General features: G+C 36.1%; 3 protein-coding genes and 2 long non-coding RNA genes across 5 annotated transcripts; 3 read left to right on the plus strand and 2 right to left on the minus strand.

Moving 5' to 3' along the window:
- Nucleotides 1-9,171: 9,171 nt before the first annotated feature.
- On the plus strand, nucleotides 9,172-10,541 carry LOC141608524 (F-box/FBD/LRR-repeat protein At3g52680-like). Its single transcript, XM_074427869.1, has 2 exons — nucleotides 9,172-9,533; nucleotides 9,644-10,541. The coding sequence occupies exons 1-2, from the start codon at nucleotides 9,172-9,174 to the stop codon at nucleotides 10,539-10,541; spliced, it is 1,260 nt and encodes a 419-aa protein (XP_074283970.1).
- Nucleotides 10,542-21,156: 10,615 nt separating this feature from the next.
- On the minus strand, nucleotides 21,157-23,240 carry LOC141608525 (uncharacterized). Its single transcript, XM_074427870.1, has 3 exons — nucleotides 23,155-23,240; nucleotides 22,013-22,790; nucleotides 21,157-21,519 (listed from the first exon to the last, which is right to left on the minus strand). The coding sequence occupies exons 1-3, from the start codon at nucleotides 23,238-23,240 to the stop codon at nucleotides 21,157-21,159; spliced, it is 1,227 nt and encodes a 408-aa protein (XP_074283971.1).
- A 7,188-nt stretch (nucleotides 23,241-30,428) lies between these two features.
- LOC141609343 (uncharacterized) lies at nucleotides 30,429-34,323 on the plus strand. Its single transcript, XR_012527366.1, has 5 exons — nucleotides 30,429-30,712; nucleotides 31,813-31,893; nucleotides 32,375-32,627; nucleotides 32,910-33,022; nucleotides 34,255-34,323. It is a non-coding gene; the product is annotated as an uncharacterized LOC141609343 (long non-coding RNA).
- Nucleotides 34,324-48,180: 13,857 nt separating this feature from the next.
- On the plus strand, nucleotides 48,181-49,148 carry LOC141609344 (uncharacterized). The gene is made up of 2 exons (XR_012527367.1): nucleotides 48,181-48,722; nucleotides 48,870-49,148. It is a non-coding gene; the product is annotated as an uncharacterized LOC141609344 (long non-coding RNA).
- Nucleotides 49,149-63,026: 13,878 nt separating this feature from the next.
- LOC141609345 (auxin-binding protein ABP19a-like) lies at nucleotides 63,027-68,506 on the minus strand. Its single transcript, XM_074428434.1, has 2 exons — nucleotides 67,848-68,506; nucleotides 63,027-63,173 (listed from the first exon to the last, which is right to left on the minus strand). Exons 1-2 carry the CDS (start codon nucleotides 68,470-68,472, stop codon nucleotides 63,160-63,162), a joined length of 639 nt encoding a protein of 212 aa, XP_074284535.1. The 5' UTR covers nucleotides 68,473-68,506; the 3' UTR covers nucleotides 63,027-63,159.
- Nucleotides 68,507-72,089: the final 3,583 nt, after the last annotated feature.

Below are 72,089 nucleotides of genomic sequence, written 5' to 3' on the forward strand. Positions count from 1 at the left end.
CAATTAAAATCATGATAAATGAGTTTATACACATGGAATGAATAGGGAACTAAATCAAATTTTTATTTCCTAATCTTTAAAATAGGTAAAGTTTTGCAAAAGTAACATAAGTTTCTAACCACTAACCAAAAATGGTAGTTTGAAATATTTAGGAATTGTATGAAATGAAAAGCAATTTAGACAACATAAATACAAGGTACGCTAAGAGAGTCCAAACTTAACCAACAAAAGAGCTATGATGAACTTCTTAGGGTAAGAATTGAAGTCAAATTTACAAGGGCATAAAAGATAGGGTTTTATAGGTTACCAACATCGAAATTAAAGGAGGGGCATGATGAAGCGAGGAAGAGAGGTATGGACGGTAACATTTATGGTCAAAGAAGAAGGGAAATTAGGCAACAAGGAAAGGCCAGATACTCAAACCTCAAATAACAACATCAACCTAAGCGGTTCCGAAAATTTCTTAACAACAAAACTCATAACCACATCACTCCCAAGGATTTCCCCAAAACACTTATGTTACTTCATCCTAAGCAATTCCATGAAACAAGGTACTCCACTATAAGTGTGATTACACCACTCCAAATCCTCAAACATCTACAAACAACCTTCACGAGATCAAGGTCAAAGCTTCTAACAAAGCTACAATCATCTACTACATCATCCCATCATCTCAAGTACTCAATACAACCTCAAGGTTTATAAAACTATAGGGTTAACAAATACTTCTCAATACTAAGTCTCTCTCAACTGAAGAACTCTCAAGAGCCAACTAATATCAAATCATATCATCAATCCATTATGGTCACCATCATCACAAGGTATATTCTTTCAAATCCGACATCCTAGAACTTTACTTACCATCGAGTTCTCAAGAAACAAGGTCTTAGTAGTAACAATACTTCACCACCTCATATATTCTCATGCTAACACCATAAATTGAAACTATGTCCTTAACTTAACAATTGGCGTCAACCATACCATTATCCTTTCTAGTTACTAAAACAAGTGCTAAGACTTCCCAACAATGTAGCTTAGTCTCACTCTCATACCATACCTCAAGTAGTAATCAAGGTCACTCACTTAGACCAACTAATAATCCCACAATTAGCATTTCTCATATGGTAACATACACATTATCAAACCCTCATATCCAAAGCGACTACGAAAGCTAATCACAAACTCAACTTACTTAATCAATCCTACATCCTCAAATCCACCATTCAGTTTCATCTATTTTAAGTCAAGCACTAAGCACTAGTATCCCAAGGCACGTTTCACTACACTTCCCGAGCCTTTCAAATCCCAAACATAAACAACAAAGCCAAGTTCTATAACCTTAGTAGCAAATGCAACTCACACCTGACACACAGAATCCACCAATCAGATATACTCACTTTATCAAGGATCTAGGTATAAGAATCACTAAGTATGTCTCATCACACCACCTAAGTCTTTCCAACATCACAACCTCTCAAAACCAGGGTTAAGGGTCAGATACAAACAATCTCCTCAAAAGTCAAAATTTCCAACCCAGGTCAACATTCCTCAAAAGAAAGAGTATTATAAAAAAAAACGTTAAGGAAGGATAAGCAAGGAACAAATGACAAGTTGGGAGGGTACAAGAGTAACCTCCAAGGAAAAAGAAAAGAGAGTTTAGGAGAAGAAATAAGCATTAAGAAGTAAAGGATAAGACAAGGTACACAACGAAGGAGAAATATCTTCGAGGAAGAAGAAGCATTCTTCAAAGGTTGAACAATCTTCAATTCTCGGCAAAAGGCACCAAGTCTTGATCTTCACGTAGGTAAACTCACGGTCATTGATCCAAAGGCACAACAGTAAGTGACAATCAACAAACATGTTAGAACCTATCACGAAGCATACACAATGAGACTACCAACTTAGGTCCTTAGTTCTACCCATCTCTCATTCATTATTCAAGGTCAAGTTCAATTTTAAATTTGGGGTACACGTGTGTGCGTCGGGAGCAACATAGGCTCTGATACCAACTGTGACACCCCCGCAATAACGCGGAAAATATAACTTATAAATTCAAGCGGAAAATTTGAAGTTGTTGAAACTTTTAAAAATTAAAATGCGGGTTCATTAAAATCCAAAACATAAATAAAGAATGCGAAAATAAAGTTTAAATTATACAAATGTGATAGTCAAGGTGAGGGAAAATATATCTCTCGAATGACAATACAATAAAAGGTGAGTCTAATCAATCCTAATAAACCGACTACAAGGCCAAAGTGCTCGCTAGCTCACACATGTCTTCACCCCATAAATGCACCAATTAGTACCTGTCATTCATGTAAACATGAACGCCACAGTCAGTGGGGAGTAACTCAAGGTTCTCCCAGCCACAAAATGTCGAAACGAACATAACAAAGAACTAAAACAGGTAAGTCATATAAGATACTTACTAAAGATATGAATATTAAGTTTATAATTAAACATGGTAATTAAATGAGATGGAACAAGATAGATGACATTAGCATAATAAAGATTCAACTATTCGTGTGAGACAATTAAATAATATGAAAGACAAGGTTACGGTCATTTATACAAAAGCACAAATTTCAAGGAAATACAACATAAATATGGGATTAGAATCTGAATCATGTGAAACAGTTAAGTAAGGGATCAACCAATGCAAACTAGAAAGATGGAAACCGTAGCCATTATTTTGAAAACCACTTAGCAAACATTGCACGGGACGTGGCTACTAATGTCACATTCATACTTATGGCTTGCATCTCACCATAAGAACGGATGAGAACATCAATCCCGGCGATCATATCGCAACTAGAGGGCTTATAGCTCACCCCTAGTATCCAATAGGACCAAGACAAACAACACAAGGCATAACTCTTTACCTTAAAAGACAAATATCAATATCTATAACCAAGCAAGACCTTTACTACTCATATATCAATATATAATTCCCCTGGTAGGACGACAATGGTACTCCCAAGACTCAGTCCTAGTCTAAATCTGGCCAGACTCTCGGGACAGTATAGTTCCCGATTCGACATGCGGCAGAACAGTCCGCATCCAAGACTCGAAGACAGATCAGAAATCGAGAACCCACAATCGGCAGGACAGTCCGAAAGAGGCGTAAAGATAAGTCAAGCAATGCGGTATAGCATAAAGGCATTATCATAAGAATACGACTCAACCAAGCGATACGAATCAACTTGGAAAGAGACAACTACATGTAATGAACCGATGATAATCCAAGTGAGACATTTCATGCCAAATCATAATCATGAATATGAACAAGTAACTCATTTCTTCAATATTTGTCACTTGAAAAAAAATGTAAACAAACGGAAATGAACCATTTATAATAAGCAAAACAAAAATTCAATTATAAATGACTCAAATGTAAGATGAACCATTTACTACTAACAAGGCATGAATAATTAAATTGGTCTCATATTAAACTGAAAACACGTCATTCATATATAATTGAGATAATTAAATAATGTATCCCACAATTATAAATCATGTGAGGAATAAATATATAAATGAACGATATTAACTAATTACGTTATATAAAATATGAGACGGAAGTTAAACTATTCGAATAAACCAATAAATGAATCAAATAAAGTCCGACCATTAAATCGAGGAAATTCCAGCTAACAAGTCATAAGAGATCCAAGAAGTTAAGCATATTAAGCCCAATAATTGGAACAAGCAAAGTCTAATAATTGGTGAGTGTCCAACCCAACAAATAAGACAACTAAGTAACCATCAGCAAGGAAAAAAAAGAAGAAGAAAGACAAGGAAATAAAGGGGTGTTGTAACTTGTAATACACCCATAAACAATTATACATGACAGGCGTGTAAACTACACCCCAACAGACAGGCAACCGTGACCCAAGCACCCACCCACGGCCAGCCATCAGCTCGCCAACAAAATCAAACCTGGCCACTACTCCGCGGCCTGCCCAAACCACTGTGAATGTACCACCAAACGGTACCCGACACAGTCTATAGGAAACCATTCAACACGAGATTACCGAATATAAACAAGACCGTCACCAACACGACTCAAAACAGTCCCGTTGTGGGTTCTCATAAACCCGTCACAGCTAACCATTTGGAAATGGAAATTTAGACGGAATTGTTATCATTAATATGACCCGAATCCGTCGTTGATGCATAATATGTAAGCCACCCACGACAGACAAAACGGGGTCACAAAACAACCACCCTAAATGTGCCAAGCACGGTCATGGAGAGACAAACCTGCAAACCCATAAAACCTGGCCCAACAGAGACCGTAACAGGTCACCCACATCCCCTATTTCGACTACCACCATCGTACGACACCAGTCCCGCGGCCATTAATACCACGGTCAGAGGAACAAGGGACGATACCACCATTTCGACACTGTATTCGAGACAAATACACTATACAAACGATAAAAGGAATAAAGAATTAAACTTTATTAACCAAGAACCAGAGAACGACAAGTAAGACGGAACTTTCGACATGTTTGTCGAGTAACCTATCACCGTTACCTTTTTGCCCTTCAAAACTCCGAGAAAACGTCTAAAAAGTATGAGCCTCTCACCGGGTCTTCAGTTTCTTAAACTAGAGAAAAGAAAACGAGATAAAAGAGCTAAAAATCAGAACTTTCATGAGCCGGGTCAAACTGAAATCACCACAAAAACAATAATTTTTTACCTTGAAAGAATAAGGAAGGAAAGAGGAAGAGAATGGTGTAAAAATTATGCATTTTGGTTGAGAGACGGAGGAGAAATCTGGGTTTGAAGCTTGCGAAAATGGGTTGTACGGTGCTCTGTTGTTCGCTGTTGTTGTTTTGTTTTTGTGCAGGGAAGAAGAAAAGGAGACGAGGAAAGGACGGAGTACGCAGGTGTGGGGCAAATGGACAACAACCACCATAATATCTATAAAACATTATTAAAAGGCTAGCCTAAAAAAGCCATGTAGACAATGCCACATGAGATGAAAAAAAGCCACGTACGCAATAAAAATGTGACTTGGCAAACTAATATCACATGGATTATCAATTTATTATTATATTGCATTACTTTAATTCACTTATTTCCTTTAAAAATTCATCCATATTCCATTAGCTTTAAACTTAATTAACTCAAAAAAAAAAAACTACAATAAAAAAATACGCATTAACTATAAGTTAATAATTTCAAGATATTTCATATGGAGTAGTATTATATGTATTCGAAATAAAAAAACCGAATACATGAAATTAAGAACGAAGAAGAATAAATGAAGTTGAAAACAAAAAAAAATTGTATCTATACAATATAGTTAAAATGCTACTTAAAACATTTAATTTTAATCCACATGTCGATTTTTTATTGGTAAATACTAATTCATCTATATTGATTACTTGATTATTTATTTATACAATATTATAAAAGTCTAGATTATGTATTAAAAAGTTATCTTTAAAACTGTTGCATGCTTATAAGTACAAAAAAATTAAAAAAATATTAATTGCAAACACAAAAAATAAATTAATACAAACTCATTATTTTCCTCTCATAAATTTGGTTATTAATCTACTTATTTATTTAACCTTTAACTTCTTTTATTTAATAGGATGGCTTTTTGGTTTTCTCTCACCATCATTATAATTTGTAGTTATCATAACTTTTTTGATCTCCCTTTTAATTCACAAAATCGTTCCTCTTCCCTCGAATAAATTGTTGAAATTAATCAATAATTAATAACAGAAATTTTCCTATATAACTATTATAACAATCCTAATTTTCATTTTTATTCAAAAAGTTGGTAGGTAAAGTATACATACATAGATAATTAAATGAATTCTTTCGCTTTTTATCCTTAATATGTTTTAAATTTATTAATAGTAAGAATATTATTTAGTTATTGTTTTTGTGTTTGTATTGAAATTGCAGGAATATGACATACTCAATTATCAATAACATTGCATGAAATCTATACTATCTAATTAAAAGGGTAGCTTAGAACATTCAATTTCATTTCACATGACATTTTCACATCCCATTAATTCTTATTCATTTTTGACATGCATGGAATAATAATTGAATTTATAAAACTATAATCTATAATTAAAAAGTAAGCCAAACTATCTACCATTATCTGAATGTCATATTTTAAATTTCATAAGATAATTTCTAAACCACTCTTATGCAAAGTGGATTTTGTAAAAAAAAAAAATAAGAATAATAATAAAGCAAATCTTTTACATTCCATTTCTCATTTGCTCCATATTTATGTCTATATTAAATTTCATAATATCATAATAATGAGAAAAATTTATAACTCAATAATCTAGATATAAAATATATAAATCTAATTAAAAGGCAAGCAAAACTAACTATCATCATTTACATGTCATATTTTAATTACATAATAAGACAGCATCTTAAATCAATCTCCTGTAAAGTGGATCTTGTAAAAAACTAAATTATTATAATAATAATAATAATAATAATAATAATAATAATAATAATAATAATAATAATAATAATAATAATAATAATAATAATAATAATAATAATCAAGCAAAACTTATTCATTCCTTTTCTCTTTATTCCTTATTAATGTTTATATTAAATTTCATAATAATGAAAAATGATGCTCAAAAGTCGTGAACCTTGATTCATATTTATACCTATATTAATTTTGATAATAATGAAAAAAGGATGCTCAAAAGTCATAAAACGCATCCTCAATTCTTTATTTATTTTTGATGGAAGACAAAATTTATAAGCCAAAATTTTTCTTGTCTCTATCGTCAGTAGAACTAAATGTATAACTAAACTTTTCTATCATTCTATTAACATCAATCCAAGTGTATTAAGGTTTTAAAACGATTAACTAATTTATTTACTTTTTATGTAAGTTCCATTGGGTTATGAAATGTTCATCACATTTTCAATTTCATCGTTTGTGTTTGTTTTGTTCTCATTTAGGGGCTATCAAGATTTGTGGTGTTGAGATATTCAAAGGTAATATACTTACATCTCTACGACTTCATTCTCATTCCCTTTTTCTTTCACTATTTAAGACGAAACTTAAGTTAACAACGATAATATTGCATAAAATACTAATTACTGAGTTACTTTTTACTGAGTTACTTTTTTTTATTATAGGGTCGATTCAGACTAATTACTGAGTTACTTTTTTTTATTATAGGGTCGATTCGTTGGAAAAAGAAGACTACATGGAGAAGTAAAATACTAGGATAGCTTAAATAACTATATATTGGAGACTAACTACAAGATTGACAACATCAACGTGAATGAATAATAGTTTTTTTTCGTTTTTTTATTCAAATGTATATTTTATTTTGGTATTTGTTTATTTTTTTTCATCATTCTACCTTCGAAAAAATAGCAATATTCACTTACTTTGGCTTATTTAATTTATCGACTCTGATCTTTATGTTAACATATAAATGCCCGTAATCTTAGTTCGCAATCAATGATGACTTATTCATAAGGTGAGCTTACTATATGTTTTGATATTTTATAAAATTTCAATTACTAAAAACACTAGAAATATCACACTCAAAACAAAACATCCCGTGAATTTCACGGGCCACAAAACTAGTTTAATAATAATAAGAATATTATATAATAGTAGTAATTATAATAATATACAATAATATGTAATAATATATAAAGGTAGAGTGTGGGGTGGATAGGGGTGTGTGTGTCGATATAGGATAGGTCGAGAAAGATTAGTCTCACAAGTGGAAATGTGACGGTCTATAGCTAGACGGAAATTGAGACGGGAATTATTATTATTACTGTCCGACCAAAATATGTATACATAAATTCTTATATAAATTATGCCTCAAAAATATAATTTAATAATACGTACTTTAAAATATTCTTTTCATTAAAATCGTGCTTAAAATGAATTAATTAAATTAAATAATTTAAAAATATAAAATAAAATAATCAAACGGTTTAATAAATTTTAAATGTCAAAATGGAAAATTCGCGGGTGTTACAAAGCATGTGTCAAGTTATTCTCTACAGTAATAATTATTGCATTACTGAAAAATTTAGCAACTTATACTTTATAGTTTAATATCAATTTTATTTTATTTTAATGAAAAAATCATAATTATGAATTTATTTAAAAAATTAGAGTTTATTTATAAGAATATATTCATTGAAAGATAATAATGTAATGAAAGAAAAAACTATTTATTACCTTATTTAACTAGATGTTTTTTGGAGGGAAAACTAAGAAAATTTTTATTCTCTTAGTAGTAGAGGGCTGTGCCGCTATAATAAAGAAAAAAGATTTGTTCCAACTTAACCAAAGGTTAGTGACTCGAACCCTAGGAATAGGGCTGGCCACCTGACCGAAATCAACAAAATTCATGGACTAGGACCGGACCGGATTATAAATATTCCGGTTTGGGACCGGACCGGAAAAATTCCGGTACTGGTCCGCACCGGACCAGTTGGACTAGAATTACCCACTTTTTCAAATTTCGGTCCATTGGACCGGATCGGACCGGAATAAAAATACAATTTTAAGAAAAAATTTCAAATAACAATAATTTTGGTCCGAATCGGAAAATACCGGACCGGACCGAAAACCGGAATCTTGGAAAATTGTGGACCGGAGATCGGACCTGAATTTTTAATTCCGGTTTCAGTCCACTAAATTCCGGTCCGGACCGGATTATGCCCACCCCTACCTAAGAACGCAGCCGTGTTAAAATTTGAGGTCCTAAAGTAGCTCAAATCTTGACTAATCCGCATTCTTTTCCCTTTGTGGCCACTTGCTTATCAGGTTTGAGAATGTTGAGATATTGTCGTATAAGATATCTTGGGATTGCTAACATTAGAGAGTATAAATTTTGATTATCTAGTTTCCTTAAATCGAGGTCTCGGGTTTTACTATATAATGATGAATCGTATTTCCCTTATTACAAATTTACAACTATCTCAATAATTATATATTGGATTTTCTAACATGTACCCGTAGGGCATATGATAATAAGTTAAGTAAGGAAAGTTTGGTGAGAATATATCATGACAAATTAGGGTTGAAACTCATATTTATATTATGATATAATATTGAAAACTTTTTCTACTTTAGCTTCTTATCATGTGCCTTTAGGGCACATGTTAGAAAAACTCATAGCGAAGATGGGGTGTTCTGACAATAAAAAGATTTATAGGATTCAGAATTTGGACCGGGTTTCACAATTACCGGACCCTATAATCCTTAGTATATTATCTCGTCTTCCATTAGAGGATTCTGCTCGAGCATCCATCTTATCTAAGACCTGGAAAAACTATTGCAGGCTATACCCCGTTCTTTATTTCGATCATAACTTATTTGCATTACAATCCCTTGCTTCGGCAACTGAAGTCGGCGGTGGAGAGCCTGATTTTAGTCAACTAAGGGAGATGTTTATGGATGATGTGGATCATCGGTTGACTAGTGCCAGACATCTAGATTCACCTATTCGGAAATTAGCATTGAACGTGGCCTTCAATGATTCCACGTACTTTTCTCGTGTTGATAATTGGATTGAATTGGTAAAACAAATTAATGTCGAAACTTGTGTATTACTGTGCAAACGCTGCATTTCTTGTGGCATGATACCGTTAATAGCTCATCTATAGCATATGAATTTCCGGCTTCAATGCTGACTTCTAAACACTTGCGCAAAATTTCTATTCGAGGGTGCAAGTTGGGTTGTGACCCTATTAGCCGATTCTGGTTGGAGCGACTCTGTTTATCACATGTTGTTATGGACTATGATGCATTGGAAAACCTGACAATTTTTTGTCAGGGAATTGAAACACTAATCCTCGAAAACTGCAGTGTCGAGATGATCAAATTCCTAAACCTCTCGAAGTTTCCTAATCTGAAAAAAGTTGTTATCGGAATACAGTGTGGCGAGCTTGATTATATTGACATCGTAGACACTAACCTTGAGTGCATAACCTGCGATGCTCAAACCGAACTTTGTGTCAGCGCGGCTGCTTGTGCCAGCATTAAAGAGATCGACTGTGCTTGGTGTACCTTCGACCAGCCTACCTTGTTAAAAGACTTTACTTCTACATTTCCGCTTCTTGAAGAAGGATGTTTACAGATACACGATACAAATACATTTAAAGCAGCTAATAATCTTCTCAGGAAGTTAATTTTGCTTAGTAATGATAATGATTTCGCTTGTGTAAAGGAGGTATATATTGATTGTCCGAGTTTAATATATTTCGATTGTTGGACTAAAGGTCTGGAAGAGTTACATCTTAATTGTCCGAAACTGAGAGAGTTCAACTTTGCGGGCACGACAGTTCCAAAGCGTGTTCTGTGTAGCTCAATGACTGCACTAGAGAAGAGCAGCTGGAATATAGTTATGAGGGACGCTTATGACACGACGTGGTTGATGAACCTGAGAGAATTTATCGTACCCTTAATCGGAAATCAAATTGCCAATGGTGAGTACCCAGTTTTCTTTAGGCCCTTTCATTTTCTTGCTTTTATAATAACTTTATGTAGTTAATTTGGTTTTGGTAGGCAACATTCCAACTTGAGCTAGTAGAAGCAATTGAAGTTTCCCCGCGACACAATTTTTCCTTATATTTGGAGCTTCACTACGACGAGGAAAATGTAGCTGCTCTTGTGGATGGCATTCTCTGGATTATTCGTCCAACTACTTTCATTATCGATTGTCAAAATTATTATGTCGTTAAGGTATTCTGTTCAACTATATAATTTAAGTTCCAACAAAGTTTTGCAAGGTTAATTTATGCTTCTTTTTATCGCGGAGTAACATTCATTAGTAGCAAAACAAATGAGTGTTGCTCTACGATAAAAAAAAGAATGACTAGTTTAGAGAATATAGGGAGTTTCGAACCTTGGACATGTCGTCCCTAATACCTCGATTGTGTATTCTAATTTGGTCTATGAATTTGTCTTGTTGATTTGCTTTTGTGTTTGCAGTACTTGTGTGAAAACTTGGTTAGGAAAGCAGAAGAGAGTATATGTGATGAGCAGTTAACTCATCCTTGTTGGATGCTTCAATTGGAAAGTTTCGATGTGGAGTACGCGTTGGATGTTCCACATACAAACGGTAATTTGGCGGCTTTACCTGAGGAATGTCGAACCCTCCTCAGAAATGCACTTAAGTTCAAGTTTCAGTGGTTCGTGACTTCATCAAATAAGTGAGAACCGAGCTATATAGAAACATGACGGGATTTGGTGAACCCTACCTCCGACATTGTAGAGTTTCCCGTGGAACGGTACTAATTATTATGTGGATTTATATATTTTTAGAATATGTATGAAATGCGAAGATTAAATGTCGCATATGTAACTTAAATTTACAGCAGAAATTGTACTCACCAATGCTTTGAATGATAAACCTCTAATCGTATTCACCAACCTAGATCGGCATGCATTATGCATCCACTGCACATTGAAATATCGGAGAAGAGTTAATGCAACTCGCCACAAGGATGAGCCTTTTGGCTGAAGTTAGCATCGACCAGATCTTCAGAACAAAATAATGTCAGCTATTAAGTGTATCCAAAAATTTACCTCAATAACAATGGTACCAAAAAAGAACGACTAATGTTTGAAAGCTCAAACATTCAAAATGTTGGTACACTCGGTAGCATTCAGGTATACCCTTAAAACCGGGTTGCCAAATAGATGCAAGTTTATTTTTAAATAAAGCAATGAATAAAGGGTATCTAAATTAATCAACATCATTCAAATACAGCATTAATTCAGAGCATTGCATTATTGATATCATAAACCTTCCTAAATGGCAGCGAAACCAATACACCATACATATTCTATTACCTAAATCTCAGGGGATTACACAGTCGCTGAACCTTAAGCTTCGCTCCTTTATTCCCCAACTGGTCAGAAGCGAAAACATTACACCATCAACAGCACGGGTTTTATTTAAAGAGCGGTGTGTGTTATAATTGATGAGTGTGGTTCAAAGGCTGTGCTTAAACGTCCGAGGCTAAACTGTCAGAAGCTCGACTGATGTGGTTCACGGGTTGTGCAAAGGAAGCTTCATCCTATCAGAAGGAGCAGATGGTGCAGTCTAGCCTTATTTGTGTTTCGAATACGTTTAGGTACAATAGATGAGCAGCCGTTGTAAATAATTCAATGCTAATGACGTTTTTCGTTAGAATATGATGTATTATACAAGTTTGACGATTTATTTTGTTAGGTGCCGTGCAAACCCTTGTCCCACATCGTTAGAATAAAGATGGAAAATCCCTTATAAATGTCTACAAAATATAATAGTACAAGTGTAACACCCCATTTATTTAAGAGCCTTTAGCTAGACATTCCCAAATAAATAGGACTGTTACCATCTCGGTTTTGAATAAATAAAGTGATGTAATTGTTCTATGTGATCTAGACTTCAACTATGATCCAAGTCCTCACGCATCCCATAGCTCCCAAGTCAACCGAATACACAGTCAACCGCGAGGTTGAGTAGCAATAAATACTACGGAGTAACAACAAAAACATACGATAACAATCCAATTTCCTTTTTACATTGCACAATCCCCTCACAATTTCCTAAGAGAAATATACTATATTCATTTTAAATTACCCCACACTATCAAGTATTCTCTCAAGGTTCCCGGTTCAAAAATGGAAGGGCCAAAGTACAAATTAGGCGCGTTTTCCTAACAGTACTAAGAGGGGCTTCTAACAGTTTCTACCCGGGATTCATTTTATTTAGACACATCCTAAGTTCATTATTATTCATTGGTTAGGCCTGAGGATCGTTTTGCTCTGATACCACTTTGTAACACCCCCATTTATTTAGGAGCCTTTAGCTAGACATTCTCAAATAAATAGGATTGTTACCATCTCGGTTTCCCGAGGTAGTGAATAACAAAGTCCAACTCACCAGAGTACTTTAAATTAAAACTTAATGATTACATGTTTATTACAAACTAATTTTTAAACCCGTGCACTGCACGGGTGATAATGAAAGGTGTGATTAAAAGTATAAGTTACATATTTTTTTATTTTTTTTCTTTATTAAATTAATAAATTTTAGAATTTTTTACTTTGTCTATCCCATATCTTTTAAAAGTTTATATTTTTTTAATTTTATTCAAATTACTCTGACATTTTTTTATATTGACTTTTTAAATTATGAATGGCGAAATCTGAAAAGTGGATATAAAATCATCAAAGATATCGTAATTTGTTTATTTACACAATATACATTTAATTTTACTCACTGGAGTATTTTTTGACCAAATTACTCATTTTCTTTGTTTTCTTCACAGTTCTCAACCTTCTCTCATTGCCACTCTCGCCCACTACTATCGCTTGAAAGTTTGAAATCGGCATTGGTTACCACTGGTCGACTACCTCGAGACCCCCACTACCTAATCCTCAACCGCGCCCAATACCTCCCTTCCACTGGACCCGGACTTCCCTCTCTACCCATATCTCAACAGCTCCTCGCAACCAACCACCATCCTAGATCCAATACATATCCCACCTCCTCCAACTACTCTTACTCCTTCTTGCTTCCACCATCCCTACATACCCCACCCCTCACCCCCATCATCCCTCGAACATGATTGCCATCCCTCAACTCTACCCCACGTGCAACCCTCGCTCATACCCCTATCATTATCCACCCACACTACTACATTGTGATCCTGTAGCAACACTTCGCTATTGTTGCATAATGTCGTATAAATGTTGCTTTAGAGTTTATGCAACACTTAATGAAGTGCTACATAAATTCTTGTTGCATTAGCTCATTGCAACACTTAATGCAACACTTTTCAAACTAAAGCAACACTTTTATAAAGTGTTGCATATGTTATGTTAATGCAACACTTTTTTCAATTTCAAAGGCAACATTTTTATTTGCTAATGCAACACTTCTTGTGAAAAAATAGCAACACTTCCTGAACTAATGCAATGCTTTTCATGTTGAAAAGCAACACTTATAACAAACAAATGCAACATTTTTATTTTGCAAGCGCAACACTAGTTACGTTCAATAACAACACTTGTAATAAACAAATACAACACTACTACTTTATCCAAAGACAATACTTAATTGTAATTCTCACTGATTGTGCATTCAATTGCAAATCATTCCAAAATTACAATAGATTCAGTCTCAAAATGAATGTCATTACATTTCCAAAAAGAATCAAAAGTAGAACTTAGCAAATGTTTAAGTAGAAAAAATGTAGCAAATGTTTAAATAGAACAAATGAGTAACGATTATTATATTAAAAGTCTTCATTGTTGTACTTTGGACCATATGTATGTTGCCACCCGGACAGAAAATCAACCCACGTCAAAATAATAATACCTCAAATGCAACCTGTAACATAAAAAATGGAACACAATTAGATTTGAGGATCGCGGAATATTTAAAGGTATGCCTACCATCATAGCCATCTCAGCCAACAACTACTGTGAACGTCACTATAAGATATGCCTAGGCTGCCAAAAGTAAGATCACATTGAATAATAACAAATGCACTTCCTGCCCTCCAATTAATAGAGCTTTTGCAACCTTGGTCAAGCATAAGCCATGTTAAATGTGACAAGCCTAGCCAACAAATCAGAATGTTAAATCTGATCTTTAACCAATTCTAAATGAAAAGGGTACACTTTAACCAAAATGTTCCCACATTAAAACAAGAGGGCAATTCTCATCAATAACTCCCCACATTCATCGGCAAGACTTACGGGAGAAAAGAGAGAAAAATAAAGAATCAGCAATGAAGAAGATATATACATACCTCAAGATAAGTACTCCTTGACAACTTCTGGAGGTAGCCTTTCTAAAAACTTTGTTAGTATTTGCTCTCTCATTAACTCTCTTTCATTTTCAATATCTTTTTCCATGGTTTCTAACTCGGCCTTCCTCTTGAGATATTCTTCTTCCTGTTCTTTGTTTCTGTTGGGTTTGTGCCTTGATTCTGTTAACCGCCGCTTCGTTATTGGGCTAGGTCTGTCTTGGGCCTTTATTAGGTCATTCTGTATTAGGTTTAGAGAGTATTATATAAACTCTCTAATCCTCTACCTAGCAGTTATGCTTATCATACCGTCTGAATCTGTAATCTGAAAACTCCTCACATATCAATAAAACTCTCTCCCTTCTGCCCTGTGGACGTAGCTAACACACCGTTAGTGAACCACGTAAATCTGTGCGTTTGTCTTTTATTCTTCTTTATTTGTTCTTTCTTGCTTCTGTTATAACAGTTTCGTCTACTCACTTCGTAGTCCATGTCTTTCCGCAAATCTTCACGTAAAGTCGTAAACTAGTCTTTAGAGACTCCAAAATTTCCCCTGGAACCACATAAGACGTTTGTGTACCATTCACCTCCTTTAACTTTTTATTAGACACGCCCCTGCCAAATAATCTCGACGGTAGTCATATTCCTTGCCCATGACACCCAAAAAGGGGTCTGGTTGGCATTCCCCATCATCAGGTACATACGTCTTCATTTCTGTCTATAATTAGACAGTCAAATAAATCAAAAAATTTATCAAAGCATCATAGTAACTATAAACATGACAGGATTGATTTACTTACTATCTTTCTTTCTATATCGTCATACGACTCTTTGTACTTTTTTCCTGTTTTTCTTTCACGAGTATGCTCAAACATCTTAGCAAGAGAAGGTGGCTCTTTGTCTGGATTTTCATTTGTCTGTAAATTGAGCAAAACTTAATTTATGCTTTAGTTAATATTATCTACGGTTCATATAACTGATGACAGCCATTAAAATTACCAGTTCCTCGCGTATAATCGCAAAACTTTTTGGCCAAATGTGTGCATATTTTTTTGAGCCAACCGACGATCACGGTTACGAGAGCATCGCCTCTACACATTAGAGCAATGCATAGATATTGAAACATATTAGTGTAATTAAAGACGATATCTATAGCATATTAAGCTAGGCAAAAAAATTTCAGATTAATAAATTCAAGTATAAGGGGTTGAATATCACCTTCTCATATTTCTTTTTCCATGTGGCAAGTAATTTTAGAAACTCGTCATCAGGAACTAGGTTAGATCTGTTTCTCCACCTACTTTTATCATCTTTATGCCTATAGAAATGCTTTTTTCTTGAAACGACATTTATGGACTCTCCAATCATCTCTAACAGTCTTCATCACCCAGTCTTTACCTTCATCTGGTACTATATATTTTGTCTGCATAAAATAAAATGATTTCGTATAAGTTTGGAAAAAAATAAATGGGCGCTACTGAATTCAAATAAGTTGTAATTTAAAGGATGCATACCAAGACATATGCCCACAATTTATCTTTGTTAGGGACTTTCCGTCAAGAGTCAAAGACTAAAGGTGCATAGGTATAATCTCGAGCTAATGTACCTAAAAAACGAGAAAATTCACCTACAATGTTTTGTTTTTGAACTATGGGACCAATTGGTTTCCCAAACTCATTTAGAATAATGGCCACCCTTTTCTGAAGCGGTCGCGTGTGCACATCGTGTAACATGGTTGGTCCTCTTGTACCGCCTTTCGAGATAGCTAGGAGAAGTATATAAGATAAAACATCATATAATATACAATATTCATAAATATATATATATATAAATATATATATATATATATTATTTAAACAAAACGTACAAGAAACAAATATTAATTTACCAGCTAATTCAAGATCTCGACTATCCAAGTTTATTTCCTCACTCTCATCTTCAGGATCTTCCTCTTCATCGCTATGTGACGTATCAGAGTTCTCTCCTTCACTACTACTATCAGTTAATGCATCTCCTCCAAAACATTCTGCTATAAGTTGATTTCGTTCCAATTGAGATGAATTTTCATAGTGAACTGCATGTTTTGTTTTGAAATAGTTGAGTGAAAAAAATAAATAGCTTAACTTAGGATAATTAAATCTTTAAATGATTACCTCCCATGTTATTATCTCCCTCAGTAGGAGTGAAATGTGATGGTTGATGAAAATCAGTACTCCTTACTTCGTCTCTTTGCAACTGATTTCTCTTCAAGATCAACTCAGCCATAGTCATCTCTCTAACATCATTTTTCGGGTTAAGGTTTACATTAGATGCATCGCCGTGCCTTTGACGTGCCTGATCTTTGTCAAAGGGTTGCTGGAGCTCAAACCCTTGTTGGTGTTTGTTAGCTTGACCTTGATTTCTCAATCTGCTATAATTGGAGTATCTCGTCACTGATCCAGGAGGTATATATTGTGCACGTTGTCGACTACCAGACTTAGAAACCTGCATATTCAAAAATAGATGGACATAAACATCCTATCTATATAAAAGTATAAAACAAAAACCACTATGCAGAATTCTATACACGTGGCTTCAGTTGTACCTACGAACAAGTAAAATGTAAAATAAGAGAATAATACAAGTGCAGCAAGATGAAAAGTCACATGACACATGACAAATTTTAAGACCGGACGTCAACATCATGTTTTCAAGCCTAGTTTCCCAGCAGAACGAATGACAGATATAAAAACTTTCGACAGGCAGAGTGATTCTCAACAAGAGAAACAGGGTTCGTCATATTTAGATTAACCAAACGCATTCCGCCAGATTGAAGTACCAAGTGAATTAGAGATCGTTTTTAACAAGGGTAGATCATTAAGATCTCTTGTCTGTGAGTCCAGTCGATCCACGTAAAACATCACATCTGGAGGATATTTGTTTGTCAGTTTCTTGACAGATGCCAGGACTTTACGATTGTAACCCTGCTTCATTGCCGCTGATCCGAGACCAGGTGTATCAATGAACCTGATCTTGACTCCGTCCACATTTCCGCAGACCTTGTTTACAGAAGTAGTTTCAGAATCAAATGCATTAATTTTGACCTTCTCTTCACCAAATAGCAGGCTCATCATTCATAATATTATCTAGCTCAACCTTCTCATTCTCTCTACCTTAAAACGTAATTCATCTCTATAGACCGGGCGCTTCAAAGAACATTGGTTTGAGCCTCATCCACTCATCATCCGGCCTCTTAACAACCTGCATAGACAAAAAGGGTCGAAAGTTCAACATAGTCAGTGACAAGAAATGTAGCAAAATTAATAAGTAATAGTCAGGAAGACTAACCTCAGATGAAATTGGGTCTGCCAATGGTGAGAACTCGTTAGCCAATGACACATTTTCAACAACAGGGCTACTACAAATTTTGCTTCATCGGTTCTAATGGTGTTGGATCCTCTGAAGCATATTTTTCAAAGAACAGAATCCTCGACCTCGGGCGACATCTTCAACCACCGAGTTTCCGACTCACGCACTGTCCTTTCACTTCCCCAACGACAACAACACTTGACCTAGCAGCTTCAGCAGCATCAACATTAATGGAGTCCACAACAGCATCCCCCTCATCAGTGTACTTCACACCAACAGCTTCAGGAAGTACGGAATCCACTGGAGCAGATTCTACTGCAACAACACCTTCCCTCGCTACAACAGCCAAATCTTTCCTTTCCTCTAAAGCACCAACAGCAGAACCCATAACCGAATCATCCTCATTAGTCGATGGAACCACAGTATCATCAACAACCCTTTGAACACCATACAACTCCTCAATCCCACTGTTTCTAAATATAAATATAAATGTGGTTGCATTTGGCAGCTCGGGTTTTTCGGCCCCAATACAAGGAATAATGTTGGAATTCAGTTTCACAATGATGCATTGATGTTGCACAACTATTTCGCATCCTCATCAACACTAACTACTTACAGAGTCATATAAATCAAGACAAACTCGACAATACTGACATATCAATTACCTTTTTAGGAACTTCCGCAAGTACACGATCATCCTCTGCCTCATTGTTGGTAGGAAAATAATCCAGATCATCTTTGTCGGAATGACATGTTCTTCCTGATCTATTATGTTTTCGTCTTTTACTTTCGCTACTTTCCACCAGGCTTGTCGACGACTGTACCAGATTCCCTAACCCAAGCTGTTCCAACCTTACCTAATTTTGAGCAATTCTTGCAATTCGAACTCTCTCATATTCATTCAAGCGTAATTGTTGATCGACTTTTCCCATTTTCAGACTTGATATACTTCAATTGCATTCAAGTTTCCACAAAAAAAAAAAGCATCAGACAAACAATAAAATTTATTATTCAGGCTTGATATACTTTAATTGCATTCAAGTTTCCACAAAAAAAAGCATCAGACAAACAATCAAATTTATTATAAATGAAACTACAAAATGTCACATAAATTAGCACACAATAATCAAATACGACACACTACAAATGTATAAATACTAGATTGACACTACTCATCATTCCTCATCGTTACGTTCTTCCTCAGCTTGCATCCAGTCCCATAAGGTGTCATCATTGTCGTCACTGTCAGCATTTAAATCAAACAAATTATTAATGTTACCCAAGACAGTATTAGCATCAACAACTGTAGGATCTATATCTTCTCTTAACAATCTGATATTCTCTTGAGGTTCCACATGCCCATCACGCATTATAAGGTCATTATTAGGTTCTTTATTTTCAATGTTATAATCAAATATGTCTCTTGGAACCTTAGTCATGACATACTGCAACCCATCTACAACTGGATCTGCCACATGAAATACTTGATGCACTTGGGATGGCATTACAAACGGATCATCCACTGAACAATATTTGTTCACATTAACACAAGTCATCCCATATTCGTCTTTCTCCACTTGATACCACTCACAACGAAACAAAACAACAGTAAACTTAGACCAATAGTTGAGCTCAATTATGTCTAGAATTGCACCATAATACGTAACATCCCCATCAACAGGATTTTAATCTTTAGAGCTAGCAAAACTTGAAGTTAAAGCAGAGAGAGTTACTCCACTATTTTGTGTTTTGCATCTGGCACGCGTGATTTCGTATAAAAGTCATAACCATTCGCATAATATCCCTTGAACCTTTTAGCTGTAGGAGCAGGTCCTTTAGCAAGCCAAAACATTTGGTCAGAAATACCGGTTTGAGTCGCCTTTTCTTACAACCAGTTTGGGAAATCATGACTATGATGCCGTGCACGTTTCCATTTACTTTTCCTTCGTTGACAGTTCACAACCGCTTCATGTTCTCTACATAAATCACAGATCAAAAATTAAAAGCAGACATATATTAATTAATGCCTATGAGATAATGTTGGTAATCAAATTATATGTTAAATTTACTTACTTTATGTATTGTTCAACCTCTTGACTATCTGAGTTGAATAATGTGTAACGATGCGCCTGTGCAGCTACTTTGGCGTCCAGAGTAAACACCCGTCCATTTCTTTGTTTTTTTCCTCCCAAAGGATGACCACAACTTGTAAAAATTGTACTGTCAAGTACTTGTGTTTCATTAGCTGACATGTCAACTGTGCTTCTGTTATCTCTTGTCTTGCCCCAGTCCACGTATCGAGAGCAAAAATTCATGCATTCCTCAATCAAATAACCTTCTGCAATAGATCCTTCTGGACGACCTCTTTTTCGCACATATGATTTCAATTTGCATAAATATCTTTCAATGAAATACATCCCTCTTCCTTGCACAGGATCCCCAAGCGTAATTTCCTCTACTAGGTGAATGGGCAGATGTACCATGATGTCGAAGAAGCTTGGGAGAAATATTTTTTCTAAGTCACATAATATTTGGATAATTTCAGATTCTAAGTAATCAAGTTCTTGTTGATTTAGGACTTTCTTGTCAGTTTCCTAAAAAATTTCCTAATCTAATCAAAGGAATGACCACATGCATGCCTGGGAAGGCACCTTCTCACAGCAACTTGAAGTAAGTAATGTAAAATGATGTGAGCATCATGACTTTTATATCCTGAAACTTTCCTTTGCGCTAAATTCACACATCGCGAAATATTAGAGCCGAAGCCATACGGAAGTTTTGCTCCTTTCAAAGCACGACAGAAGATATCCTTTTCTTTTGTAGACATGGAATAACATGCCTTTGGGAAAAAGACATGTCTCTGGTCGTCTGACAATTGAGGCTGTAGATCCTCTTTAATACCCATATCTAATAGGTCAAAACGAGCATTTGGGTGATCCTTACTCTTACCAGAGATATCCAATAAAGTTCCCAGTACATTGTCAAAAAGATTTTTTTCAATGTGCATTACGTCTAGGTTATGCCGACATTTATTGTGTTTCCAGTAAGGCAATTCAAAAAAAATATAGACTTCTTCTTCCATGGGCAATCACTTTTGTTCTTTTGCTTTTCTTTCTTCCCAAAAGAATTCACAAAATCAGACAACTCTTCTAATACATGAAATCCTGTCAGGGGTCTGGGAGGGGGTCTTTCTTCAAATTTACCATTAAAAGACTTCTTATCATGGCGCAAAGGATCATTAGCATCTAAAAATCTGCGACTACCCATATAACACATTTTTTTGCTATGCTTCGATATATAAGAGTCGGTTTCATGGTTACAACTTGGACATGCAAACTTCCCTTTTGTTTTCCATCCCGATAACATTGAATTACCCTAAAATCACTAATTGTCCATGTCAAAGTAGCATGTAACTTAAATGTTTCATTCCTAAATTTATCATATGTCTCGAGCCCTACATTCCATAAATCTTTCAATTCCTCAATTAAAGGTCAAAAGTATACGTCAATGTTATTCCCCTGGACCCTCGGGACCGGGAATGAGCAGTGATAGCATAAAATATTCCGGTTTCATGAACATCCAAGGTGGCAAATTGTAATTGACCAACACAACGGGCCATTATCTGTGACATACACTCATAGTTCGAAATGGATTGAACCCATCAGAAGCCAAACCTAACCTTACATTTCTAGGTTCATTAGCAAATAAAGGGTATAGCGAATCAAATTCCTTCCAAGCTGACCCGTCAGCTGGGTGTCTTAGATACCCATCTTTAGGACGTTTATCGCATGCCATGTCATAGCTTCTGCGATTTCGAATTCATATATACTCTTTGCAACCTAGGTTCTAGTGGAAAATGCCATAATACCTTTGCAGGTATTTTACGATTATTCTTAGTGTTTGAAGTCTTATTAGATGAATTCGCTTCGCATTTTTTCCACTTAGAGGCATGACATTTAAAACACTCTTCAGCATTTTCAAACTCTTTCCAAAATAGCATACAATCGTTAGGACACGCACATATTTTTTTATAATCAAGACCCAAATCCCTCACAATATTCTTAGCTTCATTGAAGTTGACCGGAATTTTTGCCTCCGGAACCATGTCTTTTAGCAATTGGAGGAGATCATTGAATGCCACATTACTAATTCCATGAACTGTCTTGTACAAAAATAGTCGAATGATAAAAGACAGTTTTGAAAAATTCTTACAAATGAATAATTCCTGTTGACCCTCTTCTACCAACTTATAAAATCTTTTAGCTTCATCATTCGGACCATTTTGTACGTTAGTGGGACCTTCAAAACAACTTCTAAATCTGTCGTCTAACAATGTGTTGGTATTGTCATTGAAATTTGGTTCTTCATCAAGGGTTTCAACTATGGATTCAGTTGATAAAGGACACTCTCCATGAAAGGTCCAAACATAATAATTCTCAACAAAACCGAATGCTTTTAAATGATCATACACCTCATGTCTTCGTAACCAATATCGGTTAATACACCTCTTACATGGACATCTTATTTGACTCCCATGAACACCCTTAGAAAATGACACATTAAGGAACTCAATAACTCCATTTTCAAACTCAGGCAAACGTCTAGCTATATACATCCAACTTCTATCATTCCTCATCCTTTGAATTCTGGATTAAATAAGCACAAATCATATACATGTAAAAACAGCAACTGCTTGGAGAATGATAGGAATGATGAGAATTTTAGGCATTAATTTGTTTAAGCATGTAAAAATAATACATTTAGTATTTTAAATTTAAATAATAATTGTCTATGATTGCAAACAAGAAAAGTGGTTCATATATAATTCCAAACAAGAAAAGTGGTTCATATATAAGTCCACACAATGAGGCTTAACCAAAACAGGGACTCCCAAGGATTTAATAACACAAACACAAAAAAAATAAGCAATGAGTCGAGTTTGTACTGTGTAAGTTACTATTTATACTCCTGGCAAAAAAAAAAAGAAAAAAAAAATGCCAAAGTAGATACTTGAGAGCAATCAGATAGTACTTCTCGTTGCTTTCTTTGTAGTGCTTAGCCTGATCAATTGAAACACGCAAAGCATGAGAATACATCTAAAGACTACACATCCTCCATAATGACGATCTTTCTTTTACTCTTACACTGATCAATGCTCACATTCAAATTAAATTTCATATCAGAAGAGGATAAATGAGATTGCTCATGCATTGTCAAATACACAAAACAAATTGTCGATGGCAAACTAAATTGACCAAAATAGTCTTTGACAACAAAAACTAAATACGGATCAACCTATCCAGTCATTCATCGTTAACTTAACCAATCTGCCTATCAATAGAACGTATCAAACCATACATAGATCTACCTCCTAAGAATAGAGATAAACTTCACCTCATCACTAAAGGAGTCTGTTTTCTACTTCCAGAGATGAAAAAACTCCGATAACGAAAACCAGATGAGAAGTCATTAAATGCATAACTTCACTCTTTCCATTCAATTACCCTCATTAAACATAAAACCCTCACCCAAAACCTTACCCAACAATGTACATTGCCTGGAACTCACACATGGAAAATCAACACTTCTCTAAATTATCAGTCACATAAGAATTTATGACCTGATATAAGTATATAACCCTTTGCACCACGGTAACCAAATCACCTATATCATACATTGAACTTGAGATATAGCACAAGGAACAAAAAAAACAATTTTAACGAAAAATGGCAGATTTCAAGAGAAACAAACATACCTACAAAACTAACCCTTCAAATGGGCAGTGAAAAAATGCTTTAAAAGACATCATTTCATTCACCCATATGACATAACCATATAATACTCCTTCCGTCCAAATCATTTGCTTATGTTAAAACTAAATCCAGCAGTTTACCATTTTTTTTAACGAGAGTTATTTGAATCAATCAAAGGTGGACGGAGAAAGTAAATTAAACCGCCATAATTAACCGTCTAAATTCTCTAAAACAAATACAATTACATAGATTTCATAGGCAGTGAAAACAACAACAAAAATCCTCCAAGATAACAGTCTACAAAAATAAATAATCATAAACCATACTTCGACCAAAAATCATAAAATGCTATCATCTACTTGCTGACTGGCTGCAGGTGTCTTTTGATGTTCTGAGTAGATGTGAAAATATTCTGAAGTTCAGAAGCTCTATGTTTATCAGACAAGTATGTATGGCTGCAGTAGTGGGAGTTTCTTATGGTATTTGGAGATGTAGAAACTTGTGCAGGTTGGAAGGATATGTAACACATCCAAATCAAGTCGGTTGCGAGAGGTTCAAAGGATCGCAAGAGGCGAGTGTCTGGCATTTTTTCTGGTTGTATGAATAGAGCAGACAAAGAGGATGCCTGGACATAAATGGGAATTTGGGATGGTGAATTGAAAGGAAAGGAAAGGGGATGCCTGGACATAAATGGGAATTTGGGATGGTGAGTGTTGGCGAGGGGTAGTGAAACCGGTTTTGAGGAGAGAATCAGGTTGAACATATCTCTTCCTTTTAACGTTTTGCAAGCATCAAACAAAACCATCTGTTTCCCACTTCGATTTTCGGAAATTCTAATAATTAACTGAAACCCTAATCACACATGAAAATAACAGAGGCAATATACTAATTTCACTATGAAACTACGGAGCAGGAATTGTAAATTAATTACCCCTTGTTACTATTAATGTTACTTTGACATACGAGGTTATGAAGAGCATTTCTTCATGAGCTAAAGACCTGAAACTAGCATAAGTCAATTAAAAAACGTAAGGCCACTAACACTGAGTGTACTGCTGATATTGCTGCGTGATGGTGGTAATATCATCCATGTTCCAACATAAGTAAATTAAAAAATTTGGAATTTGACTCCAGGTAATGCCATTAATTTACCGGTAATTCTGCAAATAATCACTATCAACAATAATTGTGTAGCTCAAAGACGTCTTGCCTACTATTTGCAGCCCAAAGAGAATAACTTTGGTTTCGGCTAATAATACCCACTTTATGAGCCTCTAGATCTTATAACCTTGGTTTCGGCTAATACTATTATATACAATCTTAAGATCTTATATAATAGTATATTTCCACAGTTCATAAATTCTGTCTAGTAACCAAAACCTATACATAAATATTACATCAAAAACCATAGAATGCATTCCCCCGCCACCAAATGTTTTCTTACTTCATATATTCATGTCAGTTTGATTTAAAATCCTCTATCATTCATAGCATTCAGGAAGAATGTTGTTAGCTAAACAAAGCAAGTACAAACAACAAAATGACCACATTAAGTATATTGTGATAACATCAACAAGGAACTATTCCCATCACTATTTAGAAATCACCCGCAACAATGGCCTTCTCTCAATGACCACCAAACATCAGGCACTAAAATTCCATATTTTTCCTTTTCGTATTCGATGTAAACTCAAAAGTTCCCAAAACGAGAGACCATATTAATTATGAGCAGTTGAACACCTAGAGTTAAATGACCATATTAAGTGTACAGAATAAGAAGTGAAAAACAGAATGGGTGGCCGTAAGAAAGCCTGGACCTTATCGTAATTTAAAAAAACCTTATTCTTTGTAAAATTGTTTTATTCTGCTTTAGTTATTACTCAGCTACTCAATACTTGTATTCCTGATTCGGCCAGTCATAGGTTTGAAACATCGAATTCTGCCACCCATTCTGTTTTTCACTTCTTATTCTGTACATTTGTGGCAATTGAACATTATTCTATAATGCTCACGGTTACATGTCCATGATTTTGTCTTACACTACATTGTCATGAACTCGTGATGTTTGCCTGTTTGGTAATGTGCTTAAGTTGCCAATTAAACTTTTTACTGAACAACACGACGAGTTATATCTCCTTGTGTGTATTATGTAGCCATTTCTGGGATTTAGGTATATAGAGGATGATTTATTGGTGTCAGGGACAGGTATTTGAAGCGATAGCCTTTTCTTTTAACAAGTATCTCAATGTTCATCAGGAAAAAGCTAGGTCATAACAGCAATAAGGAACTACACCATCAGAAACACAATTCAGAGACCACAATAGGGAAGAAATGAGGGTCAAAGACTGTGAATTGAAAACACATGATTAAGCCTAAATTCAACTGTACTAAAATTGACGAACCTGTAAGGTTTAATTCCATTCAACTCAACAATTAAACATACATGACCATCACAACAACAATGAGAACAACAAAGCATCCAAAACGAGAGAAATGGATTAGATGCAGGAAACAAAATTCGAAAAAAATTAATTAACAGGAATGAAAAAAGATAATTAGATGCAGGAAACAAAATTCGAAAAAAACAATTCAATAATGAATTTGAACAATGAGAAATGGTAAAAATAATTGAAATTGGATGAGTATCATACCTTTCGACAAAAGCCCAATCAATTATACTGATCGACGTTAAAGATGAATCAAAATTGAGATTGACTTCGTCGTTTACTGGTGAAACGAAGACATGAAGGAATGAAGTGATGAAGAAGACGTGAAGGAATGAAGTGATGAAGAATGAACGAGTGAATGAATGAGACGGTGTGAGAACGAACAAAAAAATTTTAGGCGGTGGATGTGAATGATGATGACGTGTGAATGAATGGTTGCAATTCCCTAAAAAAAATTGGCGCAATTTTATTTGGAATGAAAAAATTTTAAGGCCCAAAAAATAAAAATGAAAATTTTTTAGAGGAAATATATACTTATGTGACATAAGTGTTGCTCAAGTGTTGCGACAAAATGCAACACTTGTATAAGAACGTTGCACTTATAGTAATACATTGCAACACTTAATTTAAAGTGATGCCCTATGTAAGTAAAAGCAACATTTTTAAATAAAGTGTTACTTAATTAACTAAAACTTGCAACACAAACCCTTGCAACACAAACCGTAAGTGTTGCACACGAAATGTTGCATTATGTCTACTGTTGTAGTAGTGATAGTGACCCCTCCCCCCTCCCATCACAACCTCCTACCAGCAGCACCGTCTTTTCATTTACCTTTCAAGTCATCAAAGACTAATTAATAGGTCCATTTCTTTTCTTTCTACTACGCTTCCCACTATTTACTTGCCTCTTTCAACTTTAAGCCAAACTAAGTCTAGCTATCTAGTATACACATGTATGATTGTATTTCCACCATTTTGGCTTCAGATGTCGTACGACCCTTAATACCTTAACATGAATTGATCCATACCAAAAAAAAAAACAATTCATTAACAATGAATTGTATACAACTTAACTCCTAATTAAACTAAATCAGTTTCAACATAAAAAAAAAATATATAGTCAACATGTTATATGAGTATACATCATCCTACTCTCACTCGAGTAGAATTGTAGAACGATCTTGTGAGTCAGTCAACTATCCGATTTCACGATCCTAATATAGTACTTTCCCCTCCCCATCCCTTTCCGGGACAATATAAATAATTTGCACACAATTTTATAAAAATGTGATATTGTTGACCACTCTTAATAAACCGCCTTTAATGGTATAATTTTCCGTTTTTACTTTTTTATTAATACTTTTTACATTAACTAATAATATGGTTTACCGTTAATATGGTGCACAATCGCACAAAATATCAGCAATTTAGGAAATGAAACATGCTAGAATATTTTTAGTTGCATGAACTACTGACTTCAATTTCAGTCTATTCAATTTTATGCAGTTTCTTAATATTAATATTAGAAAATGAGTAGGGTTTGGGATCGCGCAACCCACAATCAAATATGATCTCGTATAAGTCATCGTACGTTGCTCATTTAATTTAGTTAACCATACTTTTCAAGATTAGAATAATTGAATTAATAGTCCATAATAGATTACCACGTTAAAGGTAAGATAATTCACTATGATTTATTTTGTCCCTTTTTTTCTTCACAATATCAAATTATGTGAACGAAAATTTGAATGATGGGGAAAAGACAAAGAACAAAAAATATATCTACATAGTATAAAAGATGGGTTTTTTAAAGGATTTCTATTGGCCGAATTTTTTTCATTTTTTTTCTTTTTTTTTAGTGGGACCCCCCATTATCTCTATACAATTAATTACACTACTCCTATTACTCTCTTAATCTTATTTAATTAAGATTACACATTTACACAACAATATAAAACCATATATTATACAATTACACATTAATAAATTAAAATTTAAAAACGTAATAAAATTTTCAAATAATCGTCCCCCTACCTCTAAGTCGGACAAATAAAATGTGAACAATGCATATTGATTAATCATCCGGAATTAGTAGTCAAATTCATTGTGTAAATCAAACAAAAAAAATCAGCATGACTATTATACTCCAACATCACAAATTTAACAAAATAAATATACTAATATGACATTTGTATTAAAAGTAAAATAATTAGATGTAAATATATGGAACTATTTGGTACAATTTACTCATATATTCAATGATAAAACCTCCTGTTACAACCCGTGCATTTTTTGCACGGGTTTAAAACTAGTGGTCTTGTATATGTCAGTATCTTTTAGTTAAAATATGCATTGTCATTTTGAAAAGACATAAAAAAACAATTGAGATGTTAACAATGTACTCCCTCTATTTTTCTATATATGACTTTCTCCCAATTCGAGACACACACTTCTCTCTTCAATATCTCTCAAATTATATGTTTAAATATAGTAATATGTATACTCATATGAAAGAGTTTTTCATAAGGAATTTAATGGTATAATTTTTATAATTTTTTAAGAAATGTATTTTTGTAAATATTAAAGTCAAATGCTCGTCTCGAAAAAGCAAAACGTCATATATTAAAAAATGGAGGGAGTAGTTTATAAATCTGTATTAATTCCTCTGTCCCGGTTATTTATTGTCCTTTTTTTTGGGTGTTTTGGTCAATTGTTGTCCTTTCTATTTTAAGAATGAATTTGATGAGCAATTTGATCTTTTACACTTAAATTGTTCCCCTTGTCATTTGGTAATTGGTTCTCTCATCTTTCCTTGGTCTTTGTGTCAAAATTAAAAGACAACAATTGATCGGAACGGAGAGAGTATTCCTTGAAACTGGTAATTTAGTTAAGATAAATAAATAATTGAGACGAACTCGAGTTTTGCAGCAACCCTTTGAATTTTTTTTTTGCCATTACTATATTGGGTTGTTGTATATATTCCTTCGTCCCAATTATTTCTTTATATTTTTGCTTTTTGTGAAGGGTATCTTAGTTAAAGGTAAACAAATGATTGGAACCTGGAACGACCCTTTTAATTTCATTACCATTACTGTAATGGGTAGTTGTTTGATTTTTAATAGGGTTTCTCATTATTAGAAATTGAGCCACCATGGGAAAGCAGCAAGCTGTATGAACAATCAGATATATATGCACACATTTATCTGGTCGAATCTTTACGTACATTGTATATTTGTATGCTTCCTAACTTTGCCGTAATTCAGGTAATTCTTTTTTGGTAAAAGGTAAGTATATTGATATCAACAAAAGAGATATATCATCCCGTATATGAGAGTATTTGGAGTATAACTATGAGAGACAGATAACACAAATTACAAAAATGAGCATCACTAATGATGAGCTAAATGAAGTAGCCAAGTACGATCCCTAGCAACCACAACAGATTTGTTTCGAGCCCAGAAGCGTTGGAGAACATCCTTGAGAATCTGCTGACAAATTTTCCACGGTCTAGCAACAGATTGTTCCACCCGAGCCTTATTACGAACTTTCCAAATATGATAAGCAAGGCTAACATCACTACTACAAAAGTAGACGTAATGCAACATTTTGTGTGCAACACTTACGATTTGTGTTGCAATTTTTAGTTAATTAAACAACGCTTTATTTAAAAATGTTGCTTTTACTTACATAGGGCATCACTTTAAATTAAGTGTTGCAATGTATTACTACAAGTGCAACGTTCTTATACAAATGTTGCATTTTGTCGCAACACTTCAACAACACTTATGTCACATAAGTATATACCCTCTAAAATTTTTTCATTTTTCGTTTTTACGCCTTAAGGTATTTGTCAAAATGAAAAGTTTGCGCCGTTTTTTTTTTTGGGAATTGCAACCATTATTCATTCATTCCCATCTAAAATTTTTTCATTCCTTCTCATTCCTTCACACTGTCTTTTTCATTCACATCCACCGTCACTACTACAAAACCCTTACAATAATGACGCTCCAGTGTCGATGCTTTTAGAAGGCGTCAAGCCTAATTATTGGTTAAAATGAATTTAGACTTTCAGTGTGCCAAAATTTCAAGGCCCGCTCATTTTAACTTTGAGAAAACCCATTTGAGCGCAACAATGAAAAATTAAACTGCAGAACTTTTACTCTATTCTCTAACTAAAGACAAAACCCTACCAGATCTAGAATCTAATTCCTCTCATCTTCAACAGATATGATGAAAACACTCATACCTCCCTTCCTTTGGTTTCCGTCTTCGTTATCTCTAAATTCCATATACGCTTTGACGTTTGCACTACCAAGATGGTTCGATCGTATATTCGTTCAGTTTACTAGCTCGTTCCACAATCCTCTAGTAAGTTGTTACTTCAAATCAACACTAATTTGGAGTATTCCTCATTTTTCGTGTGATTTTAAGTTCAATTATGAAATTTAGGGTTTTGATTTGAAGTTTTTAGATTCAAATTGAAGTTGTTGACTTTGAGTTTCTTTTTTAATCATGTTTCGATTCCATACTTGCAATATTTTCTTTGTAATTTTGTCTATGAAATATCGATTTCACTATTATACTAGATTGCCCAAATGTTATCTTTTGGTAACTATATTGTTTAACATGTTCATTTGTCTTGCTACTGTATTTGAGTAGTTGTCAAATATTGAATAAAGTTTGCTTGAATTCCATGTATGGAAATGGCATATAATCTACATTGATCTCTTTAGAACTTCATTGTAGGTTTTTATGTTTGCTTTTGTTAACTCTAGACCAAGTTTAGTAATGTTAGTAAACATGGATGTTGATTAGAAACTATCAATAATTCTTGTTAAAGATCGTATTAAGGTAACTCTCACAACGGATTATAATAGAGGTGAAAATGAAAGGAGTTTGTGAGACGTCTTAAGTTAAGACGGTGTTAAGACCTACTTAGAAACTATATGCTCACTTTGCAGGGAATACTTATCTTGATGTGGCATCATGGAGTATCGAGAACTCTCTTACTCTGACCATTCATTATTATCATTACAAATTGCTCTTACTTGTTTTATGTTAATAACGTATTTTTAGCAAGGTAACGACTAGGTTACTTTAAAAACATGAATTTGGGATGGGGGACAGGGATATGGATTGGAAAATTCAAATTTTACATTTCTAATGCTATAAATCTGTCTAGTTTCCAAGTTTACATGCTAGGTATGGGTACATGAAAAACATAAACGTTTCTTCAATAGGTCTTTTTAATTTCTTGAGTTTCACGCTTGTTTACCTATCCGTTATAGATTTGCAAAGTCGCACAACAGCCTTTATGATCAAGCTTAGTCTGCTAATATTTGCTTCGTGATATAGTTACCTTCACGTGTTGTTTTTGATAGTTCATGTGGTTGGCTAGTGGGTTCAAAAGGACTTAGAGAAAACTTCTACAGTAAGGAAATGTAGATTAATTTTTGAGTTTGATGCAGTTGTGGTGTTCGATCGTGAGCTTTGAGATGACGATGGTGGTATGGGATTGGAAATATCAAATGCTCTTCATCATTAATAAGGTTGGATAACTTGTTATTTTTGGCTCGTTAGCTGATTTGTAGAAAGTGTTTTACTTGCTTTGTTCTATTAAAGAGAAAATATAGTGAGTATTTGTGAAATAAGGTAGTTTTCCTCAATCAAGCACTTTATTCATGGTATTTCATGCGTTGTATCTTTATTTTATCAATCAAGCGCCAATTTATGTTTGTTGTGTGTTCACATGTTGCTTCAACTTGATAATAGTTTTGATTTCGTATTTCGTACTTGTTAAACTTTGAATTAACTATGTTTGACTCTTTTTTACTGTACTTTAATAAAAGCTTGAGTGACACTACTACTCCCTCCGTCTATTTCATTTATTTACCTTTTTTTTATTCTTTGTGAGGAGTAGTTAATCATGGGTAAACGAATGATTTAGACGGAGGGAGGATTTTTTATGCACTGAACATATGTAATTGAAAGTATTCATCTGACCAAAAGTAATGTTGTTTTACTTAGCAGATAAAAGTTGAATTGCTCTTGCTAAACAGGTACCCCCATCTATTATGCTTATCAGTTTTTAAAATTTAACAAATTTTAAAATACCATCTCCTAGCCAAGTTGGTTTTGAACGGGAATTAAATTATGCTTGTGGAACTAATTTGATTATACTGATGATAAATTTCTTGATCTTTGTTTTCATACTGATTTGCATATGTGAGACGAGGACATTGGCGCCTGACCTTTTTTAATTGTGATTTCCTTATGAACCATGGTATGACTATGTTTAACCAAAAAAGTTTTATACCTAGAATCTAAATTTGATTTGTAGGTGCACTTTTATCTGAACACCATTTTTGTACCATTAACCTCTATATTCATTAAGGGTCTTCTTTTCTGTTTAATAGGTAGCAAGTAATTTATTTTTTTATGTCAGTGTGTGTCTTTATGATTAAACATCTTAAGAATAACGCGTGGCTAATTATCTTACCATCCCAAGGTTCCATCCCAATTCAAAAACATGAACTTTAATCCATTATATGATTGTTCATTGCAGATGCATGTGAGTGTATATCCGTTTGGTGAATGCAACATCAGATTATCATGATAATTTAACCACTGCAGATAGCATGATATCGCTACATCTATTAAATCTCTCACCATCTCAAGGTAATTTTTTCGAACAAGAGTATTAGCTTTTGATCTGGTTTCTATTCGTGAGAACAATTTGTTTTGTCCTTTCTACTTGAGATTATAATGTCTGCTTATTTTCAAGTGTTTAATTTTAAATATATCAGGTTTAGATTTTATATTTCAACAGAGCATCCGATCCTATTTCAGCATATGATTTTTAATTATATTTTTTCTTTTCTGAAAATAACAGGCTGATATATCATGGTATATTCAGTGGCATAGGTGTTTTGGTGTATTAGCCTTGAGCTACTATGAAATTTATGACATATGTAGATGAGCCTCCCTGCCCTATGTGTGAATTTTTTTTTGACATGTTTTTCGTTGTTATCTTTGTACTTGACCTCTGTATAAGAGTTAGATTGGAGATCTCTTGGACATATCCATTTTTCAGGGGGATAGTTTTATAGGGGATTGTTTATATGGGTTATGTCCCTTGCACACTAAGAGGTCCAGACTCTCAGTACACTACAAATTACTACATTAGTATAAATTTTTTTGTGACGCTTTATACTAATGTAGTAATTTATAGGGGATTGTTTATATGGGGATTGTTTATTTATACTAATGTAGTAATTTATAGGGGATTGTTTATATGGGGATTGTTTACATCTTGAGTCAAGTACTTGGCTTCATACATCAAGTACTCTAAGGCATGTTTGTTAAGGCATGTTTGTAGTGTTCAATGCCAAACCAAACAAATTTCATTGTTCTGAAAAATGAGACTGAGTTCATATATGTATTTGTAAGACCTTGGAGGAAGTGGAAGAAACTGGAATATAGCTGATGTAAGAGGTGTGCTATGTACGGAGTATTATCTTACCAATGATAATGATAATGATAATGTCCCTAAAAAGCTGACCAACAGCATTAGTTAATGTCACTGAAACTGGACATTGTTTACACGAGCAACTTTTGTATCTACCCTACTCTAAACAAGGAAAAGGAGTTCTTTATATCACTTTTCTTTTCCTTAAGTTCTTATTGAGTACATGCCAGATCCGTTGACTGACACAAATAAAGTTTTGCAATAAGGTATTCTTTAGATTGTCACATTTATATAAGTGAAATTTTTTGTATTCTGATTTGTATGTCATTCTGTTTATTGTCTTCTATGTGGTCATAAGTTAGACTTGGGACTTTGGGAGTGCTGATTAGTGATTAATTCGAGCCACTTCATGCCCAGTACTCACTTAAAGCAGTACGCTTAGATTTCAGGCTTGGGGACATCTTCAGCAATATCCGCATAAGCTGAACTGAGATGGAGGAGAGCCTCCAGTTGTAACATTCCGTTTGACGTCTATGAGTGTCTTGGTATTGGGTTTGATAGTTGATGATATTATGAAGCTAGCAGCATTAGAGGATGGTAGTTGATTATGTATGGAATTGGTGTCGTGAGAGATATATATGTGGTAGATACGATATAGTGAGTCATGTTGTGGAAGTAACATAGTTGGTAGAATGGGGGTTAAGAGTTCATGTTCTATGTTCGGTCGAGTTCTTGAGTCCTTAGCTAAGTTGTTGTGTCTTGGTTGAGTCAGTATGGTTGTTTTTATGTATGGGTTGAACTTCGGGGACGAAGTTATTTTAAGGAGGGAAGACTGTAATACTCCGTATTTATATGTCTTGGGGTACTCTATCGAGTAGCCCTTACTCTGTCGAGTAAGGGCAAGTTGCGAAATAAAATAGTTTCTGACCTGTTGGGTACTCGATCGAGTAGCTGGGGTACTCGATCGAGTAAGGGGGTACTCGATCGAGTACCTTGGGTACTCGATCGAGTGTCCGGTTTTACGGGGGTTTTTCTCGGGTTTTGTTAATTATGCGATTAAGGTATTTAAACATATTCGTCATTGTTTTAATTCACTTTTACAAAACCTAAAACCCCGTTTAAGAGAGAAAGCGATCACTTCATCTTCCTAATCGCATTCTTAGCAATTCCGAGTTCGACGGTCGGTTCTTGTCGTTTTTCGTGTCGTTGGATTCCTTGCGTCGAGGGTAAGCTTTTAATATAGTTTTTATAATGTTTTGTTAAGATTGGTTAAACCCTAATTTAGGAATTGGGGGTTTTGGTGTGTAGTTTGTGATGTGTAGTCTTTATGTGCTGTATGATAGGAGGAGAATTCGTAGAGGAGCCGTTTTGATACAAATTTGATACCGTCTGCGTGTTGTGCTTTCCAGGTAGGATTTCCTACTCGGTATTAGTCCCATAATGGGATATTGGTGATGTCTTTGTAGTTAGTTGTTTGATATGATGATTGTGACTGTGTTGTGATTGTGGTTGTGTTTGTTGATGGTTCTCGAGATGCGTTCTCGGCTGAGTGGGGTCACTTGCGGGAGTGACTTCACGCCCTAGTTTCGCCCTTCGTGGAACCCGCCACGGAAGGGGATGTGCACATTAATGGGACAGGGTTATCGCTCGTATGATGAGCGGGGCTTAGGTGGGAACGGCTGTCCCCCAGCGGTGGTGGTCCAAAGGACGGTCGGATTGTGATAATGGGAGTTGGTGGTGTGTGTGTGTGTGTATGACAGTTCAGCTTTGTCTGTTTGCCTGATTATTGTTATCTATATTGATTGTGTGATTAGTACTGACCCCGTTTAAATGTTTTAAAAACTGTGGTGATCCATTCGGGGTGGTGAGCAGTTATTGAGCAGGTATGAGACGATGCGTATGGGATAGCTGGGATGAGTCACCACGTTGCAGTTTAGAAGTCTTCCGCTGTGTCTGACGCTTGATAGTATTTTGATAGTAGATAGTTTTGAGAACTTGTATTTCCTTTTATCAGTTTTGGTTTTGAACATGTAATCACTTAAACTATAATTACTTTTAAAGTACGTTTCTTTATTGTCTTATGATATTCATTGCCTCGGGCAACCGAGATGGTAGTATCCTTATACCTGAGTGGTCCTGGTAAGGCACTTGGAGTATGGGGGTGTTACAAATGGTATCAGAGCGACGATCCTGAAACCTGTAACCAATGAATCTAATGAACCTAGGGAGTCTAATTAAAATGAACCCGGGGTAAAAGTTGTAGGAGCTAATGCAAAGGCTTGGGAGACGTCCTAAAGTCGCGAACTCGCCCTACAATTTTGAACCGGTCACCATGGGATATGAGTCGGGATCGCTATGTGTTTATCTTGTGAATTGTGTACCAATATGGTGATGTGTGGCATGTATAAGGGTGATTTTGTATTTTGTTGGTTGAAAGCATGTTGGATGATACTTGGTTTACCATGTTGATTGGAATAGTTGGAAAAGTATGTGAGAATGACGAATGATGTGGTGGAAAAAGGAAATAGTTTATATGTGATGAATAATGATGTGTAGGATGAATGATTTATAATGTGTACATACTAGTAACTTGTGGTTAGAAGATGTGACATGATTTTTCATAATCCTCATTTTGCGTAAAGTTAGATAATAAGTTCATATAATTGTCTCTTTGTGGTATCGTATGCACTTGTAGATGAAGAATGTGGATGAAATAGATGAACCGATTGGAAAAGATGGGGTGTCAATTGCATGAGAATATGAATTTTGTGATTATGAATATGTTTAGGTGATGAAGTTGGTTTGTAATATTGTTGCATTAGTAACATGGAAATAGGATTTGTAAGATACGAGTATGTTTTGTGTTACGAAAAGTTATAAAATTAAGACATGTGGGTAATATGTGATTGGTAAGTTGAATGATATATGTGCATCGAATTATTTGTTGCTTGGCTTTTGAAGTTAGTAACATGTGGTTAGGGATACTGGTTTTATGAGCATCGAGTTGTTTTTGGTTACCATGTTGTCATTTAAGTTGTTTAGAAGTAAAATCAAGTAGTTGTGTTTCCGATTATAGAAATGTTGTCTTTAAACTGTCATAACTTGAGATGTATATATGATTTTGATGTGATTCCAATTGGAGGTGATAGCTTGTTCTCTTACGATTCTAACGATAGGTCACACGCCTAAAACGACCAAGAAATGAGTGAGTTATGGCTGTTTTACGAAAACTGGACAGTGCTGAGAAATTGGGTACTCGAACGAGTAGCTGGGGTACTCGATCGAGTAGGGGGGTACTCGATCGAGTACGTCAGTTACTCGATCGAGTGTCCCTGGTAATTTGTTTTACGTGCTTCTGATCTTCACCTACTCGATCGAGTAAGCCTTACTCGATCGAGTAGGCCTGTACTCGATCTAGTGACCCCTATTTTGGGTCATATGCTTATCTTTTGACTTCGTTGCATATTATGTTTAATTCAAAGGCGTTATTTTGCTTCTTTATGCATTGTTTTACATGTATGTTGGTCTTGACGCGTAAGTTACCCAATTTTGTGGTGTAAAGAGTGGCACCTATGATGAGTATGAGTTCGGTGGGGAGGACATGATTTATATGTGTTGGGATTCGTAAGACTTAATTGAGGCATAGAGCATGTTGTGTGAGACGAGATGAGTGACATGATTGTATGTTGAGTAATGTAAAAGTAAATGAATGTGGGCAAGAGTGATGTAAGTCTAAGGAACGTGAGAATAAAAGGATTGAGAGTAAGGATGTGGATAGTGGCAACTTGAGATGTGTAAAGAATTATGGAGGGAGATGGTTAGGAGTCGTGTGGGACAAGAATATATGTAGTGAAAGTTCGTTTTAAAGGGGTTGAGAAGAGTGGTATATAGTGAACTTTATGGAGACATGTCGCGAGGTGGATTTGTAGACAGTGAATGAGTTTGGGAGATTTGGTTTATTAAGAGATGAAACTACGCTGTGATTTCCTTGGGCAATTAGCGGTATGAAAGGAATTTTGATTTCTAGAGATGTAATTGTTGAACGATGGAACGTTGATTCTATGGATGGATTAGTGGCAAGGGTGATTGATGACATAATAAGAGAATATTTGTGGTAAGAAAGAGTGAGATGATATCGATATGAAATAATTAGATGTGAGTTTTGGAGCAGTGAGAAAGTAACCGGAACACTAAAGAGTTAGGTAGAAGTGATAAGGAGTTGAATGGTTAATTGATTTTGTAGAGTGTAAAAGAAAAGAATGAGGGGAATAAAACTAAGAAAATGTTGACCGGAGTTATGTGATATAGAGGTAAGGAGTCGTCGAGATGTGTGCTACCAATCATGAGGATGTTAGTTAATGGTTATAGAGGAGTTTCGGGACAACATGATTAGTCCGGAGTTTTGAAGAATTCAGAAAGTAAGAAGTTGGTAGAATATCTGCAGGATATGAGATTTTGGTGGAGATTTAGATGATGATACAGTTAAGAATGGTATTGGGAAGAATGTTGAAGTAATTTTGTTGATAGATTTTATGTTCGTTATTTGGGATGTTAACCAAAGATAGGAAATAAATCGTGATATTTGGAGATGAGTGTAAGGATTTGATGTCCTGGGACAAAGTGGTAGTGTTATGGTTGTGACTAGTGGTTAAGGGTGATGGTACATTAGAAAGGTAACAATTAAGGCGGTTGATTTTGCGAGACCGTTGATGTATATGGTTGTGAGAGAGTGTAAGATGTGGTTATATGAGGCGGTTGTTAGTAGTTGAGTATTAATAGTATGGTTATACTTGGCATGAGGTGATGGTTATGCGAATGATGGAATATGCTATGAGGGGCATATGAGTTAAGCTCGGGCGACAGGTAACCTTTGTTGAGTGGTAACTTACGTGATCAGGATTGACTAGGTGGATGTGATTACGGGTTTATGATAAGTGTAAATGTTTGTGTGAGGTTCTGACCTCACAAGAAGTGGTATGGTGTGATAATTATAAAGTTGTTTTATGAATGTTCTGTAATATATATATATGTTGGACACGGTAATTTAATTGAATGATATCTAAAAAGGTAATAATTTGATTAATTTGACATGGCTAATTATAATTTTATGTGTATTAATAACACATGTGTATTCCGTGAAATAGTAGAGATGATGTTCATGAGATGCTTATCTATGTATCCATAAAATATGTTGTGTTATGATTTAGTAAAGTGGATTTGAGTAAGTTTTTCTTGTCTGAAAAGTTATTCTGAGTCAGTGTTTATGGGAGCTGTATGCAGTTGTGATATCTATCGGTGTGGTTGTGGTGCCTCGGGTGGTGATCCGGGCACGGTACATAGTGCTGTGATACGAGTTTTCAAAAGTGCATACCAGTTATACATAGATTGTTGTTTTGTTTGCTGTCGTTCTTTGTGAGTTTTGGTTGAACATGTAGACAGTTGTCTTGCTTATTGATGTTTTCTTTACCAGGTTAAGTTAAGAATGAGGTAGAGTATGATATGAAACAGAGTTGAATATGTTTTCGTTGTTGTCATGGTATAGTGATGTTCTTTTGATGGGACACGGTTGTGAGAGGTTGTTACAGTAATTTTGATCTTGTTCTAAATAAGGCTTTAGTAGACATGGTAATGGAAAATGATTCGTGGAACATGTGTTGTAATGATCCGAAAGCGGCAGGTAGTTCATAATCTTTTGTTGGGACAGTGAGTGTAGGGTTTTGGGGGAATTAGTGTCATATTAAGTTATGTATGAGTTTTGCGGTAATGAAGGAAAGAACTTGAGGATCTGGAATGAGTGCACGTAACAAGTGTGGATCGTGAGTTATGCTTTTGATGATGGGAGTTTCATATAGTTTATATAGAGAGGTATGTCATGTTGCGGTAATGTGGAAAAGTTGAAGTTTTGGGTTAAGATAAAGATTTTGAGGTATAGGTTAGGTGGTGTGACGAGTGAATTGAAGTATGAGAATTGTTTAAGTAAGAGAGCCTTGGATGCATGCATGGCGAGTGTTTAGAGTATAGGAGGTTATCTATGACATGTGATGATGATGAGAATAATGAGAAGATATAACTAAGGATATAATATTAGTAGGTTACGAGGACGTAACATTTATCTTAAGAGGAGTAGGATGCGATAAAAGAGATTTTGATGGTTGTTCATATGGTAGTATATTTGGAAGTAGAGTGTTGGTGTAGCATAAGATATGGATTTGTATATGTTGTGGTTGATAGTGTTAAAGGTCATGACCGTGCTTGTAGTAGCGTGATGTTTAGGAGTGTGAGAATATTTCGCTAGTGTTGACAGTTGGATGATGAGGTTACGAGTGTGAGTAAACTTCGAGGACGAAGTTCCTTTTAAGGGTGGTAGAATGTAACATTCCGTTTGACGTCTATGAGTGTCTTGGTATTGGGTTTGATAGTTGATGATATTATGAAGCTAGCGACATTAGAGGATGGTAGTTGATTATGTATGGAATTGGTGTCGTGAGAGATATATATGTGGTAGATACGATATAGTGAGTCATGTTGTGGAAGTAAACATAGTTGGTAGAATGGGGGTTAAGAGTTCATGTTCTATGTTCGGTCGAGTTCTTGAGTCCTTAGCTAAGTTGTTGTGTCTTGGTTGAGTCAGTATGGTTGTTTTTATGTATGGGTTGAACTTCGGGGACGAAGTTATTTTAAGGAGGGAAGACCGATACTCGTATTTATATGTCTTGGGGTACTCTATCGAGTAGCCCTTACTCTGTCGAGTAAGGGCAAGTTGCGAAATAAAATAGTTTCGACTGTTGGGTACTCGATCGAGTAGGTCAGGGTACTCGATCGAGTAAGGAGGTACTCGATCGAGTACCTTGGGTACTCGATCGAGTGTCCGGTTTTACGGGGTTTTTCTCGGGTTTTGTTAATTATGCGATTAAGGTATTTAAACATATTCGTCATTGTTTTAATTCACTTTTACAAAACCTAAAACCCCGTTTAAGAGAGAAAGATCACTTCATCTTCCTAATCGCATTCTTAGCAATTCCCTGAGTTCGACGGCCTCGGTTCTTGTCGTTTTTCGTGTCGTTGGATTCCTTGCGTCGAGGGTAAGCTTTTAATATAGTTTTTATAATGTTTTGTTAAGATTGGTTAAACCCTAATTTAGGAATTGGGGGTTTTGGTGTGTAGTTTGTGATGTGTAGTCTTTATGTGCTGTATGATAGGAGGAGAATTCGTAGAGGAGCCGTTTTGATACAAATTTGTAGATACCGTCTGCGTGTTGTGCTTTCCGGTAGGATTTCCTACTCGATTAGTCCCATAATGGGATATTGGTGATGTCTTTGTAGTTAGTTGTTTGATATGATGATTGTGACTGTGTTGTGATTGTGGTTGTGTTTGTTGATGGTTCTCGAGATGCGTTCTCGGCTGAGTGGGGTCACTTGCGGGAGTGACTTCACGCCCTAGTTTCGCCCTTCGTGGAACCCGCCACGGAAGGGGATGTGCACATTAATGGGACAGGGTTATCGCTCGTATGATGAGCGGGGCTTAGGTGGGAACGGCGGTCCCCCATCGCGGCGGGTAGTCCAAAGGACGGTCGGGATTGTGATGATGGGAGTTGGTGGTGTGTGTGTGTGTGTATGACAAATTTGTCTGTTTGCCTGATTATTGTTATCTATATTGATTGTGTGATTAGTATCGACCCGTTTAAATGTTTTAAAAACTGTGGTGATCCATTCGGGGTGGTGAGCGCTTATTGAGCGGTATGAGACGATGCGTATGGGATAGTGGGATGAGTCACCACGTTGCGGTTTAGAAGTCTTCCGTCGTGTCGACGCTTGATAGTATTTTGATAGTAGATAGTTTTGAGAACTTGTATTTCCTTTTATCAGTTTTGGTTTTGAACATGTAATCACTTAAACTATAATTACTTTTAAAGTACGTTTCTTTATTGTCTTATGATATTCATTGCCTCGGGCAACCGAGATGGTAGTATCCTTATACCTGAGTGGTCCTGGTAAGGCACTTGGAGTATGGGGGTGTTACAAATGGTATCAGAGCGACGATCCTGAAACCTGTAACCAATGAATCTAATGAACCTAGGGAGTCTAATTAAAATGAACCCGGGGTAAAAGTTGTAGGAGCTAATGCAAAGGCTTGGGAGACGTCCTAAAGTCGCGAACTCGCCCTACAATTTTGAACCGGTCACCATGGGATATGAGTCGGGATCGCTGTGTTTATCTTGTGAATTGTGTACCAATATGGTGATGTGTGGCATGTATAAGGGTGATTTTGTATTTTGTTGGTTGAAAGCATGTTGGATGATACTTGGTTTACCATGTTGATTGGAATAGTTGGAAAAGTATGTGAGAATGACGAATGATGTGGTGGAAAAAGGAAATAGTTTATATGTGATGAATAATGATGTGTAGGATGAATGATTTATAATGTGTACATACTAGTAACTTGTGGTTAGAAGATGTGACATGATTTTTCATAATCCTGTTTTGCGTAAAGTTAGATAATAAGTTCATATAATTGTCTCTTTGTGGTATCGTATGCACTTGTAGATGAAGAATGTGGATGAAATAGATGAACTGATTGGAAAAGATGGGGTGTCAATTGCATGAGAATATGAATTTTGTGATTATGAATATGTTTAGGTGATGAAGTTGGTTTGTAATATTGTTGCATTAGTAACATGGAAATAGGATTTGTAAGATACGAGTATGTTTTGTGTTACGAAAAGTTATAAAATTAAGACATGTGGGTAATATGTGATTGGTAAGTTGAATGATATATGTGCATCGAATTATTTGTTGCTTGGCTTTTGAAGTTAGTAACATGTGGTTAGGGATACTGGTTTTATGAGCATCGAGTTGTTTTTGGTTACCATGTTGTCATTTAAGTTGTTTAGAAGTAAAATCAAGTAGTTGTGTTTCCGATTATAGAAATGTTGTCTTTAAACTGTCATAACTTGAGATGTATATATGATTTTGATGTGATTCCAATTGGAGGTGATAGCTTGTTCTCTTACGATTCTAACGATAGGTCACACGCCTAAAACGACCAAGAAATGAGTGAGTTATGGCTGTTTTACGAAAACTGGACAGTCTTTGAGAAATTGGGTACTCGAACGAGTAGTCAGGGGTACTCGATCGAGTAGGGGGTACTCGATCGAGTACGTCGCCATTACTCGATCGAGTGTCCCTGGTAATTTGTTTTACGTGCTTCTGATCTTCACCTACTCGATCGAGTAAGCCTTACTCGATCGAGTAGGCCTGTACTCGATCTAGTGACCCCTATTTTGGGTCATATGCTTATCTTTTGACTTCGTTGCATATTATGTTTAATTCAAAGGCGTTATTTTGCTTCTTTATGCATTGTTTTACATGTATGTTGGTCTTGACGCGTAAGTTACCCAATTTTGTGGTGTAAAGAGTGGCACCTATGATGAGTATGAGTTCGGTGGGGAGGACATGATTTATATGTGTTGGGATTCGTAAGACTTAATTGAGGCATAGAGCATGTTGTGTGAGACGAGATGAGTGACATGATTGTATGTTGAGTAATGTAAAAGTAAATGAATGTGGGCAAGAGTGATGTAAGTCTAAGGAACGTGAGAATAAAAGGATTGAGAGTAAGGATGTGGATAGTGGCAACTTGAGATGTGTAAAGAATTATGGAGGGAGATGGTTAGGAGTCGTGTGGGACAAGAATATATGTAGTGAAAGTTCGTTTTAAAGGGGTTGAGAAGAGTGGTATATAGTGAACTTTATGGAGACATGTCGCGAGGTGGATTTGTAGACAGTGAATGAGTTTGGGAGATTTGGTTTATTAAGAGATGAAACTACGCTGTGATTTCCTTGGGCAATTAGCGGTATGAAAGGAATTTTGATTTCTAGAGATGTAATTGTTGAACAGTAAACGTTGATTCTATGGATGGATTAGTGGCAAGGGTGATTGATGACATAATAAGAGAATATTTGTGGTAAGAAAGAGTGAGATGATATCGATATGAAATAATTAGATGTGAGTTTTGGAGCAGTGAGAAAGTAACCGGAACACTAAAGAGTTAGGTAGAAGTGATAAGGAGTTGAATGGTTAATTGATTTTGTAGAGTGTAAAAGAAAAGAATGAGGGGAATAAAACTAAGAAAATGTTGACCGGAGTTATGTGATATAGAGGTAAGGAGTCGTCGAGATGTGTGCTACCAATCATGAGGATGTTAGTTAATGGTTATAGAGGAGTTTCGGGACAACATGATTAGTCTGGAGTTTTGAAGAATTCAGGAAAGTAAGAAGTTGGTAGAATATCTGCAGGATATGAGATTTTGGTGGAGATTTAGATGATGATACAGTTAAGAATGGTATTGGGAAGAATGTTGAAGTAATTTTGTTGATAGATTTTATGTTCGTTATTTGGGATGTTAACCAAAGATAGGAAAGAAATCGTGATATTTGGAGATGAGTGTAAGGATTTGATGTCCGGACAGTGGTAGTGTTATGGTTGTGACTAGTGGTTAAGGGTGATGGTACATTAGAAAGGTAACAATTCTGAAGCGGTTGATTTTGCAGAGACCAGATTGATGTATATGGTTGTGAGAGAGTGTAAGATGTGGTTATATGAGGCGGTTGTTAGTAGTTGAGTATTAATAGTATGGTTATACTTGGCATGAGGTGATGGTTATGCGAATGATGGAATATGCTATGAGGGGCATATGAGTTAAGCTCGGGCGACAGGTAACCTTTGTTGAGTGGTAACTTACGTGATCAGGATTGACTAGGTGGATGTGATTACGGGTTTATGATAAGTGTAAATGTTTGTGTGAGGTTCTGACCTCACAAGAAGTGGTATGGTGTGATAATTATAAAGTTGTTTTATGAATGTTCTGTAATATATATATATGTTGGACACGGTAATTTAATTGAATGATATCTAAAAAGGTAATAATTTGATTAATTTGACATGGCTAATTATAATTTTATGTGTATTAATAACACATGTGTATTCCGTGAAATAGTAGAGATGATGTTCATGAGATGCTTATCTATGTATCCATAAAATATGTTGTGTTATGATTTAGTAAAGTGGATTTGAGTAAGTTTTTTATCGAAAAGTTATTCGAGTCGGTGTTTATGGGAGTCGTATGCGATTGTGATATCTATCGGTGTGGTTGTGGTGCCTCGGGTGGTGATCCGGGCACGGTACATAGTCTTTGTGATACGAGTTTTCAAAAGTGCATACCGATTATACATAGATTGTTGTTTTGTTTGTTTGTCGTTCTTTGTGAGTTTTGGTTGAACATGTAGACGGTTGTCTTGCTTATTGATGTTTTCTTTACCAGGTTAAGTTAAGAATGAGGTAGAGTATGATATGAAACCGAGTTGAATATGTTTTCGTTGTTGTCATGGTATAGTGATGTTCTTTTGATGGGACACGGTTGTGAGAGGTTGTTCTGATAATTTTGATCTTGTTCTAAATAAGGCTTTAGTAGACATGGTAATGGAAAATGATTCGTGGAACATGTGTTGTAATGATCCGAAAGCGGCAGGTAGTTCATAATCTTTTGTTGGGACAGTGAGTGTAGGGTTTTGGGGGAATTAGTGTCATATTAAGTTATGTATGAGTTTTGCGGTAATGAAGGAAAGAACTTGAGGATCTGGAATGAGTGCACGTAACAAGTGTGGATCGTGAGTTATGCTTTTGATGATGGGAGTTTCATATAGTTTATATAGAGAGGTATGTCATGTTGCGGTAATGTGGAAAAGTTGAAGTTTTGGGTTAAGATAAAGATTTTGAGGTATAGGTTAGGTGGTGTGACGAGTGAATTGAAGTATGAGAATTGTTTAAGTAAGAGAGCCTTGGATGCATGCATGGCGAGTGTTTAGAGTATAGGAGGTTATCTATGACATGTGATGATGATGAGAATAATGAGAAGATATAACTAAGGATATAATATTAGTAGGTTACGAGGACGTAACATTTATCTTAAGAGGAGTAGGATGCGATAAAAGAGATTTTGATGGTTGTTCATATGGTAGTATATTTGGAAGTAGAGTGTTGGTGTAGCATAAGATATGGATTTGTATATGTTGTGGTTGATAGTGTTAAAGGTCATGACCGTGCTTGTAGTAGCGTGATGTTTAGGAGTGTGAGAATATTTCGCTAGTGTTGACAGTTGGATGATGAGGTTACGAGTGTGAGTAAACTTCGAGGACGAAGTTCCTTTTAAGGGTGGTAGAATGTAACATTCCGTTTGACGTCTATGAGTGTCTTGGTATTGGGTTTGATAGTTGATGATATTATGAAGCTAGCAGCATTAGAGGATGGTAGTTGATTATGTATGGAATTGGTGTCGTGAGAGATATATATGTGGTAGATACGATATAGTGAGTCATGTTGTGGAAGTAACATAGTTGGTAGAATGGGGGTTAAGAGTTCATGTTCTATGTTCGGTCGAGTTCTTGAGTCCTTAGCTAAGTTGTTGTGTCTTGGTTGAGTCAGTATGGTTGTTTTTATGTATGGGTTGAACTTCGGGGACGAAGTTCTTTTAAGGAGGGAAGACTGTAATACTCCGTATTTATAAGTCTTGGGGTACTCTATCGAGTAGCCCTTACTCTGTCGAGTAAGGGCAAGTTGCGAAATAAAATAGTTTCTGACCTGTTGGGTACTCGATCGAGTAGCTGGGGTACTCGATCGAGTAAGGGGGTACTCGATCGAGTACCTTGGGTACTCGATCGAGTGTCCGGTTTTACGGGGGTTTTTCTCGGGTTTTGTTAATTATGCGATTAAGGTATTTAAACATATTCGTCATTGTTTTAATTCACTTTTACAAAACCTAAAACCCTGTTTAAGAGAGAAAGCAGTCACTTCATCTTCCTAATCGCATTCTTAGCAATTCCCGGAGTTCAGACGGTCGGTTCTTGTCGTTTTTCGTGTCGTTGGATTCCTTGCGTCGAGGGTAAGCTTTTAATATAGTTTTTATAATGTTTTGTTAAGATTGGTTAAACCCTAATTTAGGAATTGGGGGTTTTGGTGTGTAGTTTGTGATGTGTAGTCTTTATGTGCTGTATGATAGGAGGAGAATTCGTAGAGGAGCCGTTTTGATACAGCTGTAGATACCGTCTGCGTGTTGTGCTTTCCAGGTAGGATTTCCTACTCAGTATTAGTCCCATAATGGGATATTGGTGATGTGCTGTAGTTAGTTGTTTGATATGATGATTGTGACTGTGTTGTGATTGTGGTTGTGTTTGTTGATGGTTCTCGAGATGCGTTCTCGGCTGAGTGGGGTCACTTGCGGGAGTGACTTCACGCCCTAGTTTCGCCCTTCGTGGAACCCGCCACGGAAGGGGATGTGCACATTAATGGGACAGGGTTATCGCTCGTATGATGAGCGGGGCTTAGGTGGGAACGGCTGCGGTCCCCCATCGGGCGGGCGGTCCAAAGGACGGTCGGGATTGTGATGATGGGAGTTGGTGGTGTGTGTGTGTGTGTATGACAGTTCAGCTGTCTGTTTGCCTGATTATTGTTATCTATATTGATTGTGTGATTAGTACTGACCCCGTTTAAATGTTTTAAAAACTGTGGTGATCCATTCGGGGGTGGTGAGCAGTTATTGAGCAGGTATGAGACGATGCGTATGGGATAGCTGGGATGAGTCACCACGTTGCAGTTTAGAAGTCTTCCATTTGTGTCGACGCTTGATAGTATTTTGATAGTAGATAGTTTTGAGAACTTGTATTTCCTTTTATCAGTTTTGGTTTTGAACATGTAATCACTTAAACTATAATTACTTTTAAAGTACGTTTCTTTATTGTCTTATGATATTCATTGCCTCGGGCAACCGAGATGGTAGTATCCTTATACCTGAGTGGTCCTGGTAAGGCACTTGGAGTATGGGGGTGTTACACCAGTAATCCAGTGTGAGCTATGTCTTGGGCTATGATATATAGAGGTCGTAGGAATTTTTTTGAAGAACTAAACACATGCCATTCTGTTCTTCTAATTTAAATATTGCATCATTCTTGCAGGTTTGTACAAATCTTAAAGATACATTTAAATGCTGGTATATCTGAAATGAGTAAGCAGATTGTAGTACACCTGAATCTGTGTTGTCTGTGAATTTTATGTTAAATTAGTGAGCTGCAGTCCTCTGATCACCATTTAGCTCCCTATCCCTAGATGTGCTAAATCATTTCTAGCTGCAGTCCTAGCCACCATTTAACTTCATCTTGTGTATCCACTCTCGATCTTCTCTGGAAATTTGAGCACACAATCATGTTCACATTTGTCCCATAACCAATGCTGCCTGTACTCCTTTTTGGTACCCAAGGAATCTCCGATTAGTTTGCTCACGGGAATCTCCAGATTAGTTTCCTGGTTCGAACACGCACTGAACAACTCTCTTGTTATAAGCACACTCAAAGTAGATGTGAGATATACATTCCTCAGCTTGCCCACAAAAGTAGCATCTATCCTCAATATCCATGTCATACTTGATCAGTTTGTCATTTGTCATTCGTATTCAGAGCTTCTAGTGCATATTGTCATCCCATAAACTGATTTTTGGCACAACTAACCCACCCATTCCAGGCACTGTTGTACAAGGTCACCTATGCTGGTGCATGCTTGTATACCTCTGAATCATTCAGACCATTGATAAACCTTATTAGTAGCATGAGGCAGAGTAGGTAGTTAGAGTAAATTCTGTAGGTAGATAGAGTAGTCAATAGGGCCGCTATGATTGGAACTTATGGTGCAGAATTATTAGAGTAAGGCAGGTTAGTATGCTTATCCTGTGAAGGTAGAAAAATGGCCTGGCTATCGAGAACAGAGGGTCTCTGAGTCTTTGGTGTGATTATTATGGCTGGACAGGCCTACCTTTGCAGATCAAACTCAAACGTTTCACATAGGCTACACCTTGTGTACAATCACGTACTCTATTTTCTGCACGTCCTTGTTAATTAGTTGTTCTTTAATGCATTATTTATTATTTCGTGATAATTAAGTGTGACGTATCATCTATGCCTATTGAGCCTTTGAATCCTCAAATCTAATAATGTTCTATTTTTTATGTTACAGGTTGCATTTGAGGTATTAACAATGATGACGGGTTGATTTTTTGTCCGGTTGGCAACATATATATGCTCACAATACAAGAATGAAGACTTATAATTAGTAGCTTTCAAATAGTCGTTAAGAATTATTATTTGTTCTATTTAAACATTTGTTATATTTGTTTTAGTTAAATAATTGCACATTTGCGATCGAAGTTCTACTTTTGATCCTTTTTTGAAATGTAATTGACATATATTTTTGAGACTGAATCAATTGAATGCACAATTAGAGAGAATTACAATTGTTGCGTGCCTTACAAGTCCCACTACTACAGATACAGGCTATAACAACGGTCAAAAACCGTTGTTATATAAAAAAGCGGACGTTGTTAAAGCGTCCGTTGTAGAAGGTTTTAACAACGGTTGGTTTACTTAAGGAAACCGTTGTTAAAACTATTAACAACAGTTTTATGTATAAAAACCCGTTGTGGAAAGTGTGACTCAATTTTGGGGGGAAAGTTATAACAACGGGTTGTAATATACAAAACCGTTGTTATAACTAAAGACAACGGGTTGTTTCTCAATAACCGTTGTTGTTGGTTCTTAAAAAATAAAAAAAAAATTAAATTAAATATTACTAGATGCATGCATAATTACGGCCTGTTAGAATTCCGATGCATGCATTATTACTGACATCACTGTACATATGAACGGATAATATGGAATGAGAAGGGTTAGTAATAGGATTTGAAGCAGCATTATTGAGAGATATGATGATGATTATGGCACAACTTCCTAACATATATATTAATTAAAAAGCAATTAACTCAACCCACACATTGCTTAGTATAAATACATTGCATATCTCAACTAACATTTCCATTATCTCATATATTCATCTCCAAACTCTAACTGTTAAAACAAACTCTACTTAATCTTTCAAATCAAACTCAAAAAACTCTAACAAAATGAATGATTTCATCCTAAAGACTCTTACCATGATCGAGAACAACAACAACTTCATCCGCCGGTTCCTCCCTATTGAGGAAAGTTTCAGGAGCTACCTTGCGGAAGCTCGATCCGCACCAAGCACGCCAAAGAAGATGGCTTGACGGAGAGCGAAAGAAGAGCTTGCGGCTATATGACGATATAGCAACTGCTGAACGGAACCTCCAAATAGCCAAGGAGGAGAGGACGGATACGATAGAGCACAATAAGATCCTCCATGAAAATATAAGAATTGCATTTTTACATATGTAATTTTTTTTTTAATTTATGTATTTATAAATATATATATATATATATATATTAATTATGTTTATCTTACTTCTTCATCTTGCTTCTTCATTGTTTTAGTAACTAATTATGCGAACAATACTTAAACAAATAACATAATGGTCGATAAAAACACATACATGCAAAAGAAATAAATAGAAAAAGAAAATAATGACGATGAAACTAACGATGTGGCGAGATTTACCTGATAAATACGAAACGTAATAGACGATGAAATCACCGTGACGGCGAGAAGATAAAGCGACGATGAGAAAGAGAGAAATAGAGAAAGAGAGAAAGAGAGTGTGTATGTGTTTTGTGTTTGTTTGTCTGCTGTGTTTGTGTTTGTGTATTAAGGGTTGTGTTTTGTGGGCTGCAGCAGACTTGTTTGTGTGGTTTATAGTATGGAAGGTATTGACAACGGTTATTAAACAACAACCGTTGTGAAATATGTTTTAACAACGGTTGTAAAAAACACTCGTTGTTAAATAAGTTTTAACAACGGGTTTCAAAAATAACCGTTGTGATTACTTTTCACTAACTTTGCGCCAATTTTGCGCCAAATTATTAACAACGGTTGTGCATGTGTGACCCGTTGTTAAAACTAATAACAACGGTTTTTATAACCATACTCGTTGTAATTGATTTTAGTAAAATTCGCGCCATACATTCTACAACGTCTATTGTGATTTTCGTGAATAATCGTTGTTAAAGGGGCGTTGTAGTTGCCTGGATTTGTAGTAGTGTCCTTATGTCGTTGCACTTTATTAAGTGTTGTTTTTGAATAAATTAGTGTTGCATTTGTTTATTATAAGTGTTGTTTTGGGACGTAACCAGTGTTGCGTTTCCAAAATAAAAATGTTGCATTAATTTGATATAAGTGTTGCTTATCAACATGAAAAGTATTGCATTAGTTTAGGAAGTGTTGCTTTTTTTACATAAGAAATGTTGCATTAGAAGATAAAAAATGTTGCCTTTGCAATTGAAAAAGCGTTGCATAAACATGACCAATGCAACACTTTTCAAAAGTGTTGCTTTAGATTAAAAAGTGTTGCATTAAGCGTTGCAATGACCTAATGCAACAAGACCTGATGTAGCACTTGATTAAGTGTTGCATAAACTCTATTGCAACATTTATATAACATTATGCAACAATAGCAAAGTGTTGCTATAGAATCTAAATGTAGTAGTGCATGACAAGCACTGATTATACCTCTCTGCAGTTTACTTCTTCCTCCACCCATGGAATACCAATGACTCAAATTTTCTGGGACAAAGGTAACACCAAGCCTAGACTGGAGTATGGTCACACATTTATGACTGAAAGTACACTGGTAGAATAGATGAGCATGACTCTCCACAGCAGCAGCACAAAGATAGCAGCTATTAGTCTGTCCAAAACCCATATTCATAATTCTATCTTGAGTAAGGAGTCTCTGTAACTGAATTGCCCAGTATATGAATGAGCATTTAGGGACATTAAGAGGATTCCAGCAGGTAAACCGCCAAGCCACAGTAGGTTGAGGCTGTCTAAGCCACTGATAACCCTCAGCAACAGAGTAAGACTGATCAGAGTTCAACCAAAGATCATTAGAATAGGCTAGTTTAAAAGGAACCATAGTGTGAGCAATTTTCTTCCATGTCCAACTACAATCATCAGGAGGATCATAGTTGGACCAATGTGTGCCTTTCATATACACATGGTTTATCCACTTGACCCATAAATGGTCCTTTTTACTAGCCAACCACCAAATGTACTTACCAATTAGAGCCTTGTTCCAAAGTTTTGAATTTTTGATACCAAGCCCACCTTCAGCTTTGGGAGTACAACAACTATGCCAACTAACATTTGGAGCTCTCTGATAAGCATCCTTGCCACCCCAAAGATAATTCCTACAAATTGAGTCTATTTTATTCATAATCCCATTTGGAATGATAAACATGCTAGCCCAATAGGAATGAAGACTAGTGAGAACAGAGTTGACAAGTGCCAATCTACCAGCATAAGAGAGATGCCGAGTACTCCAAGATCTGATTCTTGCACAAATTCTATGAGCTGCATTCCTTCATTCTTAGACAGTTTCTTTGAAGAAATGGGAACCCCCAAATATTTAAAAGGGAGGGATCCCTTCCTAAAACCTGAGACTTGGATAATATCATTCATAACATCAGGAGCAACACCATTGAAATAGATATCTGATTTAGCTTTGTTGAGGCATAGACCACTTGCCTTAGAGAAAGTAGAAAATGCCCTAAGAAGCCACATGATAGAGCTAGGATTACCCTTGGAGAATAGAAGCAAATCATCAGCAAAAAGGAGATGGTTTAACTTAATAGGGCCACACAAAGGATGAAATTTAAAGTCTTCCTGCTCACTAACCACATTCAAGATTCTTGAAAGATATTCCATGCAAAGAGTAAATAGAAGAGGAGATAATGGGTCTCCTTGCCTAAGACCACGTTTACCATGGAAGAAACCAAAAGAATTACCATTAAGAGAAAGAGAGTATGCTGGAGTGGTAACACAGATCATGATTTTAGCAATAAAATCCTGAGGAAACTGTAAAGCTTGGAGCATACTCAGAAGAAAATCCCACTCAACCGAATCATAAGCCTTCCTAAGATCAATTTTAAGAAGGCATCTAGGGGAAGCAGCCTTCCTGTTATAAAGCCTAACCAAATCTTGACAAATAAGTACATTTTCCACAATTTATCTGCCTTTAATAAACCCACCCTGATTAGGGCTCACAATATCAGGGAGAACCTCACTCAATCTATTACAAAGAAGCTTGGAGATGCATTTATAAAGGGTATTACAACATGCAATGGGTCTGAACTCAAGCACAGTTGAAGGGTGATCACACTTGGGAATAAGAGAAATGATAGTAGCATTCAGTTGTTTCAACAACTTACCAGTTAAGAAAAAAATCCTTAACAGCAGCACAAATATCAGCTCCAATAATTGGCCAAGCATCTTTAAAAAACTGACTTGAAAAGCCATCAGGGCCAGGAGCTTTGTTGGAAGGAATTGAGAATAGACAGTCCTTGATTTCAGTATCAGTAACTGGTTTGGTTAAAATATTAACATGAACATCATTCACCAGGCTACCTCTCCTGACAGTAGGAATATGGACAGGAGAAGTGACCTTACTACTACCCAAGAGTTCCTGATAAAATTCCAAAAAGGAGCTCTCAATGAGGACAGGATCAGTATGGAGGTTACCATGAATATCAGATATGCTAAGAACTTTGTTATGCATATGACGGGCTTTAATATGTCTATGAAAGAAGGCAGTGTTCTCATCCCCTTCCTTAAGCCATTCAACCTTAGCTTTTTGTCTTAAAAAGCTCATCCTAGCTTTATGAAGAGTAGTATATTTCTGAGCAGCATCTTTCTCAGCAGCTACCAGGTCCTGATCCAAAGGTGTCTGATGTAGTTTGGTCTGGATATTATCTAATAACAGCCTAGCTAGATCAGCTGCCTTTTCAATATCAGAAAATTTAGCTCTATTGAGCTCCTTCAAAGGCTTCTTGAGCCATTTAAGCTTGGAGACCACTTGAAACATTTTACACCCCAAAATAGATTTCTCCCATTCATTTCCAACTATAGTAAGAAACTCAGAAGCTTGTCCCCACATATTGAAATATCTGAAATGAGATTTTCTGATTGTTCTATCCAATCTTCTATAACAAATACAAGGATTGTGGTCATATAGACCTTCATTTAGGAAATAAGCATATGAATTAGGGTATAAGGAAAGCCATTCATGATTGATGAGAAACCTATCAATTCTGGAATATACCCTAGTATTGGAATCCTGCTTATTATTCCAAGTATAAAAGGAGCCCTGAGCTTGAATATCCACTAATTCACAATACTGAAGACACTGCCTAAAATCCTCAAGCTCACCCCACATAACAGTGCTATCTAACCTCTCATTGAAATGCAAAACATTGTTGAAGTCCCCACTCACACACCATGGACCAGATAAGGAATCCTTAATAGTAGTCAGATCATGCCATAGATGAAGCCTTTCACTATCAGAGTTAGACCCATAGACAACTGTAAACCAGAATTTCTCACCAGCATTAAGATCCTCCACAGCCACAGTAATTTGTTGATCAGAAGCACTCACCATTTGGACATTAAAAATCTGAGGAAGCCAAATGATCCAGATTCTCCCCCCAGGATGATGCACATTATTGTTAATACCATACCACCTATTACCAATATTATTCAGCACAAAATTGAAATTATGACTTTTGACCTTTGTTTCTACTAATCCATAAAGGCCAATTTTATTTTGATGTAAAAACCATTTAATATCACTTTGCTTATTTATATTATTAATACCACGAACATTCCAGCACCCAAGATTATCCATGTTCAATATTTATCTGGATAGATTCAGTTCCCCCTTCCTGTTGTACCCCAGCCTGGATGTGGTTGTTGAATAGGAGATGGAGGAGTAGTAACAAGCGAATCAGGAGGTTTAGTGGGAGAGGCAGGAGGAGAGGTAACTACAGAAGCATAAGTTGTATCTGCTGTAACTATTCTCCCACCTGACTGTACCACTGGACTCACGGGCACAACAACTTTAGGAGGAGACTTATGAGTGGGAGCAGCAGGCCTTACCACTGGCCTCCAGACCTGAACCTGCTTAGGCACCACTTGGCTCACAGTTTTCTTCCTACACACATTCTGATGGTGACCAATACCCTTACAGAGAGAACATATCAAAGGCTTCCATTCATACTCAACCAGGACAGTTTGTTGTTAACCATGTTCATCGTTGAAAATAATCTTATCCGGGAATTCTTGCCCCACTTTAACCTCCACCAACAGCCTAGCATATCCCAGTCGAGTTTTATCAAGAGTAGCAGTGTCTGCCTTAATGTATTTGCCCAGCAGAGAGGCTAATTTAGACAGACATTGTTCACCCCAAAACTTGAGACCTAAGCCACATAAACGTAACCAAACAGGAACATATTGCACAGGAGACTTATGAAGAGTAGCAGTTTCAGTCCAAGGCTTGACAATAATAGGTTTATTATCAAACATTGGGAAACCCTGCTGTAAAACCAGATCTTTACATTCCATCGTGGGAAACCTCACTAGGAAAACACCATTAGGAAGAAAAGAGATTTTGTCATATTTGTATTTGCCCCAAATTCGTTTCACATGACCAGAAATGAGTTCCCATGGGGGATTGCTCCCTAACACATAACATATGACAGCAGTGTTCCAGTATTCGATTTCAGGTTTAACATCCTCAACAGTAAACTGAAGAATAGGCGAAGAAGAGGGTACAGAAGGAGATTTCTTACCAACAGTAGTCCATCCTTCATTAGGGATTGCCTCATCTTCCTCACTACTTAATTCACTCGCATCTTCAACAATAACTTCTTCAATCGGTTCAACAATAGACCCAAGATCAATTTCTGGAATCCCAACAATTTCATTGACTTATTTTGTACCTTTGGCATCCGCAGAATTTGGAACACCAGACGAACTTGCTTGATCCATTGGAGAAATATCTAGATTATGATTAGGAATTTGAGTAAACGAAAGTCTAATACGAGCTTTTGATTTAGATTTTAGTGTTTTTTGATTAGTATTACGAGATTTTTTGGAAACAGCTTTCCTTGCCATATTGCAATGGAAACCCTAGAATCCTAAAAATCTCCATTATTTTCAGGTAATTCATCTCCCATCTTGTAAAATTGTAATGTACGCCATATTTTAACTGATCTTGGATGCACAAACATCAAAACAAATAAATATAATTATAGTTTACGAATTCTAGTCTATTAAACCTATTAGAGATACTGGAAAAGTAATAATGGAGTGAAAAAAATAGAGAGAATGCTTACTCACCTATGCGATAGGAAATTGTACTTACCTTTATCGAGCTCAGGTTTGTGAGTCGAGAAACTCAATGATCCTACGTTTTTCAACAAAAAAGGTTTTACTATTATTTGTAGTCTCATTTGACTTAACTTTAAACTAAACGAAACATATACATACACCACAATCATAGGACGGGAATTGCACAATCAAAGTATCAAACCCGTTATCAAATAGTGAGAAAACTCCATGACCCTTCGGCATTAGATATAAAAGCATCATCGTGAAAAAAAGTTACCACACGATATAGATGGATGGTAAAAATCTTCAACTCTACAGCAAATCCATAAATATTCAAAAAATCTATAATAACAATAATATTACTTTAAAATTATCTAATGGATGAATCATTCAAACAACTTACCCGTTTCAATATTATTCCGCTTTGCACTTTAATGTGCTAGTTCATCTTATTTGATTGAGTATTTTTCTTCAAGCGACTTTTCTACCTGTTTTTTGTCATCAAAGTTGAAGTTAAAATTTTAAAAAACATATATGTGGAATTTAGCCTACTGAATATGATATGTGAGTGCTTAAAGGAAAAAAAAAAAAAACAAGCGAAAAGATATAAAATAAGCCTGCAATATTTGTTACCTAAGTTACGGATTTAGCGAAATCTCAACCAACCTTTTGATTCCAAAGTTGAAAGACATGCGTGTATAAATTGTTTCCGTGAATTGAATATTTGGCAAGATTAATTGAACCTTAAACTACATAATTTTAGTTATGAAAAACCCTAAATGGGTAATATCCCATAATTTCCTCCTATAATAATGCTAAGATTCTATAATTTTTCTCCTAAAATCACTCCATATCTTTTTTACTACTATAATTTAGTCATTTTTTAATATAAAAAGAGTGAAAATAATTTAGCACATTTTTTTTTAGGTTTATGTTTAATTGATTGCCCTTTTTTTTAATTAGAGAGTATGACACGTGGCAATGAGTGGGCTGTGACACGTGGCGTACGATGGGGTGAGCGGTTGTTGCTTTAATATAATATATGATTAACCAACTAACTTAATAGAAAATAATTACAACTCGCAGCGGAAATAAATAAAGTGATGTAATTGTTCTATGTGATCTAGACTTCAACTATGGTCCAAGTCCTCACGCATCCCATAGCTCCCAAGTCAGCTAATCTTTAGTACCTGTCAAATCTGCTCCCCATAAAACGGTTCACCGCAGGTGTTCACGAATACACAGTCAACCGCGAGGTTGAGTAGGAATAAATACTAACAACAAAAACATACGATAACAATCCAATTTCCTTTTTACATTGCACAATCCCTGACAACGTGCTCCTCCCTTTTACTTAGCACACTTATGCCAAGTTCTACTCGTTACACTAATCATCCCGCCAATCCCTGGCCGGGGCAGCCTCAACCCGAAGGTGAGTACCCACACACGACATTAACACATAGTTGAGTAATATCCACCAGATGGCCTGCAGACCAATCTTGGGCCTGCCTCGAGTAAACACGATAAATATCGTCTGCCAGAATAAATCTGTTCAACCACACCACATTACTATAAGTAATGTTTGCCAGAATAAACCTGTTAATACTACAACAATACTCCACCACAATATAACCAACATATACAATGTAATTCTCCCTTCCAACAATTTCAATGATATCAACCAACACAATTCTCATATGATCAATTCATTTTAATATAAGCCATCTAATAAACCAAATATTATCGAGTAAGAGTTGACTAGGATTTATCCCTACCTGATAAGCAATCCCAATTAAGCAGCTCAAGCAATCCAATAAATAAAGCAAATCCGATCTGATTATAATTTTTCACAACCGTCACCTTTTAATCGATTAATTGCTCTTCCGTATCCAAAGCTCCTTCTTTCAATTTGTGATTTATTTCTCAGATTTAACATGGTATTTATAGTCTAAGATTAGAGAGAATGCGAGGTCGATTAGAAAACTATTATAATTTACCTTATTCTAATTAGTATAGGAATTATTATTATAATTGCCATTATATTATTATTATTATTATTATTATTATTATTATTATTATTATTATTATTATTATTATTATTATTATTATTATTATTATTATTATTATTATTATTATTATTATTATTATTATTATTATTATTATTATTATTATTATTATTATTATTATTATTATTATTATTATTATTATTATTATTATTATTATTATTATTATTATTAGTCTTACCATAAGTAAGATTTCCTCATACAATATTTACTAATTTATTATTGCCATAACTTTATTATTATTATTAATATAATTATTATTACTTTTATATATTATTATTTCCGTATTATATTATTATTAATTCCCGATACAAATCCCGATTACACATCCCGATTACACTCATACCAACTTAATAAGTTTCGGTCCAATAAACAATAGGACATGGCCCACACTATATTAGCTAACCCAATTCCCGACTTGTACACTTAATTTATTATTTAATTAACGTCTTACTTGTATTTATTATTAGAAATGTTATTTAATCAATTATTAAATTACATAAATTACTTTCATAAATTATTATCAAACTACGGAGTATTACAGTCTTCCCCTCTTAAAATGAACTTCGTCCCGAAGTTCGCCACAACTACTACCACAACACTCATTGACATCCCCATAACTAAGCATTATCCAACACAATTATGCATATTACGATTATCAATCATGCCAATCTTATCACAAGGTGTCACAACAATAACCCTAAACATTCGTAGTATTACAACGAGGCCTTTTGGGAAGGAGCCCAATAGTAAATCCGTGAGAGCTTGGCCCAAAGCGGACAATATCGTACTATTATGGACTAGACACGAGGATACATTAGCAGGACCAAGACTTGACCTTGTACACTGTAAGGCATGAAACTCCTATCTCGGGGTGAGTTCGGCCTTGAGCAGACCCAGTCCAGGGTTAAATGGATTAAAGGCGTCATAGGTCTTGCGGGACAAAGACCATTTGTGTACTAGAACTGTTGATTAGGTGGACCCTTATCAGATTGGGTGTCACAGGTCTGGTGGGTCCATGTGTAACAAATTCTCAAGAAGGGCACATGGTGTGTCGGCTAAGGGGAGGCTATCAAGACTTGTGATGTTTCGGGTGTCTAAAAGTTAGGGCTGTAGAGTGGGACGGTTCTCCGTGGAGGTCAAGGTCCGAGTCAAGATGATGGTCCTTGGTTTGAGGGGAGGATTGTTAGGGTGCAAACCCTTGTCCCACATCGGTAGAATAAAGATGATAATTCCTCCGTCTTTGACAACTTTCACGTTATATTGTTGCATTATTATGTTCTTAGTTTTAGAGTCACTGTACCTCTCTCTCTCTCTCTCTCTCTCTCTCTCTCTCTCTCTCTCTCTCTCTCTCTCTCTCTCTCTCTCTCTCCTTCCCTCTCTTATTTCCCCCAAAAAAAACCTAAAACAAAACCTTGTTTGCTCCGCCGCCTCCTCTGACCACGCATCGCTCTCCCCGTCTCCCCTTACTCATCGTCGGAGATGAGGTCATCCTAAGGCCGATCTCCGGCGATTTCTCGCTTCTCATCGCTGTTTGCTTTTCTTCTGTTTGGACCTCGAATTTCGTCCTCTTGACGGCGTTCGGTTCTGATTGGACCGTCTGATGGTCTTATTGGCTGTCTACCTGGTTTGTTCTTCTATCTTTTCCGCTCCTACGATTCTTTGTTCTGTCATTGAAAGCCTTACATACAACCCAGGGATGGCTCCCCTTCCCCTCACCCCTTCCCCCATCCCTGCTAGAAATCTACCTATTGGTATTGGCATTTGGTCGAGTAGTGTCGATGGGTATAGCTCAACTTGTTTATTTTTGTGATTTATGGAGTTGTGTTTTAGGTCGATTTGGTGTTCCCCTACTCCATGCCCCTTCCCCACCGGATGGTCTCTTTTTCAGGTCGTGTTCGTGTCTGTTGTCGTGTCCTTTATGGTTGATCTAGTTGCATATAAGACGATGATCCTAGGGAGTTTTGTGTGGTGTCGGGTCTTGTTATTGGTGTTTTTGGTGACAGTTTGATCGTTTCGTCGGATTGGGTTCGGTTAGTCCTTTGGTTCCGTCACTATCTTCGGTCTGTGGTTTTGGGTGAGGTTGTTTGTTTTGTAACGGGCGTGGTATGGTGGTGTGGGGCTGCTGGGTTTTTTAGCGGTGTTGTTGGTTCGGATTGGATGCGGTGCGATCCACTTTTATTTTATGTTGAAGTCGTGTTTGTGGAGTTTTTTTGTTTTGTTTTTCCATTTAATAAACACCTGGTGGTTTGGGGTGTCATGTCCCCTTCCTCACGGGTTAGTTTCTACGACTCGTATATCGCATCGAGTCTGTGTTGAGGCTAGATCTGTGAGGTCTCTAGAGATGATTTTGGTTAGGGGGATGTCCAAGTGGTTTGTTTTTTTGTACCCACCTTTCTACTCGATTTTCTTGGATACGAGGTTCTTGTCAGAGGGGGTTGTGTTCCAACGTGTAGGAGATTACTCTCCTTTGGAATTAGATTTCAGTGGTCTGCGTTCCGCCTTTCTTTCTACGCCATGTGGCGTAACTGCACTTTGTTCTCTCTCGTTGGGTCAAGGGGCTCGTGGGTTTCCAGATAACGTGTATCAGAGCGAAGGAGATGAATCTCCAAGACGCTTTATTGGGTCTTGTTGTAGGTATTTCTCTGATGATTGAACATATGGCACCTTTTTACCCTTCTTTTTGCTGAACTTTTAGACGTACTTAGGCATGATCTTAGGTCTTTTTCTTGCATTTTGCTTTCCATTCCCGCTATTACCGTCTCCTACATTTGATTGTAGGTAATCGAGCTAACCAAGGGGAATTTAGCAAGGAACAAGTCACATGAGGAAGATAGAAAGGAAGAAGGGAGGAGAAGAGCTGAAGATGCTCCTGGGCCGACCAGCCGGCGGCCGGTCAATCGGCGGAGGGTCGCCTTAAGCAATTTACAGCTCCAAAATTGAAATGTCTCGGCGCCAGAAGGGTGGCCGGCGGCCGACCGACCGTCTGGCTGTCGCTGCTACTCGTGTTTTCTCTTAATTCCCTTTTTGTAACCTAAGTAAGAGGATACTATAAATACCCTCTCTAAATCGTGTTTAGACACAACCCCAGATCGACATTAATTCTATTCTCCAAGTTTGAAACTTTTTAATTACTTTGCTAATCTTTCCCTAATTAGACTAATTCCTTCAATAATTAGTAGATTATTAGTGCTAGTAATTGGGTTGTAAGAAGGTTGAAGATCTCTCCATCCTTATTTTCAATCCAAGTTTTCTTAGCTTCTTGCTATTGAATTGGTACAATTTCCTTTCCTAATTTCATTTGTTTACATTTGCTTTCTCTTAAGTTTGGTTTAATTGTTTGTGCTTGAATTCTTCTCTTTTGTTGTTTGATTGTTATTTTTCTCTCTTTTGTTCATCTTTTCCTTGTTCACCATTGTTGTTCTCATCCAAAGATTGAGTCTTTTGGTGTTTGTGTTAAAGTTTGTCTTTTGCCTTAATCCTTTCTCATCTTAGCTTAATTTGTCTTTCATCATAGTTTTGTTGAATTTGTTGAATTATTGCATGATTAGTTGTAGAATCCAATTTCACATCATGTTCATGTTTAAAGAACCCACCTTTATTAATTGTTTTATCTTAAGAACCATGATTTGTGAGTAGTCTTTTGACTAGGACTTGGTTTAACCCAACATGTATGATTTGCTTGATTGGTTCCTATTAAGGCTTGTTGTTGGGAAGGTTTGACAAGGTTAGGCTAGAGGATTGATTTGATAAATTGGCCTATTTTTGGTAGTTTTGGTTTGTGACCCATGTCCACCAACGAAAGTTGGTTAGGTCGGGAATCGCGCACCCAGAATTTGGTCATATTGCTACCTTTTGTTGAGACTGAGAGGGAGAGCCAATGGAGGGCACCTCTAGTCTTGGGTTTGAAATCGACCTCCGAGAGGAGAAGTGGGATGACCCGGATTTTGATGAAGGCTTATTGACCTTGGCTAATGTTAGGGGGCCTTGGGAATGTGCATGTTTTCGGGGTAATCGGGTGTTAAGCTAGGGATATCGATCTTCGAACCCGAGAGGGGGGTTGGTCGGGAGTGCTAGTGTCCTATTTCGAACCCGAGAGAGGGGGTTTTAGGCGAGTTAGAGCCATCTCCACCTTGAGGACCTACCCAACGACTAGACTAGGGAATCATGACGGAAAATTATGGATTGTTGGGGGAAAACCGAGTCCTAGGGTTTTTATTCTATTGAATTACAACTTTAATTTCTCACTTGCTTAATTTTCACAATTAGTTTATTTGCTTTTTAATTTGATTAGTTTAGTTGTCTAGTTAAAATATCCAACTCTATTATTATCGACTTAGCTAAGCCTAAGAATTAGGACGATTAGTAATCTTCCTAGCTCCTCGTGGATTCGACCCTCATTTTGTACGACGATAAACCGTGCACTTGTGAGCTTTAAATTTGAAACCATCATTCTCTAAAGGTGTATCGACTAAGATGAGTAAGGATAAATTTATGGGGGTTTGTTGGTTTTCAGAGGAAGATTATCATAGCCAAGGAGATGAATCTCCGAGACTCTTTTTTGGGCCTTGTTGCAAGTATTTCTCCGAAGCTTCATCAATCAAGACTAGTAAAGATGGGTGTTTTCCAATGGCCAGCGCTACTCGTCCATTAAAGATTGTTGTGTATGTTGAGTTTGAAGTTCGTGTTCAAACATCGTCGTACGCCATCAACACGTTATAGATAGCCGATATAATTACCTTGTTGTTTTAGTTTATGTTATTAGTAGTACTTTGGGGTTTTATGTTGTTGTTATAGGTATGACCTAGTGAGGCGTACCACTAGAATGTAACAAACTTTCTTTACGGCTTCAAAAAAAAAAAAAAGTTTAAGTCACTCAATTGAAAGTATATATAAACTGGGGTGAACTGGTTAAGCAGACTCAAACTTTAATATTGATAATGATCTTTGTTTGAATAATAGAGTTTGACATTGCAGAAGTAAACTTTCACTTAAAATAACCAATTGTCATACAAGTATAGGACATCTTATATGATCTATTTTACTGAAAATAAATGATTCGGAGTACATTTGATGCAAACTATTAAATTGTAAAGAGGAATATTTCATCAGTTAGTACCACCTGTTAGAATATATGATTTATATTTAGTATATAAATCATTTATATATTAGTGTATATGTTTGTTATTATCTTCCTTAATTAGTGGTAGCTAATTATGTATATTGTAGATATTGTTTCCTAATTATTAGGCTCCCTATTGTACATATACTCAGTTTAATATTGAATGCAAGGCAAGCACAATATTCCTTCATGGTATCATTAGCCTAGGTCATTCTAACGATCTCTGCTTCCGCTCATCTTTTCTCTTTTCTCTTTTCTTCTTTACTCAATCCTATTCTTCACCATGACTATTGCAGAAAACACAAAACCAAATCCATCTTCTTTACCTTCGGTTTTGGCCGTTCACAATATCAAAAATCATGTCTCCGTCGTCCTCGGTATGGACAATGATAAATACCGTCTTTGGGTGGCCCTTTTCACTAACTTTGCGAAAGCAAATCGTGTTTTGGATCATATCATTGATCCCAAGGGCAAGGCTAAGAAGCCGGTCTCCGATGAGGACAAGGAGGTATGGGAAACGATTGATGCAACGGTTCTACAATGGATATATGCGACAATCTCGGATGACTTGTTGCAAACGGTGGTTGAAGATGACTCCACTGCCATGGCATGTTGGAATCGCATCCGTGATATCTTTCAAGATAATCAACACTCGAGAGCAATTACTCTCGAGCAGGAATTTTCGCACACCATGATGGCAGATTTTTCCTCTGTCTCGGATTATTGTCAACGTCTCAAGGGTCTCGCTGATCAACTCAAGAATGTTGGCTCACCCGTCTCCGATACTCGTTTAGTGCTTCAAATGGTATCGGGACTCACCGAGGCATATCATGGTGTCGGAACAATTATTCGACAAGCGAAACCCCTGCCTCCTTTCTATCAAGCACGATCCATGCTGACATTAGAAGAGGCCGGATTCGAAAAACAGGCCGCTACTACTGCCCAATCTGCTATGTATGCGAAGACCGATGACACCACTGCTTCTATCCTTGGTCGTCCTCCTCAGAATCAAGGGAAGAACACCAAAAATAAAAAGAAGGGTGGTGGAAATAAAGGTGGAAAAGGAAAACAGGGTGGGTCAAGTGATCACGTTGCCGCTACCCCTGCTGTACCAGCATCTCCGTCGCCCTCGCCACCATGGCAGGCTGGTGGATATGGTGGCTGGCCGTGGGGACCTTCCCCCTGGGCATATCCACCCTGCCCTTACCCAACAAACCCATGGATGCGTCCTCCTGTTATGCGTCCTCCTGTTCCTCGGCCTCAGGCATACACGGCACAGGCTCCTCCGTCTCAAACTGATATCGAGGCTGCTATGTACACCCTTGGGCTCACGCCTCCTGAACCATGGTATATGGATACTGGAGCGACCTCCCACATGACATCGAGTGCAGGTAATCTCTCGTCTTATTCTAATTCGAGCATTTCTAACTCTATTATTGTCGGAAATGGCCAATCTATACCCATTTATGGTACCGGTTCAGCCACCTTACCCAAACCACATCCACCCCTTTCCCTTAATCGAGTCCTATATGCACCTAAACTCGTCAAAAACCTTGTCTCTGTTAGGAAGTTTACTACTGACAACTCGGTAACTGTTGAGTTTGACCCATTTGGTTTTTGTGTGAAGGATTACAAGACGGGGATACAGCTAATGAGATGTGAGAGTCAGGGGGCGCTATATCCGATCACTCCAAATAATAATGTCCAACCTCACGCCAGTTTTGCTGCTGTCGAGTCTTCTTTATGGCACGACCGACTTGGCCATCCCGGCGACGTTATTTTTAATTCCCTCAGACTCAAAAATTTGATTAATTGTAATTCTCTTAATAAAAGAACAATTTGTCATTCCTGTTCTATTGGAAAAAATATTAAGCAACCTTTTATAGCCTCTACATCTTATACTACTATGCCTTTTGATATAATCCATACCGATTTATGGACATCTCCGGTAATGAGTTCAGCGGGTCATCGATATTATTTGCTTTTTCTTGACGATTATACCAACTATTTGTGGACTTTCCCTTTGGCAAAGAAATCACAAGTATTTCCTGTTTTCGTCCAATTTCGCAATTTTATTAAGACTCAATTTGAAAGAGACATTAAAAATATTCAATGTGACAATGGGAAAGAATTTGATAACGGACCTTTTTCGGATTTGTGTGCATCGCATGGAATCGCATTCCGCTTTTCCTGTCCATATACTTCACCTCAAAACGGTAAGGCCGAGAGAAAAATCCGTTCCATTAACAATATTGTTCGAACTTTGCTCCTTCATGCTTCTCTTCCAGAGAATTTTTGGCATCACTCACTAAGTATGGCTACCTATTTGCTAAATATTTTGCCCAACAAACAGCTGAGTCTCCTCACACCCTTACATATCCTTTATCAGCGAAACCCGTCCTATTCACACATACGTGTTTTCGGGTGTCTTTGCTATCCTTTAATACCTTCAACCCAAATACACAAGCTTCAAGCTAGGTCATCTCCTTGCGTTTTTCTCGGATTTCCTGACCAACATCGAGGTTATAAATGTTTAGATCTTCGCACTAATAAAATCATTTTGAGTCGACATGTCCGCTTTGACGAAACGCAATTTCCTTTTGCTCAATCCGCCAAACCAGACAACCATCACTATGATTTTCTTAATTCTGATCTTCCACCTTATTTCCCTCCCTCTATCAGTGAGTCTCCTATGTCACCCACAACACCATCCCCTCCGTCTACACCACCACCAGCTTCACCACAACCAGCCTCTCCAATACCGCCAGTCACACCTATGTCGTCCCCTGTTTCCACGCCAGTTACAGCACACCCTTCACCCGTGTCCCCTGTTCCTCGACCTCCCGTTGCAAAAGCTGTCACTCGAGGTGATCATGGCATCCGTAAACCTAAGCCCATATTTGACCTTAACACTATGGTTGCCATATCCCCATTACCCCGTAATCCCGTGTCAGCCCTTCGGGACCATAATTGGAAATTGGCCATGGATGATGAGTTTAATGCTTTACTTAGTAATAAGACTTGGGACCTTGTCCCTCGTCCGTCTAATGCAAATGTAATTCGGTCGATGTGGATTTTTCGACATAAAGTAAAATCTGATGGGTCATTTGAAAGGCACAAAGCTCGACTTGTAGGTGATGGTAAAACACAACATGCGGGAGTTGATTGTGGTGAAACGTTCAGCCCGGTTGTAAAACCTGCGACGATTCGAACGGTATTATCTATCGCTTTATTTTATGGATGGTCAATACATCAATTGGATGTTAAAAACGCATTTTTACATGGTGATTTGCACGAAACCGTCTATATGCATCAGCCCCTTGGGTACAAGGACAAGCGATATCCTGATCACGTTTGCTTGCTCCGAAAGTCTCTTTACGGGCTAAAGCAAGCCCCTCGGGCATGGTATACTCGTTTTGCGAATTTTGTCAATACTATCGGGTTTGTTCACAGTAAATGCGATCATTCACTGTTCATATATCGAGATGCAGGTGGTCATTCGGCTTTTATTTTACTTTATGTTGATGACATAATTTTAGCCGCTTCTTCCGAGACACTTCGCACTTCTATCATGGCAAAGCTTGGTACTGAGTTTGCAATGAAGGACCTTGGTCCTCTTAGCTATTTTCTTGGTATTGCTGTGACTCGGTCCTCTTACGGTCTCCATTTATCTCAACATAAATATGCCGCAGAAATTGTGGAAAGGGCAGGCATGTCCAATCGCAAAGCCGCACTACACCAAAGGGACACGAAAATGAAAATTGAGCTCCACGGTCAGTTCCCCTTTTCATGATCCTACTCTTTATCGTAGCTTGGCAGGTGCTTTGCAATACCTCACGTTCACTCGACCCGATATTGCATACGCCGTTCAACAAGTTTGTCTGTTTATGCACAATCCGATGGACAGCCACATGAATGCGTTAAAACGCATCATTCGCTACATTCAAGGAACACTTCGACATGGGTTATGGTTGACTCCTTCCTCACCCACGGCTCTCACCACTTACACCGACGCAGATTGGGCCGGTTGTCCGGACACTAGGCGCTCTACCAGTGGTTACTGTGTGTTTTTAGGCGATAATTTGGTCTCTTGGGCCTCTAAACGACAACCTACGGTTTCTCGGTCCAGTGCCGAGGCTGAGTACCGCGGTGTAGCAAATGTGGTTTCGGAATCTTGTTGGTTGCGAAACTTACTCGTTGAACTTCATCATCCCCTTCATAAGGCAACTATCGTCTACTGTGACAACATTAGTGCCATTTATCTTGCTAAGAATCCCGTCCAACATCAACGAACAAAACATATTGAGATTGACATTCACTTTGTTCGGGAAAAAGTGAGTAAAGGTGACGTACGGGTTCATCATGTGCCAACTCGTTCACAGTTGGCCGATATTTTCACCAAAGGTCTTCCGTCTGTTCTCTTTACCGATTTTCGAAATAGTCTCAGCGTTCGCCTTCCTCCCGATTCGACTACGGGGGAGTGTTAGAATATATGATTTATATTTAGTATATAAATCATTTATATATTAGTGTATATGTTTGTTATTATCTTCCTTAATTAGTGGTAGCTAATTATGTATATTGTAGATATTGTTTCCTAATTATTAGGCTCCCTATTGTACATATACTCAGTTTAATATTGAATGCAAGGCAAGCACAATATTCCTTCACCACCAAATATTTTCTTCAACTTCTTCACCTGTTTAGCATCCAACAAAGTGATCTTCTCGATCACATTCGTAGGCAAATCGTTTCCAAACAGAGAAACGGTAGTAGTTTGGAAACCAGGATTAGCACTGTTCAAGCTTACAAATGCAAGAGCTGGTTTTTTACCCACATTTACTTGAAAATGTAACATACTTTGTGGGAATATCATTATGTCACCTTTATTTAATTTCTTAAAGTAGGCAACATTATTTTCGTCAATAAACCCAGAAATAATTGGACCATCAATTACCAAAATAAGCTCCGATACACGATGACTGTGGATCGGGACTACTCCACCCACACCTAGGTCGAGCCGGGTCATAGACAGGCCCAACCCGTTTAAAGCTGGGAATGTTGTGTCGACTGCAAAAGTCGCACCGAGTTTGAAGATGTTATTCGTGTCTCCACGAACACCTAATCCTGAGTAAACAAAGTCGTCAACTGTTAAATTTGTCGGATTCTTACATGGAAATCCGGCAGGTCCCTTGGGGAATTGATAGTCTGCTACGCAGAAGTCGACGACTGAGGTGGCAGTTGATACCGTAAAAAGGACTAGGACTGACAATAGGAACACAACTCTCGATATTGCCATATTTTTGGTCTTATAGAGCTAAAGATCTTTCAATGTATGTATGTGTGTTTGGGTCTGATTTGTGTTAATCTTGCCGTCTCCTTACGTGAACATTATTTTTAAAGCACAACTAAGCCTCAACTGCATTATTTAGATCATATACAGCGTCAGAGCGTTTAATATAATACTTGTTGGCATATTTTTTAATCTATGAGTACAAGACTGTTGAATTGTTGAATATTAAATGAGACTGCAGTTAATAGATCCTACAACCAGTTGTACTCAGTTGTATGCTCTAGAACTCGAGCTATATAATAAAGTTTTCGAGTTTTGTTTTAAAGAAATCGAGCTATACCATAAAATTTCTGAACTCACTCACTTAAACATAAAAAAAATTAATTTTAAGAAAGCTCAAAAAAATTACACATAAGCTCGATAAGTTATAACTTGGTTGTATGATGCTATTATACCACTGGAGGTATAATGTTATTTGTGATGAGACAGAGTAAACGGTAATCGTAACAATGGAAACCAATCAATCCGTATTAATGGTGTATTCATGTTTGTTCGAAGCGGAGTGCTACCAGTTAGACAAAAAAAAAAAAAAAAAAGAGACCAAGTCCAATAATCAATATAGTATTCCAAAGACGATGAGGTAAAGGTGAGTTTCCTGTGCCTAGTACGGCTATGGTTTGTTGATTAAAAACTACAAGTAAGCATAGATTTACAAGTATAACAATATTGCGTTAAGGTCTAAAAAAAAGGACGACATAAACTATTTTGGCCTGGATTCTAACTTTGACCTGATCCGTATTCAATCGACTCGTATTGTGAATTGTGATCCAACTCGTATGGCCCGAGCCTCCTACTCCGTATAACTGGCTTAATTAGAGATTCACGTTTATATTCCTACTCCGTATTCACGTTTATACTCCCAATATAATTGGTCTCACTTAAGACGGGTATATCAGTTTCAAAAATATAACAAGTTAAATAATACTGCCTCGCTTGGCTAGATAATACTCCGTACAATTATTTTGCTAGTATTTAAAAACTTTAATTTTGTCTTAATTTAACCCTTCTTAACATTAAGACAATTTATACTCGTTATACTTTCGGCTAAAGTGTAATAAAAATAAACTCGTAAATATATGGTAACCTTAATTCACTGTTCTAGGCCGAATATCAAACTTGTTCATAATCAGGTTATGAACTATAAACCCTAACTTTAACATTGTGTCCACATTCCACAACCATCCACAATTCCGTTCTCTATTTATGTACCCTCTCTCCCTTCATCTCTCCCTCAATGACTCTATTCTGTCTCAACTCCACATGCAATACTTTGTCCCTCTCATTGCTTGTATACCCAACTTTATCTCCCTCCTTCAATCACATATAATTTTCTGAAATAAATTCAATTTTATCTTTACTAAAACAATTTTAGTATTATAAAATATTGCGAAAAATAAAAAAAGGTTAGATAATATTCTAAATTTTCTCTAACTTTTTATTGTAACATAATTTTTTCCTTGCTTATGTATATTTTAAAGGATAAAATAATTTTTATTTTTTAAAGGAAAATGATAAAGGTACTAAAAAAGGAAAGAAAAACTTAAATTAAACATTAATGACATCAATTTACGCGTAATTGTGTCATAAATTCCTAATTTAATTCCATTTTAGGAAGTAATTTAGTTCTTAAATACAGCCCTAAGGGCTGTATTTATAATTACCGTTTTTTAAATATAAAAATATATGTTTTTTTAGATTTATGTTAAAGTCAAAGTTTTATACATTTTTGAGTTTATAAATATTCAACTTTGTTACATGCCTTTTATAAAACATATCTGGTTAATTTTTTCAAGATTCATTATTTTTTTCCAAAAAGTATGTCATTGGACTTGTGAATTTGATATAATTCTTACTTTGTATTTTTTTTTTTTTTTTTCAAGATTCATTATTTTTTTCCAAAAAGTATGTCATTGGACTTGTAAATTTGATATAATTCTTACTTTGTATTTTATTTTTTGTTTTTTTATTAATTTTTAACACTGTAATATCGTAAAAAGTGATTTAAGAGATTTAATCATATACCTGAATGTGTGTACATCTAAAATTTAGGTAATTATTCAAGTTGCCGTAATCTTATCTTATCTATATTAATGCAAAAGACAATGCTCAACACAGGATGCGCCACGTCATTCACCCAATTTTTCTTTTTCTTTTTTTTTTTTGGAAAATTCAGGTAATGGTAGGTCCCGTTTACGTGAAAAGAGTTTATTTCTTTAAATCGTCTCTGACAAACATGCGACAAATTATGTCATAGAAAATATTTTATGAAATAAATAGATAATCGGCAGAAGTAAAAGTAATTGCATATAAACGTAATGAATTAAAAATCGAAATAAATGAAAATAATTACATATAATCAGACTGAATTACATAGTTAATGAAATAAATAAATAATCGGCAGAAGTAAAAGAAATTGCATATAAACGGAATGAATTAAAAATCGAAATAAATGAAAGTAATTACATATAATCGGACTGAATTACATAGTTAATGAAATAAATAGATAATCGGCAGAAGTAAAAGAAATTTCATATAAACGGAATGAATTACAAATCGGAATAAATGAAAGTAATTACATATAATCGGACTGAATTACATAGTTACTAATAAAATTACATAATTACGTGAATAAATTATATTTACTTATGGGATTGAATAACAAATAATGTGAATATTTTACAGAAATTAATGAAATAATTCGTCTTTGCCTTTATGCTTGACGAATATAGGTGTTCATACCTCCAAGAAACTTGGTGATTACGGAAAATACGTAACAATCAATGTCAAATCCCCGAGAACCACTATCATGAAAATTTTCAATTTTTAGAATAATTTGCCTATGTTAAAGTTGATTATTAAATTATATTTCTTTTTTCGGGATGTAAAGTTTTTTATGTACGCAATTTTTATTTACAATAGTATATTACGTTATTTCCTCTTAACCATTACATGTGAACACGTATTTGAAACAGGTGTAAACATTAATTATGTAGATCGCTGATTTAGACCAACTAGATAATTACAATTGAAATGCAAAAAAAAAAAAAAAAAAAAAAAACATCCAAAAACATTAATACCGGCCCAAATACATACCCGTGCAATTTTACACGGGTATAAAACTAGTTTTGTTGTTAAATGAACATGGTTGAATCATTAAATCTAATACATTGAACATTTAAATAATTGAGAAACCAAATACTACCAAATAATGCAATTAATTCCTATGTACATCATGGGTCCTAAAAATAAGGAAATAAAAACCGCACTTTGACTTATTGACTTTCAACCACAGAGCGTCACATAGGTTCTGTGGTTGTTTGTTTAATAAAGAGGATACTTTGACTTATTGACTTTCAACCACATAGCGTCACATAGGTTCTGTGGTTGTTTGTTTAATAAAAAGGATGGGAAATGTCAAGTGCTGGCACATACCTTTTTGGAAAAAGGAACATACATCGGAGGTATTACCTCCAACTTTTTTGTTTTTGAGCATATATCTATATTTTTTGAGCTTATTTCCACAAACCTTATTTGTTTTTGAGTATATGTATGTTTTTTTTTTT

Source organism: Silene latifolia, chromosome 10 (assembly GCF_048544455.1).
Source record: "Silene latifolia isolate original U9 population chromosome 10, ASM4854445v1, whole genome shotgun sequence".
NCBI lineage: Eukaryota > Viridiplantae > Streptophyta > Magnoliopsida > Caryophyllales > Caryophyllaceae > Silene > Silene latifolia.

Excerpts from the sequence above, each read along its gene's own strand:
- LOC141609345 (XM_074428434.1), bottom strand. The coding sequence starts at position 68,472 with ATGGCAATATCGAGAGTTGTGTTCCTATTGTCAGTCCTAGTCCTTTTT.
- LOC141608525 (XM_074427870.1), bottom strand. The coding sequence starts at position 23,240 with ATGTATTCTCATGCTTTGCGTGTTTCAATTGATCAGGCTAAGCACTAC. Across the intron at positions 22,791-23,154 it reads TACTATCTGATTGCTCTCAA|AATTCAAAGGATGAGGAATG; the intron begins GTATCTACTTTG and ends TATTTAATCCAG. Across the intron at positions 21,520-22,012 it reads ATCGTAAAATACCTGCAAAG|GGTAATTCAATGTTATCGGG; the intron begins GTATTATGGCAT and ends TAGTGATTTTAG.
- LOC141608524 (XM_074427869.1), top strand. The coding sequence starts at position 9,172 with ATGGGGTGTTCTGACAATAAAAAGATTTATAGGATTCAGAATTTGGAC. Across the intron at positions 9,534-9,643 it reads GTGGCCTTCAATGATTCCAC|CTCATCTATAGCATATGAAT; the intron begins GTACTTTTCTCG and ends TACCGTTAATAG.